At 51.3% G+C, this 70,344-nt stretch overlaps 1 protein-coding gene and 1 non-coding gene across 2 annotated transcripts; both read left to right on the top strand.

Annotated features, from left to right (window-relative positions):
• Window positions 1-33,729: 33,729 nt before the first annotated feature.
• On the top strand, window positions 33,730-64,029 carry LOC132577638 (RING finger protein 145-like). Its single transcript, XM_060247428.1, has 10 exons — window positions 33,730-33,931; window positions 36,993-37,101; window positions 38,986-39,077; window positions 46,640-46,875; window positions 49,335-49,510; window positions 51,047-51,187; window positions 52,223-52,405; window positions 58,700-58,847; window positions 62,068-62,424; window positions 63,185-64,029. The coding sequence occupies exons 1-10, from the start codon at window positions 33,730-33,732 to the stop codon at window positions 63,965-63,967; spliced, it is 2,427 nt and encodes an 808-aa protein (XP_060103411.1). The 3' UTR covers window positions 63,968-64,029.
• On the top strand, window positions 59,314-59,380 carry TRNAA-GGC (transfer RNA alanine (anticodon GGC)). The gene has a single exon. It is a non-coding gene; the product is annotated as a tRNA-Ala (tRNA).
• Window positions 64,030-70,344: the final 6,315 nt, after the last annotated feature.

Here is a 70,344-nt window from a genome sequence, read left to right as displayed (position 1 = left end):
TCCCATCAGCCCCAGCCATTGGCCATGCCGGCTGAGAGCCCCTTTGACAAAGCTGCGGGGGAGAGGCTGAGAGAGGCGAACTTGGCGACTACGCCAGCAGCCACCACACCAGGAAAATCAGGCAAAGAGTGGCTCAGTCGCTGGCTGCGCGTGCAGACTGGGAGGGCTGCAAGCAGGGGGAAAACTGGGGGGGGGGCAGCCCAGGGCCCCTAGAGGTGTGGGGGCCCATAGGCCAGTGCCTACTTGACCTAAGTGTTAATCCAGCTCTGAAGCTGTGGGTTGTATTCCCCACTCCTCCACTTGCAGCTGCTGGAATGGCCTTGGGTCAGCCATAGCTCTCTTACCTGGGAGAACTGGGTTTGATTCCCCATTCCTCCACTTGCACCTGCTGGAATGGCCTTGGGTCAACCAGAGCTCTCTTATCTGGGAGAACATGGTTGTATTCCCCACTCCTCCACTTGCAGTTGCTGGAATGGCCTTGGGTCAGCCATAGCTGTCTTACCTGGGAGAACTGGGTTTGATTCCCCACTCTTCCACTTGTACCTGCTGGAATGGCCTTGGGTCAGCTATAGCTCTCTTACCTGGGAGAAGTGGGTTTGATTCCCCACTCCTTCACTTGCACCTGCTGGAATGGCCTTGGGTCAACCAGAGCTCTCCTATCTGGGAGAACAGGGTTGTATTCCCCACTCCTCCACTTGCAGCTGCTGGGATGGCCTTGCGTCAGCCATAGCTGTCTTACCTGGGAGAACTGAGTTTGATTCCCCACTCCTCCACTTGTATCTGCTGGAATGGCCTTGGGTCAGCCAGAGCTCTACTATCTGGGAGAACCAGGCTGGATTCCCCACTCCTCCCCTTGCAGCTGCTGGAATGGCCTTGGGTCAGCCAGAGCTCTTATCTGGGAGAACCGAGTTTGATTCCCCACTCCTCCACTTGCACCTGCTGGAATGTCCTTGGGTCAGCCAGAGCTCTGGCAGAGGTTGTCCTTGAAAGGGCAGCTGCTGTGAGAGCTCTCTCAGCCCCACCCACCTCGCAGGGTGTCTGTTGTGGGGGAGGAAGGTAAAGGAGATTGTGAGCCGCTCTGAGACTCTTCGGAGTGGAGGGCAGGATATAAATCCAATATCTTCATCTACCTCGCAGGGTGTCTGTTGTGGGGGAGGAAGGTAAAGGAGATTGTGAGCCGCTCTGAGACTCTTCGGAGTGGAGGGCAGGATATAAATCCAATATCTTCATCTTCTTCTTCTTCTAGTCACAGAACTGACCTCGGGCGCTTATCTGTCTGTACAGACCAATTTTACAGCCAACCTTGCCTTCCACTCCACCCCCCCTTCCCCAAAGTGTAATTCCCACTCCCTACGCAGGCTGGATTGGCACCTCTGAAAGCCACAAATGCCTATAATAAAGTGTCGTTCTCCCCCTCCCGCGGGCCAGACATACCTTCCATCATTTTCACTGTGCGACGCACCTCATTGCGGGACGTCTCGCTCTGACAGGCAAATTCCGAGACTCAATCCAGCCCTTTGATCATAGTTATTGGGAAGCCGTCGGATGCCTCAAAAACAGTCATTTGCCAAGCGGGAGGAGGCGGGGGGGGGGGATCCTTTTCAGGCGTCAGAAATCATTTCATTCACTGGCAGGAATTTGACATCTTAATGTGGAGGTTGATTTACCTTGAAAGGGAGATAAACGGCAAGGGAGGGAAAGCAGGTCAGGCTCGGGAATGGAAAGAGATGTGCCTCCAGGGCCGCTCACGAGAACATCTGGGGATGCTTGTCAGGGAGACGGAGAAGAGATGGAGGAGGAGTCCATTCGCCCAGCTGCAGGGTTCTTTTTAAACAACCTGCAAACTTTGGAGCAGCACAAAAACTCTGTTTGCTGGAGGATATTGGTTTGTTTGTTTAAAACCTTTTTATGCGGCTTTTCCACCTGATCAGGGTGCCTTGCCAACTCCAGCCTGGGAAATTCCTGGAGATTTGGGTGGGGGGCGGTAGAGCATGGAGTGGGGTTTGGGGAGCACAGGGACCTCAATAGGGTATCATGACATAACGTTTGCCCTTCAAAAGAGGCCTTCCAAGCCCTGACTTCGGTAGCCTAGGCCAGGGGTGACCAAACTGTGGCTCTTTCGCACATATTGTGTGGCTCTTGAAGCCCCCACTGCCCAGTCAGCTGGCTTGGAAAAGACATATGTTTCCTTAAATCACTTCTTTAAAGCCAAGCCAACCATCAGCTTGGAGAATGCATTTCAAGGTAAAGCTGTTTTCTTTCCACCTCTCCCTTCTTCCTCCATCTGTTTGCTTTCCTTCCTTCCTTGTCTTCTGGCTCTCAAACATTTGACGTTTATTCTATGTGGCTCTTGCGTAAAGCTAATCTGGCCACCCCCAGCCTAGGCAAACCTGAACTCGTCGGATCTCAGAAGCTAAGCAGAGTCAGCTCTGGCAAGTACTTGGATGGGAGAGCTCCTTGGAATACCTGAGCCGGGAGGCAGGGGCAGGCTTTATCCAGCCACTTCCCTGAATATCCTCCAGGCCTCCCAGTGGGGGTCAGTCAGCAGAGATCACCATGACTTCCAGGTGCAGACACACACACGCACATATAAAATACAAAATACCCCCAAAAACCAAACCTTCCAAAGATGACAGGAGCCATTCAGAGAAATAACCTGATAAGATTCAGCTCAAGGGCAGAAACTGGGGATGGGACGGTGGCTCAGTGGTAGAGCATCTGCTTGGGAAGCAGAAGGTCCCAGGTTCAATCCCCGGCATCTCCAACTAAGAAGGGTCCAGGCAAATAGGTGTGAAAAACCTCAGCTTGAGACTCTGAAGAGCCGCTGCCAGTCTGAGTAGACAATACTGACTTTGATGGACCCAGGGGGGTCTCATTCAGTAGAAGGCAGCTTCATATATGTTCATATGTTCCCTGGAGGAGAGAAGCAGCCATTCTTGAAGCAGGGCAGCCAAGCTTTAGAGAACAGACTTGCTTGAGAGACCCAGAGACATACCAGTGGCTTTGTAGGGGCTCTGAAGGAGACACACCGGTATGTGTTCGGCAGAGCGATGACCAGCCAGGTGGAGGAATGGGTAAGCATGACTCCTCTAAGGTTTAAAAACTGTTCAATGACAGGAAGCAAAGAGTAGGAATCAATGGACCCATGTGATAATGAAGAACTTGATGGCATCACAGTTGCTGTTCGAAATCAGTGCCACAGCATCTACATCGGGGTAGCTGATCTTGCTGCACGTAAGAGCCGCTTAGAATAAATGTCAGACGTTTGAGAGCTGCAAGGCATGAACATCAGGTGTTTGAGAGCCGCAAGACAGGAAGGGAAGGGAAGGAAGGAAGTCAAATAGATTGGGGGAGGGAGAGGGAGAAGAAAGCAATTTTAACTTTAAATGTGGCATGAAGAAGTGATTTAAAGAGAGAAATGTCTTCTCCAAGATGGTCTATGGGGTGGGGGCTTCAAGAGCCACATAATATGTGCGAAAGAGCCACATGTAGCTCCTGAGCCACAGTTTGGCCACCCCGGTCTACATCTTGCACAAGTCTAGAGTTATTACACCTCAATATGGCTCCAAGACCACAATTCTTTCACCACAGACTCTGCAGCCTAGAAGGTGCCAGGGTTGAGATCAACGTTCCCTCTAAGCTGCAGAGTCTTGTGAGCAAAAATTCTACTTTGTGGGAGAACAGGGTTGGATTCCACACTCCTCCACTTGCACCTGCTGGAATGGCCTTGGGTCAGCCAGAGCTCTGGCAGAGGTTGTCCTTGAAAGGGTGTCAAGCATGCAGTTCTCAATGACGAATCAAGTGGATACAAAACTACGTTTATTGATAGACTGATACACTTTCTTGAGACAGGTTCTTGAGAGTGACACAGTTAATACATTGATACAGTGCTTTTAAGGCACACTTCAAAGAGTTCCCAAAGGTGGGGGCTAGGAATGCTCTCTAACACATAAACTATCATAAATGTCTACATTCTCACAATGCTATCAGTTTCTTGTCTTTGTCTTTCCCCAGATGTTTCACACTCCCAACCAGGAATGCATGGGAAGGTGCGAATATTCTTTCTACTCCACTTCACAGCTATAAGCAGGAAAGAGGGAGGGGGTAAGAATAACAGAGTCAAACTACTCCAGTCCTCCATGATACTTCACAGACCAATTTTATGGAGGTTCATTAAACCATTAATTATCAGTGGAATTTTACCATGCTTGACAAAGGGCAGCTTCTGGGAGAGCTCTCTCAGCCCCACCTACCTCACAGGGTGTCTGTTGTGGGGGAAGAAGATAAAGGAGATTGTGACCACTCTGAGATTCATAGCATAGGGCAGGATATAAATCCAATATCATCATCATCCTTCCTGAGCTAAGACAAAAATGTGTGAGCCGGAGGCTAAAAATCTGTGAGCTAGCTTATACTAACTCAGCTTAGAGGGAACACTGGTTGAGACTGGTGAGGGGTCTGGAGACCAAGTCCTATGAGGAAAGGTTGAAGGAGCTGGGGATGTTTAGCCTGGCGAGGAGGCGGCTGAGAGGTGATAGGATCCCCATCTTCAAGTACTTGATGGGCTGTCATCTAGATGGTGTGGAATTGTTTTCTGTGGCCCCGGAAGGTAGGACCAGAACCAACGGGTTGAAATTAAATCAAAAGAATTTCCGGCTCAACATTAGGAAGAACTTCCTGACCGTTAGAGCGATTCCTCAGTGGAACAGGCTTCCTCCTTGGGAGGTGGTGAGCTCTCCTTCCTTGGAGGTTTTTAAACAGAGGCTGGATGGTCATCTGACAGCATTGAGGAGCCTGTGAATTTAGGGGGAGGTGTTCGTGAGTTTCCTGCATTGTGCAGGGGGCTGGACTAGATGGCCCTGGAGGTCCCTTCCAACTCTATGATTCTATTAGGAAGAACTTCCTGACCATTAGAGCGGTTCCTCAGTGGAACAGGCTTCCTCCTTGGGAGGTGGTGGGCTCTGCTTCCTTGGAGGTTTTGAAACAGAGGCTGGATGGCCATCTGACAGCATTGAGGAGCCTGTGAATTTAGGGGGAGGGACTTGTGAGTTTCCTGCATTGTGCAGGGGGTTGGACTAGATGGCCCTGGAGGTCCCTTCCGACTCTATGACTCATCTTCCTGGTCTCTGTCTCCAAACTGCCAGTGAGGTTAATGCAGAATTCCACCCCACCCTCTGGGCTTAACTATCCTGCTGCTGGGAAAGGTATGCTTAGTTAGATGCAGGGAAGGGGAGTGAGAATCAGCCCCCCCCCCCCGCAACCTCCTATGCACACATCCTTGTGTTTGAAAAGAGCTGCCAAAATCATCATGGCAACCAAAGCTAGAAGCAACACGTCCCACGAAAACCTGGAGCTGCTTATGGAAAGGTGTTGGGATTGATGCTGGTGTAGAATCACAGAATCGTAGAGTTGGAAGGGACCTCCAGGGTCATGTAGTCCAACCCCCCGCACAATGCAGGAAACTCACAAACACCTCCCCCTAAATTCACAGGATCCTTATTGCTGTCAGATGGCCATCTAGCCTCTGTTTAGAAACCTCCAAGGAAGGAGAGCCCACCACCTCCCGAGGAAGCCTGTTCCACTGAGGAACCGCTCTAACGGTCAGGAAATTCTTCCTTATGTTGAGCCGGAAACTCTTTTGATTTAATTTCAACCCATTGGTTCTGGTCCTACCTTCTGGGCCACGTGTGTATCTATTTAATCAGTGCTCCCTCTAAGCTGTGGAGACTTGTGAGCAAAAATTCTACTTCGTGAGCTCCTGGTATTAAAGTTGTGAGCTACTGCTTAAATTAGCAAGCTCCGGAGCTAGTTTTCTTGAGCTAGGGTTAGGGTTAGGGTCAGAGCTAGGACAAAAACGTGTGAGCCGGAAGCTAAAAAACTATGAGCTAGCTCACACTCAGTTTGGAGGGAACACTACCCCTAATGAACTGCCCCATCCCCTCTCCTCTGCTTCCCTTTTCCAAAGGCCACTTGGCAAATATAGGTCAGCTGTTAATTTCTTCCCCTCTTCAGTTTGCAGACTGGAATTAGCTCCAGTGCGCTGCCTCCAGCTGAGACATGCTCTCTCGGGGGACTCTCTCCTGTGGCTGAGCAGGCCGGATGGATCCCTCCCATCTTTCTCCTCTGCTGCTGCAACATGGCCGCTTCAGCACCTCTTCCCAGGAGGGATGGGGGTGGGCTGAAGATGGCCCAGGGGCTCTTGGACTCCGTGCAGAATAACCATTTGTGCCTTTGTCGAGATTTTATCCTTCCCTGCAGAGCCGGATTAACAATTAGGCAAACTAGGCACTGGCCTATGGGCCCCCGTACCTTTAGGGGCCCTGGGCTGGCTACTTGCAGCCCTCCCAGCTTCCACACGCAGCCAGCAACTGAGCCGCTCTTTGCCCGACTTGCCTGGTACGACTGCTGCTGGTGTCGTTCCCAAGTTTGCCGCTCTCTGCCTCTCCCCCACAGCTTTGTCAAAGGGGCTTTTGAGAAGCTGGCTGCAGTGGGGCTGTGGGCAGTGAGGCGGCTGCTCCAACTCTGAGATAATTTTCGAGGGCCCCCCGAGATTTTGACTGCCTAGGGACCTTCACAGGGTGTAATCCGGCACGGCGTCCCTATTCAGCAAGTTGATAAATAACCATGCCTCCCAAACAAGGCCAATAAGAATATTTAATACTAATGGTTGCACCCAGGGCTTTTAAGAAGAAAAGGCTCAGCAGGAACTCATTTGCATATTAGGCCACACCCCTGACACCAAGCCAGCCGGAACTGCGTTCCTGCTCAAAAAAAAGTTCGTTGCACCTCCACTCACCACTGCGTAAGCATGACTCCTCTAAGGTTTAAAAACTGGTTCAATGACAGGAAGCAAAGAGTAGGAATAAGTGGATTCTTCCCACATTGGAGAGAAGTAAGCAGTGATGATGATATTGGATTTCTATCCCACCCTCCACTCCGAATCGCAGATACTCAGAGCGGCTCACCATCTCTTTTATCTTCCTCCCCCACAACAGACACCCAGTGAGGTGGGTGGGGCCAAGAGAGCTCTCCCAGAAGCTGCCCTTTCAAGGACAACTCCTGCCACAGCTATGGCTGACCCAAGGCCATTCCAGCAGCTGCAAGTCGAGGAGTGGGAAATCAAACCCGGTTCTCCCAGATAAAAGTCCGCGCACTTAACCACTACACCAAACTGGTTCCATAAGAACATAGGAGAAGCCATGTTGGATCCAGCCAATGGCCCATCCAGTTCAACACTCTGTGTCACAAAGTTGCCAAAAAACCCGGTTGTCATCAGGAAGGCCAGAACTCCATAAGCCCTCCCACTGTGGCCCCGCAAGCACCAAGAATACAGAGCATCATTGTCCCAGACATAAGAACATAAGAGAAGCCCTGTTGGATCAGGCCAATGGCCCATTCAGTTCAACACTCTGTGTCACATTAGAACATAAGAGAAGCCATGTTGGATCAGGCCATTGTCCCCTCCAGTCCAACACTTTGTGTCACATAAGAACATAAGAGAAGCCATGTTGGATCAGGCCAGTGGCCCATCCAGTCCAACACTCTGTGTCACGTAAGAACATAAGAGAAGCTCTGTTGGATCAGGCCAATGGCCCTTCCAGTCCAACACTCTGTGTCACACATTGACCAAAAAACCCAGGTGTCATCAAGAAGTCCACCAGTGGGGCCAGAACTCCATCAGGCCTCCCACTGTGCCCCCCCCAGCACCAAGAATACAGAGCATTAAGAGCCCAAGCACAGGCCTCAGATTCAGCGGGAGCTCACAGGATCACAGCTCCTGAACCTTTCTGAGTGTTCCACTTCCTCCTTCCCACCATGTCCACTGAATATTAGGTGCAGCTGCATAGCAATCCCTGGATGAACGCCACCTATTTTTCTACAAAACGACTCCTGCCCCAGACAGAGAATTCCACCTATACCCTATGGCCACAAAGATGGCTATTGGGATCGATACTATATAACTTGTTCCTATATGATCTGGAGCCAGGGGTGAGTAGTGAAGTGGCCAAGTTTGCAGAGAAGATTATTTCGGATGGTGAAAATGAAAACTGACTGTGAAGAGCCTCAGGAGATCTCTCTCGGCTGGGTGCATGGGCAACGACCGGGCAAACGAAGTTTGTTCTTAGTAAGCGCAAGGCGATGCACCTTGGAAGAAAAATCATAGACAGACACACAGACAGACAAAGATGGGTCTCAGTGTTAGTCTGTCCATCTCAGAAGAAAGGAGCAAGAATCCGGTAACACCTTAAAGAATGACCAACTTTCTGGCTGGGGAGAAGTCACCCCTCAGTTCTTCAAAGTAGCACCTTAAAGACTAAAAAAAACTGTATTCCCAGTAGTCATGTATGGCGGTGAGAGCTGGACTATAAGGAAGGCCGAGCGCAGAAGAATAGATGCTTTTGAGCTGTGGTGCTGGAGAAGACTCTTGAGAGTCCCTTGGACTGCAAGAAGATCCGATCAGTCAGTCCTGAGGGAAATCAACCCAGACTGTTCCCTGGAAGGTCAGATGCTGAAGCTGAAGCGCAAATCCTTTGGCCACCCAATGAGAAGGGAGCACTCCCTGGAGAAGACCCTGATGCTGGGAAAGACAGAAGGCCAAAGAAAAAGGGGACGGCAAAAGATGAGGTGGCTGGACAGTGTTACTGATGAACAAACATGAATTTGAGCAGACTTCGGAGGATGGTGGAAGACAGGAGGGCCTGGCGTGACTTGGTCCAGGGGGTCGCAAAGAGTCAGACTTGACTGTGCGACTGAACAACACAAAGGAGCTCCGTGAGTTATTTGAAGAAGATCAGTTCATCTCAGGGAGTGGCCGTGACCAGTCTGGTGTAGTGGTGAAGTGTGCAGACTCTTATCTGGGAGAACTGGGATTGATTCCCCACTCCTCCACTTGCAGCTGCTAGAATGGCCTTGGGTCAGCCGTAGCTCTTGTAGGAGTTGTCCTTCAAAGGGCAGCTTCTGTCAGAGCTCTCTCAGCCCTTCCCACCTCACAGGGTGTCTGTTGTGGCGGGAGAAGATATAGGAGATGGTGAGCCGCTCTGAGTCTCTGATTCAGAGAGAAGGGCGGGGTACTTTCATTTCCAGAACATCTATCTAATTTTGGGCAATTTACCGCATTGAAGCCTCCAATTATACAAATGTTTTCAGATTTATGAATATTAACGACACGGTACAGGTCCTTCTAAAAAAATCTCCTGTTCTTCATTGGGTGCATATATATTTATTAATAAGAAGTTGGTCTTAAAGGTGCAACTGACTCCTATTTTGTTCTGCCACTTCAGAACGACACGGCTGCCTATTTGGACTCATCTGCAAAGCGCTGGAGAAAAGCTTTGCCGCCGACAGCTATTAGGGTAGTGGCAGCCAAGCTCACAATTGAGAAGTCTCTTCCAAGCGTGCTAATGGAAACCTTCCACTGCCAGCAGCCCCATTGTTCTTCCCCGACAGCGGAAAACGTGAAAGGTTGCTTGGGGGATCCAAAGCTGCACATTTGTGCCAGAGGGTGGGGAGGGCCGCTTTTTGGCAGAAGGATAAAGGGAGGGGGGGGGAGAGAGAGAGACAGAGTGACGGAGACAGAGAACGCTGCAGCAAAGAGATGTTTCAAGTCCCTTCCGTGGCAAAGGCTGGTTATTTCAGCTAATACTCCACTCAATCCAAAGGACATAGTATGGTAAGACTAAGCTTGCCAAAATCCAGGGGGTGGCTGGAGATCTCCCAGCATTACGACTGATCCCCCGGCAATAAAGATCAGTTTGTCTCAGGGAGGGGCCGTGACCAGTCTGGTGTAGTGGTGAAGTATGCAGACTCTTATCTGGGAGAACTGGGATTGATTCCCCACTCCTCCACTTGCAGCTGCTAGAATGGCCTTGGGTCAGCCGTAGCTCTTGTAGGAGTTGTCCATCAAAGGGCAGCTTCTGTCAGAGCTCTCTCAGCCCTTCCCACCTCACAGGGTGTCTGTTGTGGCGGGAGAAGATAGAGGAGATGGTGAGCCGCTCTGAGTCTCTGATTCAGAGAGAAGGGCGGGGTATAAATCTGCAGTCTTCTTCTTCTCAGTGGTAGAGTCCCTGCCTGGCAGGCAGAAAGCCCAAGGTTCAATCCCCAGCCTCTCCAGTTAAAAAAACCAGGCAGTAGGTGATGTGAAAGACCTCTGCCTGAGACCCTGGAGACTAATGGGGAAGGGCTCTGGCTCAATGGTAGAGCATCTGCTCAGCATCTAGAAGGTCCCAGGTTCAATCCCTGGCATCTCCACTTAAAAGGACCAGGCAGGAGGTGATGGGAAAGACCTCAGCCTGAGACCCTGGAGACTAATGGAGAAGGGCTGTGTTTCAGTGGCAGAGCATCTGCTCAGTATGCAGAAGATCCCAGGTTCAGTCCCTAGCATCTCCATCTAAAAGGGCCAGGCAGGAGGTGATGGGAAAGACCTCTGCCTGAGACCCTGGAGACTAATGGGGAAGGGCTCTGGCTCAGTGGTAGAGCATCTGCTCGGCATGCAGAAGGTCCCAGGTTCAATCCCTGGCATCTCAACTTAAAAGGACCAGGCAGGAGGTGATGGGAAAGACCTCAGCCTGAGACCCTGGAGACTAATGGAGAAGGGCTGTGTTTCAGTGGCAGAGCATCTGCTCAGTATGCAGAAGATCCCAGGTTCAGTCCCTAGCATCTCCATCTAAAAGGGCCAGGCAGGAGGTGATGGGAAAGACCTCAGCCTGAGACCCTGGAGTCTAATGGAGAAGGGCTGTGGCTCAGTGGCGGAGCATCTGCTCAGCATGCAGAAGGTCCCAGGTTCAGTTCCCTGCAGCATCTCCAGTTAAAAGGGCAAGGCAGGAGGTGATGTGAAAGACCTCAACCTGAGACCGTGGAGAGACATGGAAAGGGGCCATGACTCAGTGGTAGAGCCTCTGCTTGGAATTCAGGAGGTCTCCGGTTCAAGGTGGATTGATTCTCACTTATAATCAATCTGGGACCCAAAGTGGACTACAAGTATGGTAAGAGTCAATCAACAAGTGAATTGCAAGGTATGTGTTTCTCATCACTCCAACTGGTCTTAAAGGGACAGCTCAAGTGATCGGTTTGAAAAGTTGTCAGGTTTCACTCGGTTGTCAGTTCTGGGTTGGGAAATACCTGGAGATTTGGGGGGTGGAGCCTGAGGCGAATGGGGCTTGGAGTGGGGACAGGCATCAGTGGCGTATAAAATCATGGTGTCCGCCTTACGAAGTGGCCACTTTCTCCAGGTGAACATGTACAACCGTCTTATTCGGAATTGGACTATCAGTCCATCAAGGTCAGTCTTGTCTACTCAGACTGGCACCATCTCTCCAGGGTCTCAGGCGAGGGTCTTCCATACCACCTACTGCTTGGTTCTTTTAGCTGGAGATGCTGAGGATTGAACCTGGGACCCTCTGCATGCCAAGCAGATGCTCTCCCACTGAGCCACAGCCCTTCTCCATTAGTCTCCAGGGTCTCAGGCTGAGGTCTTTCCCATCACCTCCTGCCTGGTCCTTTTAACTGGAGATGCCAGGGATTGAACCTGGGACCTTCTGCATGCCAAGCAGATGCTCTTCCACTGAGCCACAGCCCTTCTCCATTAGTCTCCAGGGTCTCAGGCAGAGGTCTTTCCCATCACCTCCTGCCTGGTCCTTTTAACTGGAGATGCTGGGGATTGAACCTGGGACCTTCTGCATGCCAAGCAGAGGCTCTCCCACTGAGCCACAGCCCTTCTCCATTAGTTCCCAGGGTCTCAGGAGGAGGTCTTTGCCATCACCTACTCTTGGTTCTTTCAGCTGGAGATGCCGGGGATTGAACCTTGGACCTTCTGCATGCAAAGCAGATGCTCTCCCACTGAGCCACCGCCTTTCCCCAAAGCAGCAACACACATGAAACTGCCTTACACTGAATCAGACCCTTGGTCCATCAAATTGTCTTCCTAGACATGTAGTAGCTCTCCAGCATTTCAGGCAGAGGTCTTTCTCATCACCTATCGCCTTGTTCTTTTAACTGGAGATGCGAGGATTTGAACCTGGAACCTTCCTGCATGCAAGCAGAGGCTCTATCACTGAGCAACATCCCTTTCCCTGGCCAAAGACCATTATATTGTCAAGGCCTTTGGTCTATCAAGGTTACGATTGTCTCTTTTGACTGGCTGCAATCTCAGATAGAGGTCTTCCGCATCACCTCCTGCCTGGTCCTTTTAGCTAGAGATGCTGGGGATTGAACCTGGACCTTCTGCATGCCAAGCAGAGGCTCTGCCACTGAGCCATGGCCCTTCTCCATTAGTCTCCAGGGTCTCAGGCAGAGGTTTTTCCCATCACCTACTACCTGGCTCATTTTAACTGGAAAGAGAATTTCTTTGTGTGAATATTTCTATGGTTTGCCTGTCCTTATTGTATGTGTTTTAGAAATTTTGGTCACAGTAACCTTTGGGTTCATGTTGTTGGTTTCCTGGGTGACCTCTCTCATTGTATGTTGTAACCTCCAGGTGTGGCCTGGAGATCTCCTGGAATTACAAGACTATTTCCAGACTGCAGATATCAGTTTCCCTGGAGGGAATGGCTGCTTTGGAGGGTGGACTGCATAGCACGGTACCCTGACCAGGCCCTTCCCTTCCCAAACCCTGCCCTCCCCAGCTGCCCCTGAAATCTCCAGGAATTCCCCATCACAGATTTCATAGCACCCTAGAGTTGGAAGGGACCTCCAGGGTCATCTAGTCCAGCCCCCTGCACAATGCAGGAAACTCACAAACCCCTCCCCCTAAATTCACAGGATCTTCATTGCTCTCAGATGCCCATCTAGCCTCTGTTGAAAAACCTCCAAGGAAGGAGAGCCCACCACCTCCTGAATTGGAAGGGACCTCCAGGGTCATCTAGTCCAGCCCCCTGCACAATGCAGGAAACTCACAAACCCCTCCCCCTAAATTCACAGGATCTTCATTGCTCTCAGATGCCCATCTAGCCTCTGTTGAAAAACCTCCAAGGAAGGAGAGCCCACCACCTCCTGAATTGGAAGGGACCTCCAGGGTCATCTAGTCCAGCCCCCTGCACAATGCAGGAAACTCACAAACACCTCCCCCCTAAATTCACAGGATCTTCATTGCTGTCAGAGGGCCATCTAACCTCTGTTTGAAAACCTCCAAGGAAGGAGAGCCCACCACCTCCTGAGTTGGAAGGGACCTCCAGAGTCATCTAGTCCAGCGCCCTGCACAATGCAGGGAACTCACAAACCCCTCCCCCTAAATTCACGGGATCTTCATTGCTGTCAGATGCCCATCTAGCTGTTGAAAAACCTCCAAGGAAGAAGAGCCCACCACCTCCCAAGGAGGAAGCCTGTTCCACTGAGAAACCGCTCTAACGGTCAGGAAGTTTTTCCTAATAGAATCCTAGAGTTGGAAGGGACCTCCAGGGTCATCTAGTCCAGCGCCCTGCACAATGCAGGGAACTCACAAACCCCTCCCCCTAAATTCACGGGATCTTCATTGCTGTCAGATGCCCATCTAGCTGTTGAAAAACCTCCAAGGAAGAAGAGCCCACCACCTCCCAAGGAGGAAGCCTGTTCCACTGAGAAACCGCTCTAACGGTCAGGAAGTTTTTCCTAATAGAATCCTAGAGTTGGAAGGGACCTCCAGGGTCATCTAGTCCAGCCCCCTGCACAATGCAGGAAACTCACAAACCCCTCCCCCTAAATTCACAGGATCTGCATTGCTCTCAGATGCCCATCTAGCTGTTGAAAAACCTCCAAGGAAGGAGAGCCCACCACCTCCCAAGGAGGAAGCCTGTTCCTCTGAGGAACCGCTCTAACGGTCAGGAAGTTCTTCCTAATGTTGAGCCGGAAACTCTTTTGATTTAATTTCAACCCATTGGTTCTGGTCCTACCTTCCGGGGCCACAGAAAACAATTCCACACCCTCCTGTATAGGACAGCCCTTCAAGTACTTGAAGATGGTGATCCTATCACCTCTCAGCTGCCTCCTCTCCGGGCGAAACTTGCCCAGCTCCTTCAACCTTTCCTCATAGGACTTGGTCTCCAGACCCCTCACCATCTTCATTGCCCTCCTTGGGACCCATTCCAGCTTGTCTATATCCTTCATAACATGTGGTGCCCAAAACTGAACACAATACTCCAGGTGAGGTCTTCCCAGAGCAGAGTGAAGCGATACCATCACATCACGTGATCTGGACACTATACTTCTGTTGAAACAGCCCAAAACTGCATTGGCCTTTTTAGCCACCGCATCACACTGTTGACTCATGTTCAGCATATGATCCACTAAGACCCCTAGATCCTTCTCGCACATACTACTGCTGAGGCAAGTCTCCCTCATCCTATAACCATGCATTCGATTTTTCCTACCTAAACGCAGAACTTTACATTTATCCCTGTTAAAATTCATTTTATTGGTTTTAGCCCAGTTTTCCAGCCTGTCAAGGTCATCCTGTATCCTGTTTCTGTCTTCTTCTCTGTTTGCAACCCCTCCCAATTTAGTATCATCTGCAAATTTAATAAGCATTCCCTCTATTCCTTCATCCAAATCATTGATAAAGACGTTGAACAAAACAGGTCCCAGGACAGATCCTTGAGGCACTTCACTTGTCGTTTCTCTCCAAGAGGATGAGGAACCATTCACAAGCACTCACACTTTGGGTGCGATCTGTCAACCAGTTACAGATTTGGCAACCGTATTCTACAGGATTCATACCCAGGAGAAGCTTTCTCTGCGTCACAAAGCCACTGAGAACAGAATGTTGTCCAGCGTCAAATATTTCCCTGAAAGGAAAACAAGAGATCTGGCCAAGTTTGCGGATGACACTAAATTGTTCAGGGTGGTGAGAACCAGAGAGGATTGTGAGGAACTCCAAAGGGATCTGTTGAGGCTGGGTGAGTGGGCATCAACGTGGCAGATGCGGTTCAATGTGGCCAAGTGCAAAGTAATGTACATTGGGGCCAAGAATCCCAGCTACAAATACAAGTTGATGGGGTGTGAACTGGCAGAGAGTGACCAAGAGAGAGATCTTGGGGTCGTGGTAGATAACTCACTGAAAATGTCAAGACAGTGTGCGTCTGCAATAAAAAAGGCCAACGCCATGCTGGGAATTATTAGGAAGGGAATTGAAAACAAATCAGCCAGTATCATAATGCCACTGTATAAATCGATGGTGCGGTCTCATTTGGAGTACTGTGTGCAGTTCTGGTCGCCGCACCTCAAAAAGGATATTATAGCATTGGAGAAAGTCCAGAGAAGGACAACTAGCATGATTAAAGGGCTGGAGCACTTTCCCTATGAAGAAAGGTTGAAACGCTTAGGGCTCTTTAGCTTGGAGAAACGTCGACTGCGGGGTGACATGATAGAGGTTTACAAGATAATGCATGGGATGGAGAAAGTAGAGAAAGAAGTACTTTTCTCCCTTTCTCACAATGCAAGAACTCATGGGCATTCAATGAAATTGCTGAGCAGACAGGTTAAAACGGATAAAAGGAAGTACTTCTTCACCCAAAGGGTGATTAACATGTGGAATTCACTGCCACAGGAGGTGGTGGCGGCCACAAGCATGGCCACCTTCAAGAGGGGTTTAGATAAAAATATGGAGCACAGGTCCATCAGTGGCTATTAGCCACAGTGTATGTGTGTATATAAAATTTTTTGCCACTGTGTGACACAGAGTGTTGGACTTGATGGGCTGTTGGCCTGATCCAACATGGCTTCTCTTATGTTCTTATCTTCCCAAAACCCAACGCTTGGCTTGGTCCCTCATTCCTGATTTGCGTACATTTGGCGCAAAATGACGGCTTGTTTCCCCTTTTCCTGTTTCTAAAGGCAATGAAGGCTGAGCTCTCTCTGTTGCATCAACAGATGTGCTGGGGGAGTCCATTTTAGCAGAAGTGACTTTCTGCCTGACTAGCCGCATCCCTCTGCACCCGGGTCCCCCTTTGCTCTCCAGATGTGGCCGCCGGATCTCTGTAGTGGCGTCAGTGCTCGTCCTTTGCTGCCAGCATCGCTGAGCTGACCTCCCCTTTGGATCTCGGCCCTGATTCTGATACCCCAAAAATGAGGATATCTCAATAGCTGCTTTCAAAGGCAGAGCTACTAAGCTGCTTCCTGCACATGGAGGTTCCTTCTTGCATTGTTCTGTTCTGTCAAATTTCCCCCTCTCTGAAAGCAGAGAGATTAGAGCCAAGAATTCCCTCTGGTCTAAAAAGGCCAACAGGTTTCTAGGTGGGACTTCATGGCTTGAGGAGGGAGGAGAAGGAGAAGAAGTTTTTCTGCCCTGCTTTTCTCTGCTCTAAGGAGTCTCAGAGCAGCTTGCAATTCTGTTCCCTTCCTCTCCCCACAACAGATCCACAACTCCCTTCCTTCGGTGGCTCAACGGTAGAGCATCTGCTTGGGAAGCAGAAGGTCCCAGGTTCAATCACTGGCATCTCCAAAAAAGGGTCCAGGCAAATAGGTGTGAAAAACCTCAGCTTGAGACCCTGGAGAGCCGCTGCCAGTCTGAGTAGACAATGCTGACTTTGATGGACCAAGGGTCTGATTCAGTAGAAGGCAGCTTCATATGTTCATATGACCACCCCTGGCTTAGGAGGTCCCCCAAGTTTACAGAAACATCTGTTTTGGGTAAGTGTGGCCCTGACCTCCTGATTGAGATATCTGCAGGGGTGGGGGAGCCACCCGTGAGAAAAGGATATATAGATTATATTATTAGCCTGTGATTCTCAGAAACCAAAACTCCAATGAACAAAGCAGGAGTCAAGTGGCACCTTTAAGACCAACCAATTTTTATTTAGAACGTAACCTTTCGGGTGCTCTTAAGAACACTTCATCAGACGAGGAATCCGGCACAGTGAGCAAAGCCATGCAGAGCCATACAGAGCTGGTAGGCAGTGGCCCAGAATGCAACATGGTACAGATGTAAGAACCAATGACAGCGAAGTAAAATTATCTGGTAGGCAGGGGTTGGGAATGTAAAATGGTGCAAGGACAGAATAGTCAAATTAACAAATTGAGCAAACCATTGATCTGAGTAGCATGAGCATGCGAAAGCAACAAAACAGCAGTATGCAGTAAAATTAACAAACTGAGCCACTTGTGGGAAGGGCGGGATACAAATCATAAATAAATAAATAAATAAAAACAATTTGTTAATTTTACTGCATACTGCTGTTTTGCTGCTTTCGCATGCTCATGCTACGCAGATCAAAGGTTTGCTCAATTTATTAATTTGACTATTCTGTCCTTGCACCATTTTACATTCCCAACCCCTGCCTACCAGATAATTTTACTTCGCTGTCATTGGTTCTTACATCTGTACCATGTTGCATTCTGGGCCACCGCCTACCAGCTCTGTATGGCTCTGCTCAGCTCTGTCTGGCTTTGCTCCCTGTGCCGGATTCCTCGTCTGAGGAAGTGTGCTTAAGAGCACATGAAAGCTTCCGTTCGAAAGAAAAATGGGTTGGTCTTCAAGGTGACGCTTGACTCCTGCTTTGTTCAAGTGCTCCAGACCAACACGGCTGCCCACTTGGATCTATCAAAACTCTAATGAGTTCTTCCCCTGCTTCTGAAAGAATAAAATTACAACCTGCTGACTTCTGCCTGCTGTGCTTTTGTTGAGACACAGACCCACTTTGCAGGGGAAAGTTTGCCTGTCTCATGCATGCATGCATGCTTTACATTTATTTTCTGCCTTGTGGAACTCAGGACAGCTTACTATGTCAACAAAGCAACAATTAAGAAGAAGAAGAAGATATTGGATTTATATCCCGCCCTCCACTCCGAAGAGTCTCAGAGCGGCTCACAATCTCCTTTAGCTTCCTCCCCCACAACAGACACCCTGTGAGGTGGGTGGGGCTGAGAGGGCTCTCACAGCAGCTGCCCCTTCAAGGACAACCTCTGCCAGAGCTATGGCTGACCCAAGACCACGCTAGCAGGTGCAAGTGGAGGAGTGGGGAATCAAACCCGGTTCTCCCAGATAAGAGTCCGCACACTTAACCACTACACCAAACCAATGTGGTTAAAAAAAAACCACATTGAAAAAGCAGATTTTCAAAACCCCATATCTTTTAAAAGCACAGTTTAAAACCACAATTCAAAATTACTGCTCCCCCCCCCCCCTTTGGCTTTTAGATTGTTGCTCGCCTTTGTTCAGAAGAGGAACATCCATGCCTTGACAAACCGCTCAAAAGAAAACGCAGGATGCTGCCTATTCGAACCTGGTTTGCCTGAAAAAGGCAGTGCCGGGAGGGGGGCGGGAAAGGGAGGGAACCGCAGAAAAATAGATGTGAATTGAGCACCTCTGCAGCAGTGGCTGGGAAGCTCTGTACAGACTTGTTTGTTTGCTCTGCCTCACTTCGCTTCCAATCAGGAAAGTCGGCTGCATTGAGACAAAGGACCGCTTCAAAGGAACACACAACAAAAGACCTGCTGGGTCTCTGAAGGACTGCCAACTCCAGGCAGGGAAAGTCCTGGAGATTTGGGGAGGTGAAGCCTGCAGAAGGCAGGGATTTGGGGAGGGGAAGGGCCTCAGCAGGGTGAAATGCCAGAGAGCCCACCTTCCACTGTCTCCAGGGGGGCTGGTCTCTCTACTTCTGTGTAGACTGGGTCGGCAACCATAGTCAGGATCTGAACTGAATTTCTAACCATAGCAGCCAGGTGCCTGCCAGAAGCAAGCAAAGCGGTCGTTTTCTTCAGGGGAACTAGTGTTGCCAGCCTCCAGGTGGTGCCTGGAGACCTCCTGGAATCATAATTGGTCTTTAGATAATACAGATCAGCTCTCCCGGCAAAAACGGCTGCTTTGGAGGTGGAATGTGGAATGAGATCCTGCTGAACACCACCTACTGGTCAAGTATCTGAGACATTTGATGGAGGAGGAGGGAGAAGGCAGAAGAGGTGGAGAAGAAGAGGAGGAGGAGGAAGGAGGAGGTGGAGAAGAAGAAGGAGGAGGAGGAGAAGAAGAAAAGGAGGGGAGGAGGAGGAGGGGGAGGGGAAGGAGGAGGAGGGAGAAGGAGAAAGAGAAGAAGAGGAGGAGGAGGAGGGAGGAGAATGGAAAAGAAGGAGGGGAGGAGGGAGAAGGAGGAGGAGAAGAGGAGGAGAGGGAGGAGAATGGAGGAGGAGGAAGAGTAGGAGAAGGGAGAAGGAGGAGGTGGAGAAGAAGAGGAGGGGGAAGGAGGAGGAGGGAGAAGGAGGAGAAGAAGAGGAGGAGGAGGCGGGAGGAGGAGGAGAAGAAGAGGTGGAGGAGGGAGGAGAAGGGAGGAGGAGAAAAAAGAGGAGGAGGAGGGAGGAGGAGAAGAGGAGGAGAAGACAAAGAGGAGGAGGAGGGAGAAGGAGGAGGTGGATAAGAAGAGGAGGAGGAGGGGGAAGGAGGTGGAGGGAGAAGGAGGTGGAGAAGAAGAGGAGGAGGGAAAGGAGGGAGAAGGAGGAGGTGGAAAAGAAGAGGAGGAGGGAGGAGGAGGAAGGAGAAGGAGGAGAAGAGGAGGAGGGAGAAGGAGGATAAGAAGAGGAGCAGGAGGGGGAAGGAGGAGGAGAAGAAGAGGCGGAGGAGGGAGGAGAAGGGAGGAGGAGGAGAAGAGGAGGAGGAGGGAGGAGAAGGGAGGAGGAGAAGAAGAGGCGGGGGAGGGAGGAAAAGGGAGGAGGAGGAGGGAGGAGAATGGAGGAGGAGAAGAAGAGGAGGAGGAGGAGAAGAAAAGAAGGTAGGAGAAGGAGGAGAAGGACGAGGAGCAGGGAGAAGGAGGAGGAGGAGAAGACAAAGAGGAGGAGGAGGGAGAAGGAAGAGGAGATTCAGGTGGGTAATTGTGTTGGTCTGAAGCACCAGAACAAAGTTTGAGTCCAGGGGCACCTTTAAGACCAACAAAGTTTTATTCTGGGTTCATGCGCGAGCACACAAAAGCTTATACCCAGAATTAAGCTTTGTTGGTCTTAAAAGTGCCAGTTGACTCGAACTTTAACAAAAACAACGACAACGACTTCATTTATATTTAACCTCCCCCGCCAAAATGGGCCCCCAAAACAGGTGGCATCCTTCTCCATTTTTATCCCCCCCCCCCACAACCCTGTGAGTTAGCTTAGGCTGAGAGAGGGTGACTGCTCAAAGATCACCCATCAAACTTCCATGGCAACAATTTGGGATTCAAACCAGAATTTCCAGCCAGCATGGTTTTCTCAAGAACAAGTCATGTCAGACTAACCTGATCTCTTTTTTTGAGAAAGTGACTACCTTACTGGATCGGGGGAATGCTGTAGATATTGTTTATCTTGATTTCAGTAAGGCTTTTGATAAGGTTCCACATAGTATCCTTGTTGACAAGTTTGTAAAATGTGGTTTGGATCCTGTTACCAATAGGTGGATCTGTAACTGGTTGACAGATTGCACCCAAAGGGTGTTTGTGAATGGTTCCTCATCCTCCTGGAGAGGAGTGACAAGTGGAGTGCCTCAAGGATCTGTCCTGGGACCTGTTTTGTTCAACATCTTTATCAATGATTTGGATGAGGGAATAGAGGGAATGCTTATTAAATTTGCAGATGATACTAAATTGGGAGGGGTTGCAAACACAGAAGAAGACAGAAACAGGATACAGGATGACCTTGACAGGCTGGAAAACTGGGCTAAAACCAATAAAATTAATTTTAACAGGGATAAATGTAAAGTTCTGCATTTAGGTAGGAAAAATCCAATGCATGGTTATAGAATGGGAGAGACTTGTCTTAGCAGTAGTATGTGTGAAAAGGATCTAGGGGTCTTAGTGGATCATACACTGAACATGAGTCAACAGTGTGATGCAGTGGCTAAAAAGGCCAATGCAGTTTTGGGCTGTATCAACAGAAGTCTAGTGTCCAGATCACATGATGTGATGGTATCGCTTTACTCTGCTCTGGGAAGACCTCATCTGGAGTATTGTGTTCAGTTTTGGGCACCACAATTTAAGAAGGATATAGACAAGCTGGAACGGGTCCAGAGGAGGGCGATGAAGATGGTGAGGGGTTTGGAGACCAAGTCCTATGAGGAAAGGTTGAAGGAGCTGGGCATGTTCAGCCTGAAGATGAGGCGGCTGAGAGGTGATAGGATCACCATCTTCAAGTACTTGAAAGGCTGTCATAGAGAGGATGGGGTGGAATTGTTTTCTGTGGCCCCGGATGGTAGGACCAGAACCAATGGGTTGAAATGAAATTAAAAGAGTTTCCAGCTCCACATGAGGAAGAACTTCCTGACCGTTAGAGTGATTCCTCAGTGGAACAGGCTTCCTCCTCGGGAGGTGATGGACTCTCCTTCCTTGGAGGTTTTTCAACAGAGGCTAGAGGGCCATCTGACAGCAATGAAGATCCTGTGAATTTAGGGGGAGGGGTTTGTGAGTTTCCTGCATTGTGCAAGGGGTTGGACTAGATGACCCTAGAGGTCCTTTCCAACTCTATGATTCTATGATTCCCAGAGCCTAATCGGACCCTTTAACCCCTACAAAATAATAATCCACCCTACATCACGATGGAAACAGGCAGCGGCCCCATGCAGAAGTCCCTTAGAGGTGAGCAGTGATGCACGAAGCCGTTCTGATCTCTGGGGTTTCCGGCCCCCCCTGATTTCCCCTCCATGCCACATGGCCTTATCAACTTACGGTTAATTACTCCTGGCACCCAGGCGCTAAGCACAGCAGGTCCGGGATCAGGGTGAAATTGACGCAATGGATGTTCTGCTGCCACCCCGGTGAAGCTGAATCAGGTGCCCGAGGTGATGGAAATCCATCCCCCTGGATTTTGGAAACGGGGCTCCTCTCTCCGTTCGATCTGAGGCCTCGCCCAAGTCGCTGGCCCCTCTCCGTCGAATCCTCCAGAGGGTCAAAAAGGTCCGGAGACCTTGTTCAACTGGTTGCCCCTATCCAGACATCTCCGATTTACTTAGCCCCGTGGCGCAGAGTGGTAAAGCTGCAGTACTGCAGTCGGAGCCCTCTGCTCACGACGACCTGAGTTCGATCCCAGCGGAAGCTGGGTTCAGGTACCCAGCTCCAGGTTGACTCAGCCTTCCATCCTTCCGAGGTTGCTCAAATGAGTCCCCAGCTTGCTGGGGGGAAAGTGTATATGACAGGGGAAGGAAATGGCAAACCACCCTGTAAAAAGTCTGCCGCGAAAACGTTGTGAAGGCAACATCACCCCAGAGTCGGAAATGACTGGTGCTTGCACAGGGGACTACCTTGACCCTTTTTAAGGAAGAATAATGCCCCGAGTTGGATGGTTCAGGCTAGCTCAGGTAATTTGCCACGCTGTGTCAAGCGAGGGGCAAACAGACTTTATCACCAGTTGGGGCCCGGTTTTATTTCCATTTTTATTTTAAATGCCTTATTGACAAAATACTAAAAAAAGGAATTAGCTCTCCTTTGAACGATCAAAGGCAACGTTAGAGCAAAAATAACCCTTTTCTCCGGGGGGGAGGGAGCTAATGACTTGGTTATCTGGAGATCAACTGTAATAGCAGGAGGTTGCCAAGTGCTACCTGGAGGGTGGCAACCCAATGATGGAGCCCTTGGTTTGTATCACAGATGTGTGTGTGTGTTACTTAGAGCACTCCAATGTGTGTATGCAATTCACGTGTCAGTGGTGAAATCCAAGAGGCCAATGGCCCTCACAAAAAGAGTGTGCTCTCTAAAATATGCTCCACTCTAAAGGGAGCCTGCACATTTAAAAGCAGTCAACCTCTGAATCCCAGAGCCAGGAGGCAACATCAGGGGAAGGCCTCAGCCTCTGTTGCCCTGTTGCTGCCCTCCAGAAGAACTGGTTGGCCTCTGTGTGAGACAGGAGGCTGGATTAGAGGGACCCTCCCTGGTCGGATCCAGCAGGGCTCTTCTGAGGTTCTTCTCAGGGGAAGGCCTCGGCTTCTACCCCATTGTTGGCCCTCCAGAGGAACTGGTTGGCCACTGTGTGAGACAGGAGGCTGGACTAGATGGACCCCCCCTGGTCTGATCCAGCAGGGCTCTTCTGATGTTCTTCTCAGGGGAAGGCCTCGGCCTCTCTGCCCTGTTGTTGGCCCTCCAGAGGAACTGGCTGGCCCCTGTGTGAGACAGGAGGCTGGACTAGATGAACCCCCCCCCCTGGTCTGACCCAGCAGGGTTCTTCTGAGGTTCTTCTCAGGGGAAGGCCTCGGCCTCTCTGCCCTGATGTTGGCTCTCCAGAGGAACTGGTTGGCCACTGTGTGAGACAGAAGGCTGGACTAGATGGACCCCCCCTGGTCTGATCCAGCAGGGCTCTTCTGATGTTCTTATTGGGAAAGGCCTCGGCCTTTCTGCCCTGTTGCTGCCCTCCAGAAGAACTGGTTGGCCTCTGTGTGAGACAGGAGGCTGGACTAAATGGACCCTCCCTGGTCTGACCCAGCAGGGCTCTTCTGAGGTTCTTCTCAGGGGAAGGCCTCGGCCTCTCTGCCCTGTTGTTGGCTCTCCAGAGGAACTGGTTGGCCATTGTGTGAGACAGAAGGCTGGACTAGATGGACCCCCCTGGTCTGATCCAGCAGGGCTCTTCTGATGTTCTTATTGGGGAAGGCCTTGGCCTCTCTGCCCTGTTGTTGGCCCTCCAGAGGAACTGGTTGGCCACTGTGTGAGACAGGATGCTGGACTGGATGGACCCTCACTGGTCTGATCCAGCAGGGCTCTTCTGATGTCCTTATTGGGGAAGGCCTCGGCCTTTTTGCCCTGTTGTTGGCTCTCCAGAAGAACTGGCCGGCCACTGTGTGAGACAGGAGGCTGGACTAGATGGACCCTCCCTGGTCTGATCCAGCAGGCTCTTCTGAGGCTCTTCTCAGGGGAAGGCCTCGGCCTCTCTGCCCTGTTGTTGGCCCTCCAGTGGAACTGGCTGGCCACTATGTGAGAAGACAGGAGACTGGAGTCGATGGACCACTGGTCTGATCCGACAGGGCTCTTCTTATGATCTTAACTTCAGGGGGAGGCTGTGGCCTGTTATTGGGCCTCCCAAGTAATCGGCTAAGATGGGAGGTTGGGCTAGAGCGGGGCCGCTGGTCTCATCCAGCAGGGCTGTTATGTTCGGAATCATCCGTGCCCTACAGGAGGTCCGTGGCGGACAAGGCAGCTTGGAAATCGTGGTTTGCAGAGTGTTGCGCTGTCTCGGTGGTCTGTTTTGCTGGCGGGTGTCGGTGTTAAGAAACATTTCCCCCCTCGCTTCCACCCCCCTCCTCTCCCCCGGGGAGGTCTTTGACCTCCCCTGCTGGCATGTTAATTGCTTTGGGGTTCTCTTTTCACAAGATGCCAGAGCTGATGGATTGCGGCTGTGAAGCTCACTCAAGAGAGACCCTGTTTCAATTCTCAGATCGCAGGGGGGGGCTGCTGCTTCCTGCCTCCCTCCCTGCCTGCTTGAGCTGGCCTGCCTTCTGCTTTCCAGGGGCTGCTAATTGGGTGTATGTGGGGGGTGTTGCACAGGAATGGGGAACTTCAGCAAAGCCACACACCGTTCTTCTCTGAGAGCCAGTTTGGTGGGGTGGTGAAGAGTGCAGACTGTTATAGTGCAGACAAGTATAGCCACCTTCAAGAGGGGGTTAGATAAAAATATGGAGCACATGTCCATCAGTGGCTATTAGCCACAGTGTATGTGTGTATATAAAAAAATTTTTGCCACTGTGTGACACAGAGTGTTGGACTGAATGGGCCGTTGGCCTGATCCAACATGGCTTCTCTTATGTTCTTATCTGGGAGAACCGGGTTTGATTCCCCACTCCTCCACTTGCACCTGCTGGAATGGTCTTGGGTCAGCCATAGCTCTCTTATCTGGGAGAACCGGGTTGGATTCCCCACGCCTCCACTTGCACCTGCTGGAATGGCCTTGGGTCAGCCAGAGCTCCCTTATCTGGGAGAACCCGGTTGGATTCCCCACTCCTCCACTTGCACCTGCTGGAATGGTCTTGGGTCAGCCAGAGCTCTCTTATCTGGGAGAACCGGGTTGGATTACCCCATTCCTCCACTTGCAGCTGCTGGAATGGCCTTGGGTCAGCGAGAGCTCTCCTATCTGGGAGAACCGGGTTTGATTCCCCACTCCTCCACTTGCAGCTGCTGGAATGGCCTTGGGTCAGCCAGAGCTCTCTTATCTGGGAGAACCGGGTTGGATTCCCCACTCCTCCACTTGCAGCTGCTGGAATGGCCTTGGGTCAGCCAGAGCTCCCTTATCTGGGAGAACCGGGTTGGATTCCCCACTCCTCCACTTGCACCTGCTGGAATGGCCTTGGGTCAGCCAGAGCTCCCTTATCTGGGAGAACCCAGTTGGATTCCCCACTCCTCCACTTGCAGCTGCTGGAATGGCATTGGGTCAGCCAGAGCTCCCTTATCTGGGAGAACCCGGTTGGATTCCCCACTCCTCCACTTGCAGCTGCTGGAATGGCCTTAGGTCAGCCATAGCTCTCTTATCTGGGAGAACCAGGTTGGATTCCCCACTCCTCCACTTGCAGCTGCTGGAATGGCCTTGGGTCAGCCAGAGCTCTCTTATCTGGGAGAACCGGGTTGGATTCCCCACTCCTCCACTTGCACCTGCTAGAATGGCCTTGGGTCAGCCAGAGCTCTCTTATCTTATCTCTCACAGGAGTTGTCCTTGAAAGGGCAGCTTCTTTGAGAGCTCTCTCAGCCCCACCTCCCTCATAGGGTGTCTGTTTTGGGGGAGGAAGATAAAGGAGATTTTGAGCTGCTCTGAGATTTAGAGTGGATGGCAGGATATAAATCCAGTATCATCACCATCTTCTTCTTCTCCTTCTTCTCCTTCTCCTCCTTCTCCTTCTCCTTCTTCTCCTCTCCCTTTAGAGCTCAGCACAAAGACTTGCCAGAATCACCCAAACATCATTTTGGAGGGGGAAAGACTCACAGGGCAGGCCGTGTCACTAGGCAAACTAGGCAATTACCTAGGGCGCAGGCCTTCTGGGGGTGCTGAATCGGGCACCCCCCCCCATGTGCCTGACAGTCTAGGGCTGGCCCTGGGAAGCAGACAAGTCTGATGTTAATTTGTCAACTTTATGGTGGGTCTCTGTGCGGGTATCAGCTCTGCTGAAAGCAGTTTGGCATACTCAGGGCTATTTTTGTAGGAAAGGCCCAGCAGGAACTTATTTGCATATTAGACCACACACCCCTGATGTCACCTCTGTTCCACACAGGGCTTCTTTTTGGTAGAAAAAGCCTAGCGAGAGCTCATTTGCATATTAGGCCACACCCCCTGATGCCAAGCCAACCGGAACTGCGTTCCTGTGTGTTCCCGCTAAAAAAAAAAGCCCTGGGAATACTAGAACTATGTACACATGATCCAATATAAGTCTGGAACACTGGCCACACGTAGCCACACTTGCTTAACAGAACAGCCACACAGAACAAACCTCAGATGTCCGAGAGCCGCAAGACAGGAAGGGAGGGAGAGGTGGAAAGAAAGCAACTTTAAATTTAAATGCATTCTTCAAGCCATCAACTGGCTTGCCTTGGGGAGTGATTTAAAGAGAGAAATGTCTTCTCCAAGCTGGCCGATGGGGCGGTGGGGGCTTTGAGAGCCGCACAAGATGTGTGAAAAAGCCACATGTGGCTCCTGAGCCACAGTTTAAGAATGTCTTGTCTAGGTGGTACCTGACACCTGCCCAGTTATCGCACGCCACTCCTAATGTTTACAGTTCTCTGTGTTGGAGGGGATGTGGTGAAAAAGGGGTTTGCTTTCATATGTGGTGGACATGTCTACTGATTTCTTCATTTTGGTCACAAGTCATTATGGAAATTTTTTATATTAAAGGAGGAAGAATTCCATTATCCCCTAAAATTTGTCTCTTAAACATTTGGGATGATTTTAGACTTTCTAAATTAAAGAAGGCGTTAATTTCTTTGCTGCTCCATGTGGCTAAGTATGCTATTGCATTACACTGGAGACAGAATTCAATCTGTTCATTGGTGGCCTGGTTAAGCAAATGCTGAAAGTATTTTGTTTTGGACAAAATTACACATAATTTAGAAGGGAGACATACTTCACATCGAAGGTCAACTATTTTAGCAACGTGGTCCCCTTTTCTGGATTACTGTGGGAATTTTGGTTGAACTGCACATAATATAGTACTGGCATTAATTTGTTTTTAATTTGCTTCTGCACTGTTCGTACTTGTGGTTCGTTTGGATGTTTATTGGTGACTAGCTGACTTTGTTGGGTCATAATTTTGATTATTATTTTGACTATGATCCTGAATGTTAATCTGCTTATTGAAATAACCTTGTTGTTATTTTTATTTTAAAAAAACACACATAATGGAAGCCATGTTGGATCAGGCCAGTGGCCCCTCCAGTCCAACACTCTGTGCCACATAAGAGAAGCCATGTTGGATCAGGCCAGTGGCCCCTCCAGTCCAACACTCTGTGCCACATAAGAACCTAAGGGAAGTCCTGTTGGATCAGGCCAATGGCCCCTCCAGTCCAACACTCTGTGTCACATAAGAACATAAGAGAAGCTCTGTTGGATCAGGCCAATGACCCATCCAGTCCAACACTCTGTGTCACATAAGAACAGAAGAGAAGCCCTGTTGGATCAGGCCAATGGCCCATCCAGTCAAGCACTCTGTGTCACATAAGAACAGAAGAGAAGCCATGTTGGATCAGGTCAGTGGCCCCTCCAGTCCAACACTCTGTGTCACATAAGAGCATAAGAGAAGCTCTGTTGGATCAGGCCAATGACCCATCCAGTCCAACACTCTGTGTCACATAAGAACATAAGAGAAGCTCTGTTGGATCAGGCCAGTGGCCCACCCAGTCCAACACTCTGTGTCACATAAGAACATAAGAGAAGCTCTGTTGGATCAGGCCAATGACCCATCCAGTCCAACACTCTGTGTCACATAAGAACATAAGAGAAGCCCTGTTGGATCAGGCCAGTGGCCCATCCAGTCCAACACTCTGTGTCACATAAGAACAGAAGAGAAGCCATGTTGGATCAGGTCAGTGGCCCCTCCAGTCCAACACTCTGTGTCACATAAGAACATAAGAGAAGCTATGTTGGATCAGGCCAATGGCCCCTCCAGTCCAACACTCTGTGTCACATAAGAGCATAAGAGAAGCTCTGTTGGATCAGGCCAATGGCCCCTCCAGTCCAACACTCTGTGTCACATAAGAGAAGCCCTGTTGGATCAGGCCAGTGGCCCCTCCAGTCCGACACTCTGTGTCACACAGTGGCCAAAAAAACCAGGCGCCATCAGGCGGTCCATCAGTTTGGCTACCCCTGGTCTGGAACAACTTAGAATTTCATTTGAGAGGGTACCCAGTGTTTTGGGGGGTATTATAGGTTGTTTAATGCCCGTTCCAGCTTGTTCCAGGCTGTGCTGGCTTTGCCCTTTCCCAAATGTCTTATCAGGTTACAATTTATGTAAACCTGCATGCACGATTTTCAGTCGAGTGTATTAGTTGTTTAGTGCTTGTGAGCACTGTATCGTTGTTTGGTCCTTGCTTGCATTTCTGATTCATGAAATTCCAATTTTGTTAACAGAGAGAGAGAGAGAGATTAACGATAAGAAATGGTACATAATTCCAGCAAGATAGTATTAAAAAGTGCGTTTTATGATAGAGCATTGAAGACGTCGTGTAAGAAATCGTTCACGTATTATTGCGTTTCCCTCAGTGTTTCTCTCTGCTTGCCAGTTTCATAGGCCAAGAGTCCTGATTCTTTTTCTTTGGGCTCCAGGTGGAGATTATAGATCTCCTGGGATTACAATTTATCTCCATACAGCAAAGATCACTTTCCCTGGAGAAAACGGTGGCTTTGGAAGGTGGACTCTATGTAGGGTTGCCAATCCCCAGGTGGGGCCAGGGGATCTCCCAGTTTGGAGGCCCTCCCCGCCCCCCCTGCTTCAGGGTGATCAGAAAGTGGGGGGAGGAAAGGGAAATTTCTGCTGGGAACTCCATTATTCCGTATAGAGACTTATTCCCATAGGAAATTATGAAGAATTGATCCGTGGGTATCTGGGGCTCTGGGGGGGCTGTATTTTGAGGTAGAGGCACCAAATTTTCAGTATAGCATCCAGTGCCCCTCTCCAAAGTACCCCCCCCCCCCCAGTTTTCAAAACAATTGGACCAGGGGGTCCAATTCTATGAGCCCCCAAAGAAGATGCCCCTATCCTTCATTATTTCCTATGGAAGGAAGGCATTTCAAAAGCTGTGCGGTTCCTTTCAATGTGATGGCCAGAACCGTTGGCATATTCGCTGGCATGCTCTGGATTTGTGAGGCTTCAGAATAGACGGCACGCTGACTTGTGCTAACTGTTTACATGCATTTACAGATTTACAAGTTTATAGTTGTTCTGGTATACCCTGGACAAAGTGCTTCGCCAGACAACACGTCTGAGAGCAGAGATACACCGGATAGACTCTTCCCAGTTCATAGACACTTCCCAGTTCATAGACTCTTCTCAGTTCAATGTGATAGCCAGAACTCCCTTTGGAGTTCCATTATTCTTGTTACACCCTTGCTCCTGGCTCCGCCCCCAGGCTCCACCCCCAAAATCTCCTGGCTCCACCCCCAAAGTCCCCAGATATTTCTTGAATTGGACTTGGCAACCCTAACTCTATGGCATTATACCTCTTGAGATCCCTTCCCTCCCCATATTCCCCCTCCCCAAGATCTCCAAGTATTTTCCACCCCAGAGTTGGCAACCTTCAGTGTGATTATAGTCCCAGGACCAGGCTCCACAGCCAGCTTTAATATTGCAAACGGGATTTTTTTTAAATGGTTAAAACTGACAGGGGGAAATTATTTTATAGACAAGGAAGAGATACAGCCCCCATGAACCAGGGCCATGATACCACCCGCCCCCTCCCCCCCAAAAAAGATGCCTATGGGGCCCAAGCAGAGAGACGCAGGAGAAATGTGCTGGGTGTTTGATGCCACCTACTGGCAGAAAGCAGCCATAGCAATTTCGAAATTTACTAAAACAGATTTTGCGTTGAGGAAAACCTTTTAAGACCAACAAAGGTTTATTGAAGTCAGGCCTCGGGTTCAGCAGGAGCTCACAGGAGCACAGCTCCTGAACCTTTCTGAGGGTTCCCCCTTCTCCTCCTCACCTTGAATAGTAGGTGCAGCTGCATAACAATCCCTGGATGAGCTCCACCACCTATTTTTCTACAAATCAACCCCTGATTGAAGTTTAGAGCTTTTGTATGCATGCATACATCTTCAAATTCACTGCAATGGAAGCTAATGTTGTTGTTGATCATTTATAACCCACCCTTCCCACAATGGGCTCAGGGCAGGAAAGAAGAAGAAGATATTGCATTTATATCCCACCCTATACTCTGAATCTCAGAGTGGCTCACAATTTCCTTTTTACCTTCTTTTCCCCAACAGACACCCTGTGAGGTGGGTGGGGCTGAGAGAGCTCTCCTAGAATCTGCCCTTTCAAGGACAATTCTGTGAGAGCTATGGCTAACCCAAGGCCATTCCAGCAGCTGCAAGTGGAGGAGTGGGGGAATCCAACCTGGTTCTCCCAGATAAGAGAGCTCGGGCTGACCCAAGGCCATTCCAGCAGGTGCAAGTGGAGGAGTGGGGAATCCAACCTGGTTCTCCTATATAAGAGAGCTCTGGCTGACCCAAGGCCATTCCAGCAGGTGCAAGTGGAGGAGTGGGGAATCCAATCCGGTTCTCCCAGATAAGAGAGCTATGGCTGACCCAAGGCCATTCCAGCAGGTGCAAGTGGAGGAGTGGGGAATCAAACCCAGTTCTCCCAGGTAAGAGTCTGCACACTTAACCACTACACCAAACTGGCTCTCAATAGTCCGTAAATATAATACACAGTTTAAAATAGTTTATATAAATAAAACCATAATTATACATTAAAATGTTAGCTTCCATTTCAGTGTATCTAAAAAAGTGTTCATAGTTTGAAAGTTCACGCCTTGAATAAACTTTTGTTGGCCTTAAAGATGCCACTGGACCCAAAATCTGTTCTACTGCTTCAGACCAAGGAAGCTGCCCACCCGGAGCTATCTTCATTTACTAATTAATTAATTCTTGGAGAGTGGAGTGATTTCATTTGCCAATTGGCAATAGCAGGTGGATGCAGCAGCAGTGTGGTTGGATTAGGTGTGATATGCAGAGAGGTAGTAGGCATGGAAAAATCAGCATTGGGGATGAGACAGGAAACTGAGGTCTCAATTCAGTCCTGGAGGACATATTGTCTTAAGCTTCATTATCAGTTGTCTCTCTAATCTCCCTTTGAAATTCCTTTGTAAGAGAACTGCTACCCTTAGGTCAGCAGTTGAATTTTCTGGAAAATTAAAATGTCCCCTGCTGGTTTTTGAATGTTGTGGTTTCTAGTGTCAGACAGACTAACGGGGCCACCCATTTGGATCTAGTTACAGAACAGAAATACATTAAGAATGAAATATTGGCTGAGAACATGGGATGGTGGTGGAAAGGGCTTGAAAACCCTATGGGCTCATTGGCTGCAATTAGATGGGACTTTCCGTAGTAAGATGCTATACAGAGCTGAACTTGATGCGGTTTCAGTAAGGAAAGACTTCTTAATAAGCTCCAGGGTTTTGTGTTTCTTTTAAGCAGGAACACAGTTCCAGCTGGCTTGGAATCAGGAGGTGTGGCCTAATATGCAAATGAGTTCTGGCTGGGTTTTCCCCTGTAAAAACCCTGTGTGAAACAATGGTGACATTAGGGGGTGTGGCCCAGGGGTGGGATTCTAGCAGAAGCTCTTTTGCATATTAGGCCAGACACTTCTGATGTAGCCAATCCGCCCCCCCCCCCCCAAAGAGCTTACAAAAAAGAGCCTTGTAAGCTCTTGAGAGGACGGGCTACATCAGGGGGTGTGGCCTCATATGCAAATAAGTTCCTGCTGGGCTTTTTCTACAAAAAAGCCCTGTGTAAAACAATGATGCTGTCAGGGGGTGTGGCCTAATATGCAAATGAGCTCCTGCCAGGCCTTTTCCACAAAAAAGCCCTGTGTGAAACAATGATGCTGAGGGGTGTGTGGCCTAATATGCTAATGAGTTCCTGCTGGGCTATAAAAAAGCCCAGCATGCAATACAATACAGTACATTGGAGAGTTTTCCTGATTCCTTCTCACAAGCGATAGGAACTTCATGCACTCTATTGGACTGGACTATTGGACATTTCCTCCTTCGCTTTATGCCCGTTCTGCATCCCGTCCACTGAGTTATCAGCTCCAGGTCGAACAAAGCAGGAGTCAAGCTGAACCTTTAAGACCAACCCATTTTTATTTAGAACGTAAACGTTCTAAATAAAAATGGGTTTGTCTTAAAGGTTCAGCTTGACTCCTGCTTTGTCCAGCTGCTTCAGACCAACGCGGCTGCCCGCTTGGATCTAGTTCCAGGTCGAGAAATTCCTGGAGTTTTGGAGCGTAGAGAGAGGGACCTCGTTATGGTATAATGCCACAGACCACCCTCCCCCGAGCAGCCGTTCTGAAACTGCTCCCTCCAGGAGGACTGATCTCTGCAGCCTGGAGGTCTCTAGACCCCACCTGGAAATTTGGCAACCCTGTGCTGGGAGCCCGGCGCGACCACCCTCTTCGCCCCGCACATGGCGGCGGAGAGGTGATTTCGACCGGCGCCGGAAGTGAGGACTCTCGCCTTTTGCCCGCTTCTCTCCGCGCTGTCCGCTTCCCTAGGCGCCGGCGTGCCCTTCCCAAAGATGGCGGCCCCGCCGTCGCCCTCGCGCCACGTGTCGCCTGGGCGGAGAAGGGCGGGCGCCGCCATGAACCAAGATGGCCGCCGCGTCTTCACGGGGCTCTTCTCCCGGGGGCTTCCCCGAGCGGCTTCCTCGAGGGGCGGGGCCGGAGAGAAAGTGAAAGTGCGGCGCTGGACGGAGGGCGGCCCCAGCCCCCCTCCCTCCTGAAGGTGACCCCCCCCCAGAGAGCTCACCCCCCCTCCCTTTTTGGAAAAGGAATTGTGCTTAAGAGGGAGGGGCTGCCCTTCCCCATTTCAGCCCCCTCCCCAAGCACAAGCCGCCCCCAGGTCGAAAGAGCCTAGTTTGGAATCGCCCCCTTTGCCCCCCCCAAACTCTGCCCCATTCGAGCCCCCCTAAGACCACCTTTGCCCTTTTCAGGCACAACCCCGCCCTTCGCTTGCCCCCTCCCCCCAGATCCCCCCCTTTGGGCATGGGGGGGCTGCCCGTGATTCCCCCCTCCCCCCAGATCCCCCCTTTTGACATTTTTTTGGGGGGCTGCCCCTGATTCCCCCTCCCCCACTGCCTCCCCCTAGATCCCCCCTTTGGGCATTTGGGGGGGGGGCTGCCCGTGATTCCCCCCTCCCCCCAGATCCCCCCTTTTGACATTTTTTGGGGGGGCTGCCCCTGATTCCCCCTCCCCCACTGCCTCCTCCTAGATCCCCCCTTTGGGCATTTGGGGGGGGGGCTGCCCGTGATTTCCCCCTCCCGGACTGCCTCCCCCCAGATCCCTTCCTTTGGGCATTTCTTTGGGGGGAGGGGCTGCCCCTGATTTCCCCCTCCTCCCAGATCCCCCCTTTTGACATTTTTTTTTTGGGGGGGGGGCTGCCCGTGATTTCCTCCTCCCGGACTGCCTCCCCCCAGATCCCCCCCTTTGGGCATTTCTTTGGGGGGGGGCTGCCCGTGATTTCTCCCTCCCCCACTGCCTCCTCCCAAATCCCCCCCATTTGGCATTTTGGGGGGCTGCCCTCTGATTTCCCCCTCCCCCACTGGCTGCCCCCTGATTTCTCCCTCCCCCCTCTGGAGGGGGCATCTTTCTGGGGGAGGGAGGCCCCCCCTTGCGAAGCCCCCCTCCCGGTGGCAGCCATGCCCAACGAGGAGAGCAGCGGGAGCAGCAGCCGGCGGCTGGAGCGGGTGGCCACAGTGGCGCTGCGGGTGCCGGGCCTCGTCCTCCTCGACCTGCTCTACCGCTGGGACGTGCAGACCTTCGCCCAGCTGCTGCAGCCCCGCCGCGCCCCGGAGGCCGCCCTGCCGCGCCCCCAACACCTCTGGCACCTCTACTACGCAGGTAGGGAAGGGCAGAGGGGTGGCCAACTCCCGGGCAGGAGACTCCCCACGTGGGTAATGCCCGCAGGGGGCTGACGCCCCAGGGGTCACCCTCCCCAAGGGAACGAGGGATGCCAACCTCCAGGCGAGGCCTGGGGCTCTCGCAGAGTTACTTCTCATGTACAGAGGACAGAGCAAATGGAGGGGCGGACTCCCGAGCACTGTCCCCCACAGAGGTTTCGCTTTTCCCTAGCCTCCACCCCGAAATCTCCAGGAATTTCTCATCCTGGATCTGGCAACTGGGCAGCCCCCAATGGCTGACTTTCGGAAACCACCCGCCCCTGCACATCGCCAGCTTTTTAATTATTACTCAGTACCGGCTGCTTTGAATTTGTTAATGCTATCGTTAATAAGAGCCAGTTTGGTGTAGTGGTGAAGTGTGCGGACTCTCATCTAGGAGAAGCAAGTTTGATTCCCCACTCCTCCGCTTGCACCTGCTGGGATGGCCTTGGGTCAGCCATAGGGCTGGTAGAGGTTGTCCTTAAAAGGGCAGCTGCTGTAAGAGCTCTCTCAGCCCCACCCATTTCACAGGGTGTCTGTTGTGGGGGAGGAAGGTAAAGGAGAGTGTGAGCCGCTCTGAGACTGAGATTCAGAGTGAAGGGTGGGATATAAATCCAGTATCATCATCTTAATTGGTTGTTATCCCACCTTTCACCCCAGTGGGGAACAAAAATGGCTTCCCTCATTTCCCTCGCATCTGTTTTATTCTCACAACAACCCTGTGAGGCAGGTTTGGCTGAGAGTGTGTGGCTAGCCCCCCCCCCCCCGGCTTCCTTAGTGGAGTGGGGATTTGAACCTGGGCCCCAGATCCCAGTACAGCCCTCTGACCGTTACACAACACTGAGGACTAGATGCTTGTAGGCTTTCATCCGAAACCCCTGGGATGCTAAATTCTATGCCCGCTATCCTATTCTGCTCTATGTGTAATAAAGGCAGAACAACAGACACAGGCGTGACTGTTCTGAAATACTGGCAAGTGCCAAAGTAGAGGGTAGAGAGTTGCATCTTTTTAAAATCATCATCATCGTCATTACCATCGCCATCATTGTGTGTACTATAGCCTGGAGAGCCTAAGATTGTCTGGCAGCTAGACGTTCTAGCTCTTTTTTAGGTGGCGCGCTAGACTTGCTTTCTTAAGACAAGAGATGTTACGGAGTTGATTTCACAGAATGGAATCCTAGAGTTGGAAGGGACCTCCAGGGTCATCTCATCTAACTCCCAGTGACCTTGCTCCATGCCCAGAATATAGCAAAAGCTCTCCAGGATCCCTGGCTGAACTGGCCTGGAGAAAAATTGCTGCCTGAGCAATTTCCCTGAATGTGTATGAAAGGGCCATGAGAACTGAGCACTGATGCAATCCTACCTGTCCTCTTTGTCATGATCTACCTAAGTTCACAGAATCAGCAGTGCTGTAACATGGCCATCTAGCCTCTGCTTAAAAACCTCCAAGGAAGGAGAGCCCACCACCTCCCAAGGAGGAAGCCTCTTCCACTGAGGAACCGCTCTGTCAGGAAGTTCTTCCTAATAGAATCCTAGAGTTGGAAGGGACCTCCAGGGTCACCTAGTCCAGCCCCCTGCACAATGCAGGAAACTCACAAACCCTCCCCCTAAAATTCACAGGATCTGCATTGCTGTCAGAAAGCCATCTAGCCTCTGTTTAAAAACCTCCAAGGAAGGAGAGCCCACCACCTCCCGAGGAGGAAGCCTGTTCCGCTGAGGAATCGCTCTAATGGTCAGGAAGTTCTTCCTAATAGAATCCTAGAGTTCGAAGGGACCTCCAGGGTCATCTAATCCAACCCCCTGCACAATGCAGGAAACTCACAAACCCGCCCCCTAAATTCACAGGATCTGCATTGCTGTCAGAGGGCCCTCTAGCCTCTGCTTCAAAACCTCCAAGGAAGGAGAGCCCACCACCTCCCAAGGAGGAAGCCTGTTCCACTGAGGAGCTGCTCTAACGGTCAGGAAGTTTTTCCTAATAGAATCCTAGAGTTGGAAGGGACCTCCAGGGCCATCTAGTCCAACCCCCTGCACAATGCAGGAAACTCACAAACCCCTCCCCCTAAATTCACAGGATCCTCCTTGCTGTCAGATGGCCATCTAGCCTCTGTTTAAAAACCTCCAAGGATGGAGAGCCCACCACCTACCAAGGAAGAAGCCTGTTCCATTGAGGAACCGCTCAAATGGTCAGGAAGTTCTTCCTAATAGAATGCTAGAGTTCGAAGGGACCTCCAGGGTCATCTAGTCCAACCCCCTGCACAATGCAGGAAACTTACAAACCCGCCCCCTAAATTCACAGGATCTGCATTGCTGTCAGAGGGCCCTCTAGCCTCTGCTTCAAAACCTCCAAGGAAGGAGAGCCCACCACCTCCCAAGGAGGAAGCCTGTTCCACTGAGGAGCTGCTCTAACGGTCAGGAAGTTTTTCCTAATAGAATCCTAGAGTTGGAAGGGACCTCCAGGGCCATCTAGTCCAACCCCCTGCACAAGGCAGGAAACTCACAAACTCGCCCCCTAAATTCACAGGATCCTCATTGCTGTCAGAGGGCCCTCTAGCCTCTGTTTCAAAACCTCCGAGGAAGGAGAGCCCACCACCTCCCGAGGAGGAAGCCTGTCAGGAAGTACTTCCTGTTGTTTGCCTTTGGCCTTCCTTGGTGGTCTCCCATCCAGGTACCAACCAGGACCGACCCTGTATAGCTTCCAAGATCTGATGAGATTAGGCTAGCCTGGCCTATCCGGGTCAGGAATAGATTAGGGCAGGGGTGGCCAATGGTAGCTCTCCAGATATTTTTTGCCTATAGCTCCCATCAGTCCCAGCCATGGGAGTTGTAGGCAAAAACATCTGGAGAGCTACTGTCGGCCACCCCTGGATTAGGGGGAGGTGTTTGTGAGTTTCCTGCATTGTGCAGGGGGTTGGACTAGATGACCCTGGAGATCCCTTGCAACTCTAGGATTCTATCTGAAAGCAAAATATTAAAGCAGCTCTTCAAAGTGCTGCACTGGGGTTCCTTGCCTTCCTCTCTCTTAGGTCACCTGGTGTGCGTGGTGGTTCTCCTTCTCCCAGTCCGGACCCTCGTGAAGTTGTACCTCTACGTCCTGACGATGCTGCTGCTGTACGTGGGCCATCAGACAGCCAGGTGAGGACAGTGATGGCACCTGGGCTTTTTTGGCCACTGTGTGACACAAGAGTGTTGGACTGAATGGGCCATTGGCCTGATCCAACATGGCTTCTATTATGTTCTTCTGTCTGGGGCAGTGATGCTCTGTATTCTTGGTGCTTGGGAAGGGCACAGTGAGAGGGCTTCTAGTGTCCTGGCCCCACTGATGGACCACCTGATGGCACCTGGGCTTTTTTGGCCATGGTGTGACCCAGAGTGTTGAACTGGATGGACCATTGGCCTGATCCAGCATGGCTTCTCTTATGTTCTTATGTGACACAGAGTGTTGGACTGGTTGGGCCATTGGCCTGATCCAACATGGCGTCTCTTATGTTCTTATATGAAATAGAGTGATGGACTGGATGGGCCATTAGCCTCATCCAACATGGCTTCTCTTATGTTCTTATGTGACACAGAGTGTTGGACTGGTTGGGCCATTGGCCTGATCCAACATGGCGTCTCTTATGTTCTTATGTGAAATAGAGTGTTGGACTGGAGGGGCCATTGGCCTGATCCAACATGGCGTCTCTTATGTTCTTATGTGAAATAGAGTGTTGGACTGGAGGGGCCATTGGCCTGATTCAACATGGCGTCTCTTATGTTCTTATGTGACACAGAGTGTTGGACAGGATGGGCCATTGGCCTGATCCAACAGGGCTTCTCTTATGTTCTTATGTGACACAGAGTGTTGGACTGGTTGGGCCATTGGCCTGATCCAACATGGCGTCTCTTATGTTCTTATATGAAATAGAGTGATGGACTGGATGGGCCATTAGCCTCATCCAACATGGCTTCTCTTATGTTCTTATGTGACACAGAGTGTTGGACTGGTTGGGCCATTGGCCTGATCCAACATGGCGTCTCTTATGTTCTTATGTGAAATAGAGTGTTGGACTGGAGGGGCCATTGGCCTGATCCAACATGGCTTCTCTTATGTTCTTATGTGACACAGAGTGTTGGACTGGTTGGGCCATTGGCCTGATCCAACATGGCGTCTCTTATGTTCTTATGTGAAATAGAGTGATGGACTGGATGGGCCATTAGCCTCATCCAACATGGCTTCTCTTATGTTCTTATGTGACACAGTGTGTTGGACTGGATGGGCCACTGGCCTGATCCAACAGGGCTTCTCTTATGTTCTTATATGAAATAGAGTGATGGACTGGATGGGCCATTAGCCTCATCCAACATGGCTTCTCTTATGTTCTTATGTGACACAGAGTGTTGGACTGGTTGGGCCATTGGCCTGATCCAACATGGCGTCTCTTATGTTCTTATATGAAATAGAGTGATGGACTGGATGGGCCATTAGCCTCATCCAACATGGCTTCTCTTATGTTCTTATGTGACACAGAGTGTTGGACTGGTTGGGCCATTGGCCTGATCCAACATGGCGTCTCTTATGTTCTTATGTGAAATAGAGTGTTGGACTGGAGGGGCCATTGGCCTGATCCAACATGGCTTCTCTTATGTTCTTATGTGACACAGAGTGTTGGACTGGTTGGGCCATTGGCCTGATCCAACATGGCGTCTCTTATGTTCTTATGTGAAATAGAGTGATGGACTGGATGGGCCATTAGCCTCATCCAACATGGCTTCTCTTATGTTCTTATGTGACACAGTGTGTTGGATTGGATGGGCCATTGGCCTGATCCAACAAGGCTTCTCTTGTGTTCTTATGAAGCACAGGTGGAGGAAACAGGTCTTGGTTGCTTGGAAGACAGAGTGGGCGGTTCTCCTCGGGAGAAGGTTTTGTGGCTGGACCTCTGGCTTTTGACAGTGAAGACCGGCTCCTTTCTCACAGGCTGGTTTTCCAAAGCCTCTCTTGCAGTGGCTGGCAGTCTTAATGGGTTCTCGTTGCAGGGACTACATCCGGAGAGAGATGGACCATGAATTCCTGAGGGCAGTGTACAACGATCCCGGGGCGCTCAGCCGCTTTGCCACGGTGCTCACAGGTGAGGGGTGCCCGCTTGGTTCGCCAGGACCCTGTTCTTCTGGGCCGTTGGCAACCCTAACCTCAACCCACCGTTTCTGAGTCTTGTTTGTAGCTTACAACTCACCCGGCTGTACTGATAGTTGATTCCTTAGAAAACTGCAGGGCTGATTTTTTTTCCTTGCTTGTATCAGCCGACCCACAGTGAGACAAGAGGGCACGACCCTGTGGTAGGGCAGGAGCTTTGGAGCACAGAAGATCTTGAGTAGAATCCTTGGCACTTCCAGCTGTAGGGATCTCGGGGGATAAAAAGGTAAAAGTCGTCCCCTGTGCAAGCACCAGTCGTTTCCGACTCTAGGGTTGTTGTTGTTTTTTTTAATATATTTTATTATTTTTGATCCTTTACATCAAACTTATCCTTCTTCTCATACAGAATATACGTCTAGTCCTCCATCCCCTTTTACTAAATATTCTTGTTCAGTCCTTTCAGTCTAAATGTTCTTGTTTCGGTCCATATTGAGGCCTTCTCGCCTTCAAGTAAATGCAGCCAATCTTTATTCTACTTCCTCTTCTAGGCCTTATTAGATCCCTTTCCTCTCTAGGGTCCGTTTCCGACTCTAGGGTGACGTCGCATCACAGTGTTTTCACAGCAGACTTTTTATGGGGTGGTTTGCCCTTGCCCTCCCCAGTCCTCTACGCTTCCCCCCCCCCCCAGCAAGCTGGGGACTCCTTTGACCGACCTTGAAAGGATGGAAGACTGAGTCAGCCTGGAGCCGGCTACCTGAACCCAGCTTCCGCCGGGATCGAACTCAGGTCACGAGCAGAGCTTAGGACTGCGGTTCTGCCGCTTTACCACTCTGCGCCACGGGGCTGCGTATCTTGGGGGATAGATCCCAGGAAATAACTTTGTCTGCTTGAGTCCTTGGAGGTCCGCTGCCGGTTGGAGGAGAGATTAGGTAGCTGCATGGAATGGTGGTATGTCTCTGCAGTCCATGTGTGTGTGCTCACTTACCCCGTAGGCAGTAGAGGCCTCCCCAAAACAATTCTGTCTCATCTCTTTGTGGTTGTAATGACTTTGCACGCCTAGCTGACCGGAAATCAATTGCTGATGCTTTTGGCAGCTTTGCTCTCCAGGAGAAAAGGGGATTAGATACATTTCGTGGAGGGAGAAGACCGTCAGTGGCTGCTGGTCATGGAGAGACTGAAGTGAACCTCCACATTCAGAGGCACTAAACCTCTGAATTCCAAAGCCAGGCGGCAACATCAGGGGAAGGCCTCAGCCTCTATGCAGAACTGGTTGGCCACCATGGGAGACAGGAGGCTGGACTAGATGGACCCTCCCTGGTCTGATCCAGCAGGGCTCTTCTGATGTTCTTCTCAGGGGAAGGCCTCAGCCTCTCTGCCCTGTTGTTGGCCCTCCAGAGGAACTGGCTGACCTCTGTGTGAGACAGGAGGCTGGACTAGATGGACCCTCCCTGGTCTGATCCAGCAGGGCTCTTCTGATGTTCTTCTCAGGGGAAGGCCTCAGCCTCTCTGCCCTGTTGTTGGCCCTCCAGAGGAACTGGCCGGCCACTGTGTGAGACAGGAGGCTGGGCTAGATGGACCCTCACTGGTGTGACCCAGCAGGGTTCTTCTGATGTTCTTCTCAGGGGAAGGCCTTGGCCTCTCTGCCATGTTGTTGGCCCTCCAGAGGAACTGGCTGGCCACCATGTGAGACAGGAGGCTGGACTAGATGAACTCTCACTGGTGTGACCCAGCAGGGCTCTTCTGAGGTTCCTGTGAAGGCCTTGGCCTCTATGCCCTGTTGTTGACACTCCAGAGGGACTGGCTGGTCACTGGACAAGGTGGACACAAAGTGTGATTAAAATGTGGAATTTGCTGCCAGAGGATGTAGTGATGGTTACAGGAATAAACAGCTTTCAAAGGGGATTAGAGAGATTCATGGAGAATAGCTACTGGGTATGGTTGCTGAGGGGAACCTCCACATTCAGAGGCACCAAACCTCTGAGTCCCAGGGCCAGGAAGCAACATCAGGGGAAGGCCTCAGCCTTTCTGCCCTGTTGTTGGCCCTCCAAAAGAACTGGTTGGCCCCTGTGTGAGACAGCAGGCTGGACTAGATGGACCCTCCCTGGTCTGACCCAGCAGGGCTCTTCTGATGCTCTTCTCGGGAAGGCCTCAGCCTCTCTGCCCTTTTGTTGACCCTCCTGAGGAACTGGTTGGCCACTTTGTGGGACAGGAGGCTGGACTAGATAGACCTTCACTGGTCTGATCTAGCAAGGCTCTTCTGATGCTCTTCTCAGGGGAAAGCCTCAGCCTCTCTGCCCTGTTGTTGACCCTCCTGAGGAACTGGTTGGCCACTTTGTGGGACAGGAGGCTGGACTAGATAGACCTTCACTGGTCTGACCAAGCAGGGCTCTTCTGATGCTCTTCTCAGGGGAAAGCCTCAGCCTCTCTGCCCTGTTGTTGGCCTTCCAGTGGAACTTGTTGGAACAAGACCTTCACATGACCATTTCTACCCAATCCTTTTAGTTGGAGGTGCCAGGGACAAGACCTTCACATGACCATTTCTACCTGATCCTTTTAGCTGGAGGTGCCTGGGACAAGACCTTCACATGACCATTTCTACCTGATCCTTTTAGCTGGAGGTGCCTGGGACAAGACCTTCACATGACCATTTCTACCTGATCCTTTTAGCTGGAGGTGCCAGGGACAAGACCTTCACATGACCATTTTTACATGATCCTTTTAGCTGGAGTTGCCAGGGACAAGACCTTCACATGACCATTTCTACCTGATCCTTTTAGCTGGAGGTGCCTGGGACAAGACCTTCACATGACCATTTCTACCTGATCCTTTTAGCTGGAGGTGCCTGGGACAAGACCTTCACATGACCGTTTCTACCAGATCCTTTTAGCTGGAGGTGCCAGGGACAAGACCTTCACATGACCATTTCTACCTGATCCTTTTAGCTGGAGGTGCCAGGGACAAGACCTTCACATGACCATTTCTACCTGATCCTTTTAGTTGGAGGTGCCAGGGACAAGACTTTCACATGACCATTTCTACCTGATCCTTTTAGTTGGAGGTGCCAGGGACAAGACCTTCACATGACCATTTCTACTAGATCCTTTTAGCTGGAGATGCCAGGGCCAAGACCTTCACATGACCATTTCTACTAGATCCTTTTAGCTGGAGATGCCAGGGACAAGACCTTCACATGACCATTTCTACTCGATCCTTTTAGCTGGAGATGCCAGGGCCAAGACCTTCACATGACCATTTCTACTAGATCCTTTTAGCTGGAGATGCCAGGGACAAGACCTTCACATGACCATTTCTACTCGATCCTTTTAGCTGGAGATGCCAGGGACAAGACCTTCACATGACCATTTCTACTAGATCCTTTTAGCTGGAGATGCCAGGGCCAAGACCTTCACATGACCATTTCTACTTGATCCTTTTAGCTGGAGGTGCCAGGGACAAGACCTTCACATGACCATTTCTACTAGATCCTTTTAGCTGCAGATGCCAGGGACAAGACCTTCACATGACCATTTCTACTCGATCCTTTTAGCTGGAGGTGCCAGGGACAAAACCTTCACATGACCATTTCTACTCGATCCTTTTAGCTGGAGGTGCCAGGGCCAAGACCTTCACATGACCATTTCTACTCAATCCTTTTAGCTGGAGGTGCCAGGGACAAGACCTTCACATGACCATTTCTACTCGATCCTTTTAGTTGGAGGTGCCAGGACAAGACCTTCACATGACCATTTCTACTCGATCCTTTTAGCTGGAGGTGCCAGGGCCAAGACCTTCACATGACCATTTCTACTCGATCCTTTTAGCTGGAGATGCCAGGGACAAGACCTTCACATGACCATTTCTACTAGATCCTTTTAGCTGGAGATGCCAGGGCCAAGACCTTCACATGACCATTTCTACTTGATCCTTTTAGCTGGAGGTGCCAGGGACAAGACCTTCACATGACCATTTCTACTAGATCCTTTTAGCTGCAGATGCCAGGGACAAGACCTTCACATGACCATTTCTACTCGATCCTTTTAGCTGGAGGTGCCAGGGACAAAACCTTCACATGACCATTTCTACTCGATCCTTTTAGCTGGAGGTGCCAGGGACAAGACCTTCACATGACCATTTCTACTCAATCCTTTTAGCTGGAGGTGCCAGGGACAAGACCTTCACATGACCATTTCTACTCGATCCTTTTAGTTGGAGGTGCCAGGACAAGACCTTCACATGACCATTTCTACTCGATCCTTTTAGCTGGAGGTGCCTGGGACAAGACCTTCACATGACCATTTCTACCTGATCCTTTTAGCTGGAGGTGCCTGGGACAAGACCTTCACATGACCATTTCTACCTGATCCTTTTAGCTGGAGGTGCCAGGGACAAGACCTTCACATGACCATTTTTACATGATCCTTTTAGCTGGAGTTGCCAGGGACAAGACCTTCACATGACCATTTCTACCTGATCCTTTTAGCTGGAGGTGCCTGGGACAAGACCTTCACATGACCATTTCTACCTGATCCTTTTAGCTGGAGGTGCCTGGGACAAGACCTTCACATGACCGTTTCTACCAGATCCTTTTAGCTGGAGGTGCCAGGGACAAGACCTTCACATGACCATTTCTACCTGATCCTTTTAGCTGGAGGTGCCTGGGACAAGACCTTCACATGACCATTTCTACCTGATCCTTTTAGCTGGAGGTGCCTGGGACAAGACCTTCACATGACCATTTCTACCTGATCCTTTTAGCTGGAGGTGCCTGGGACAAAACCTTCACATGACCATTTCTACTTGATCCTTTTAGCTGGAGGTGCCAGGGACAAGACCTTCACATGACCATTTCTACCTGATCCTTTTAGCTGGAGGTGCCAGGGACAAGACCTTCACATGACCATTTCTACCTGATCCTTTTAGTTGGAGGTGCCAGGGACAAGACTTTCACATGACCATTTCTACCTGATCCTTTTAGTTGGAGGTGCCAGGGACAAGACCTTCACATGACCATTTCTACTAGATCCTTTTAGCTGGAGATGCCAGGGCCAAGACCTTCACATGACCATTTCTACTAGATCCTTTTAGCTGGAGATGCCAGGGACAAGACCTTCACATGACCATTTCTACTCGATCCTTTTAGCTGGAGATGCCAGGGCCAAGACCTTCACATGACCATTTCTACTAGATCCTTTTAGCTGGAGATGCCAGGGACAAGACCTTCACATGACCATTTCTACTCGATCCTTTTAGCTGGAGATGCCAGGGACAAGACCTTCACATGACCATTTCTACTAGATCCTTTTAGCTGGAGATGCCAGGGCCAAGACCTTCACATGACCATTTCTACTTGATCCTTTTAGCTGGAGGTGCCAGGGACAAGACCTTCACATGACCATTTCTACTAGATCCTTTTAGCTGCAGATGCCAGGGACAAGACCTTCACATGACCATTTCTACTCGATCCTTTTAGCTGGAGGTGCCAGGGACAAAACCTTCACATGACCATTTCTACTCGATCCTTTTAGCTGGAGGTGCCAGGGCCAAGACCTTCACATGACCATTTCTACTCAATCCTTTTAGCTGGAGGTGCCAGGGACAAGACCTTCACATGACCATTTCTACTCGATCCTTTTAGTTGGAGGTGCCAGGACAAGACCTTCACATGACCATTTCTACTCGATCCTTTTAGCTGGAGGTGCCAGGGCCAAGACCTTCACATGACCATTTCTACTCGATCCTTTTAGCTGGAGATGCCAGGGACAAGACCTTCACATGACCATTTCTACTAGATCCTTTTAGCTGGAGATGCCAGGGCCAAGACCTTCACATGACCATTTCTACTTGATCCTTTTAGCTGGAGGTGCCAGGGACAAGACCTTCACATGACCATTTCTACTAGATCCTTTTAGCTGCAGATGCCAGGGACAAGACCTTCACATGACCATTTCTACTCGATCCTTTTAGCTGGAGGTGCCAGGGACAAAACCTTCACATGACCATTTCTACTCGATCCTTTTAGCTGGAGGTGCCAGGGACAAGACCTTCACATGACCATTTCTACTCAATCCTTTTAGCTGGAGGTGCCAGGGACAAGACCTTCACATGACCATTTCTACTCGATCCTTTTAGTTGGAGGTGCCAGGACAAGACCTTCACATGACCATTTCTACTCGATCCTTTTAGCTGGAGGTGCCTGGGACAAGACCTTCACATGACCATTTCTACCTGATCCTTTTAGCTGGAGGTGCCTGGGACAAGACCTTCACATGACCATTTCTACCTGATCCTTTTAGCTGGAGGTGCCAGGGACAAGACCTTCACATGACCATTTCTACCTGATCCTTTTAGCTGGAGGTGCCTGGGACAAGACCTTCACATGACCATTTCTACCTGATCCTTTTAGCTGGAGGTGCCAGGGACAAAACCTTCACATGACCATTTCTACTCGATCCTTTTAGCTGGAGGTGCCAGGGACAAGACCTTCACATGACCATTTCTACTCAATCCTTTTAGCTGGAGGTGCCTGGGACAAGACCTTCTTCACATGACCATTTCTACCTGATCCTTTTAGCTGGAGGTGCCAGGGACAAGACCTTCACATGACCATTTCTACTCGATCCTTTTAGCTGGAGGTGCCAGGGACAAAACCTTCACATGACCATTTCTACTCGATCCTTTTAGCTGGAGGTGCCAGGGACAAGACCTTCACATGACCATTTCTACTCGATCCTTTTAGCTGGAGGTGCCAGGGACAAAACCTTCACATGATCATTTCTACTCGATCCTTTTAGCTGGAGGTGCCAGGGACAAGACCTTCGCATGACCATTTCTACCTGATGCTTTTAGCTGGAGGTGCCAGGGCCAAGACCTTCGCATGACCATTTCTACTAGATCCTTTTAGCTGGAGGTGTCAGCGACAAGACCTTGTGCATGTGAGAAAGATGCGCTACCACTGAGGTGTGGCTCCCACCCTGTGGCTCTGTTAAAGTAGAGTAGGAAGGAGGAGCAGCAGCATACAACTTCAACAGGAGCCAGTTTTTAGAAACTGTCATTGACTCTTCTTCATTTTTTACAATTGGTTAATTTATCCCTGCTGGGCTCTGGGGAGCACACTGCACAGACGCCATCAGCTTTTGCGTTTCGTTGGGCAGCATTAGCACTTCATGGAATCTGCTTTCCATTGGGGAAGGTGGGCTCCAAGGAGCACACACACTGCGCCCGAGGAGAGGGGGCACTGGACGGCTGCCTTCTTGGCCTACTCCCACTCATCGGCTCTGGAAAGGGGATAACGACATCCCACAACTTAAGCCGTTTTTCTCTCAGCCTACCTCGCAGGGGTCTTGTGGGGCTAAAACAGAGGAGAGGAGAACGGAGTAAGGCATTTTTTTAGGGCCCCATTGACAAACCAGGCGGGAGCATAAATTATTATTATTATTAAAGCCCAAGGCGCCATACACACCAGTAGCAGCATTCGGGGCAAGGGAAAGGGGTTATTGGCCATTTGGCCCGCCTCCCAGGAGTTTCCATGCCAACCGGCTGCCTCTGCTTCTTCCCCAGGGCAGGTCATCGTAGCCACCCTCTGCGCCCTCCTGCAGAAGACCAGGCGGGTGTGGCTCTTCTCCGGGCCACTCCTCCCCCTGGCGGCCCGGCTGTGCGGCTTCCCGCTGTGGGTGCTGCCCACGGTCAACACCTTCGGGGCCGTCCTCGCCGCCTTGGGGGCGCTCTACGTCGCGGCCTCATCCCTCTCCGTGCTCTTCCACCTGGCTGCCGCAGCCTGCAGGGAGGTCGTTCAGGTGAGAACCGGGGAGGGGCAGGGGGGAGGCGTATAGGCTGCCTGAGCGGTGTGCCCTCCAAGCTGAGTGAGCGTGAGCTAGCGCACGGATTTTTAGCCTCCAGCTCACACATTTTTGTCTTCGCTCAGGGAAAAAATGGCCCCGGGACACAATCATTCATGCAGGAGCTCAGCACTTGAATGCCGGGAGCTCTCAAAGTAGAATATTTGCTCATTTCTTCAGCTTAGAGGGAACATTGTACTTGAGCCCAGACCTTTCTCCTCGCCTTTCCGTGCTCTGTGCTGAGGGCAACGGTCTGGCCAATGACGCTCAGGGTCCGTAAGTGTCGGGTGATGCACACTGGGACAAAAAAAGCCCAACTTCTAGAATAGGCTAACATCCCTGAATAGATCTACGGCGCGGCCTCATTTGGAATGCTGTATATAGGACGTTGCAGAGCTGGAAGAAATGCAGAGGAGGGCAGCCAAGATACTGTGGGGGGGTTGGAGCTCCTTCCTTAGGAGGAAAAGTGGAAGATTCTGGGACTTTTCAGTTTAGAAACGAGATGACTAAGAGGGGGCACGATAGAGGTTTATAAAACGACGCGTGGGATGGGGAGAGTTCAATGAAAGAAATGTTTCTCCCTCTCCCGAAAGACAAGAACTCAGGGGCATCCCGTGAAGTGGATGGGCGGTACGTTCAGGATGGACAAACGGAAGTACTACTTTACTTAGAGCACAGGTGGCCAAACTCGCTGAATGTAAGAGCCACATAGAATAAACATCAGATCTTTGAGAGCTGGAAGGAAGGAAGGAAATAGAGGGGGAAGGGGAAAGAAAGCAACTTTTAACTTTCAATGCATTCTCAAAGGCACTGCCTGGCTTGGCTGGGAGCAATGATTTAAAGAGACAGATGCCTTCGAGAAGCTGGCTGACGGGGCTGTAGGGGCTCCAAAAGCCACACAATATGTGTGAAAGAGCCACGCGGCTCCCAAGCCACAGTTCAGCCACTCCTGCTTTAGAGCGATTCAGCGGTGGGGTTTGCTGCCCCAGGATGTAGTCATGGCCGCAGGAAGAAACAGCTTGAAAAGGGGATTAAATAGATTCATAGAGGAGAAGTCTATCAATAGCTACTAGCCATGGGGACTGAGGGGAACCTCCACATTCAAAGGCACTAAACCTCTGAATCCCAGAGCCAGGAGGTCACATCAGGGGAAGGCCTCGGCCTCTCTGCCCTGTTCTTGGCCCACCAGAGGAACTGGCCGGCCACTGTGTGAGACAGGAGGCTGGACTAGATGGACCCTCACTGGTCTGACCCAGCAGGGCTCTTCTGAGGTTCTTCTCAGGGAAAGGCCTCAGCCTCTCTGCCCTGTTGTTGGCTCTCCAGAGGAACTGGTTGGCCACTTCGTGAGATAGGAGGCTGGACTGCATGGACCCTCACTGATCTGATCCAGCAGGGCTCTTCTGAGATTCTTCTCAGGGGAAGGTCTCGGCCTCTCTGCCCTGTTGTTGGCCCTTCAGAGGAACTGGCTGACCACTGTGTGAGACAAGATGCTGGTATAGATGGACCCTCACTGGTCTGACCCAGCAGGGCTCTTCTGAGGTTCTTTTCAGGGGAAGGTCTCAGCCTCTATGCTCTGTTGTTGTCCCTCCAGAGGATCTGTTTGGCCCCTGTGTGGTACAGGAGGCTGGACTAGATGGACCCTCACTGGTCTGACCCAGCAGGGCTCTTCTGAGGTTCTTCTCAGGGAAAGGCCTCAGCCTCTCTGCCCTGTTGTTGGCTCTCCAGAGGAACTGGTTGGCCACTTCGTGAGATAGGAGGCTGGACTGCATGGACCCTCACTGATCTGATCCAGCAGGGCTCTTCTGAGATTCTTCTCAGGGGAAGGTCTCGGCCTCTCTGCCCTGTTGTTGGCCCTTCAGAGGAACTGGAGAAGATGGACCCTCCCTGTTCTGATCCAGTAGGGCTTTTCTGAGGTTCTTCTCAGGGGAAGGCTTCAGCCTCTCTTCCCTGTTGTTGGCCATCCAGAGGAAGTGGTTGGCCACTGTGTGAGATAGGAAGCTGGACTGGATGGACCATCAATCTGATCCAGCAGGGTTTGTCTGATGTTCTTAGGGTTTGTTATGTGTATATTCTACACATACCTGCTGAATTTACAAAATCTTGTATCGAGAGCCAGGCGTGGCAAGAGTAGGATACAGTCGGGGTCAGGTGGTATAAGCTGCATCCTGGGATTAGTAGCCATCATGCTGTGGCAAGCTCTTGAGCTCGTGAGTGTCTGAACAAGTCAACTGCTGTAAACATATTAGCCACAGGTCTGGTGTTTCTCCATGGTGTGTAGGCAAAGCGAGGTCCCCTTTGGGCTTTCTGCATAGTTGGGAACCTCTTGGTAGTTATGGGGAGACATATGGTGGTCCCTCAGCGTGCACAGAAAGGCTGGCTGGCGGCTCTCTTTGCCTTTGGGTCTCTCTCATCTCCAGGCGCTGGAGGTCTACCAGCTGGTCGCACTGGGCATGGCCCTCTGGAGACGGCTGGCCGTCCCGGTGCTCTTCCTGGTCTTCTGGCTCGCATTGTTCACCCTGAAGATCTACGCTTTCTGGGTCTCTTCCGTCTCCCTCCTGTCCCAGCAGGGCCTCCTGTTTGTCCTCCTCAGCAGGTAAGAAGGCAGCCGGCGGGGTGGAGATACGTGGGACAGGAAACTGAGGGGCGGTTTCTTGTTGCATCATGCTCTGTAGTCAGACTGGCAGTGGCTCTCCAGGGTCTCAGACGGAGGTCTTTCCGATCACCTGCTGCCTGGTCCTTTTAACTGGAGATGCTGGGGATTGAACGTCGTGGGACCTTCTGCAAGCCAAGCAGATGCTCTACCACTGAGCCACAGCCCTTCTCCATCAGTCACCAGGGTCTCAGGCTGAGGTCTTTCCCATCACCTTCTGCCTGGTCTTTTTAACTGGGGATGCCGGGGATTGAACCTGGGACCTTCTGCATGCCAAGCAGATGCTCTGCCACTGAGCCACAGCCCTTCTCCATTAGTCTCCAGGGTCTCAGGCAGAGGTCTTTCTCATCACCTCCTGCCTGGTCCTTTTAGGTGGAGATGCTGGGGATTGAACCTGGGACCTTCTGCATGCCAAGCAGAGGCTCTTCCACTGAACCACAGTCCTTCTCCATTAGTCTCCAGGCGGAGGTCTTTCCCATCACCTCCTGCCTGGTCCTTTTAACTGGAGATGCTGGGGATTGAACCTGGGACCTTCTGCTTGCCAAGCAGAGGCTCTTCCACTGAGCCACAGTCCTTCTCCATTAGTCTCCAGGGTCTCAGGCTGAGGTCCTTCCCATCACCTCCTGCCTGGTCCTTTCAAATGGAGATGCTGGGGATTGAACCAGGGACCTTCTGCATGCCAAACAGATGCTCTGCCACAGCCCTTCTCCATTAGTCTCCAGGGTCTCAGGCTGAGGTCTTTCCCATCATCTCCTGCCTCGTCCTCTTACCAGGAGATGCCGGGGATTGAACCTGGGACCTTCTGCATGCCAAGCAGATGCTCTGCCACTGAGCCACAGCCCTTCTCCGTTAGTCTCCAGGGTCTCAGGAGGAGGTCTTTCCCATCACCTCCTGCCTGGTCCTTTTAACTGGAGATGCCGGGGATTGAACCTGGGGCCTTCTGCATGCCAAGCAGAGGCTCTACCACTGTGCCAGAGCCCTTCTCCATTAGTCTCCAGGGTCTCAGGCTGAGGTCTTCCCCATCACCTCCTGCCTGGTCCTTTTAACTGGAGATGCCGGGGATTGAACCTGGGGCCTTCTGCATGCCAAGCAGAGGCTCTACCACTGTGCCAGAGCCCTTCTCCATTAGTCTCCAGGGTCTCAGGCTGAGGTCTTTCCCATCACCTCCTGCCTGGCCCTTTTACCAGGAGATGCCGGGGATTGAACCTGGGACCTTCTGCATGCCAAGCAGATGCTCTGCCACTGAGCCACAGCCCTTCTCCATTAGTCTACAGGGTCTCAGGCAGAGGTCTTTGCCATCACCTCTTTCCCTGTTATAAGGCAGAGACATAACAGGCCATAGCACATGCAGTGATGATAAGCCAAGCTGGACTCAGTTAGGTTACATCAAGTCACACAACAATTCTGAGACTGAAATCACAACAAGAGGCACTCTTGACACCTTCAAGAGGAGTTTTCACCGTTTCTCTCCCTCCGCAGCGTTGCCGAGTGCTGCAGCACCCCTTACTCCCTCATCGGGCTCACCTTCACCGTCTCCTACCTGGCCCTGGGCCTGCTGAAGCTTTGCAAGTTCTACCTGGCGGGCTACGGCGCTTTCCAGAATGGCAACGTGATGCACAGGTGAGGGAGCCCAGGTGTGGGTGTTTGGCTTCGCGGGGCTCAGAGTCCATCTCCATCTGGTGCATCGGAAGGCTAGAAGGGGAGGGGGGGTTCTTTTACAGCCATCCCATCTCCTGAACCCAGGAGAGCCAGGTTGGCATCGTGGTTAAGTGTGCAGACTCTTATCTGGGAGAACCAGGTTTGATTCCGTACTTCTCCATTTGCACCTGTTGAAATGGCCTTGGGTTAGCCACAGCTCTTGCAGGAGTTGTCCTTGAAAGGGCAGCTGCTGGCAGCCATAAGAAAAGAGCCAGAGTCCAGCAGATCCTGAAAGCCAGTTTGGTGTAGTGGTTAAGTGTGCAGCCTCTTATCTGGGAGAACTGGGTTTGATTCTCCACTCCTCCACTTGCAGCTGCTGGAATGGCCTTGGGTCAGCCACAGCTCTCTTATCTGGGAGAACTGGCCTGGATTCCCCTCTCCTCACTTGCACCTGCTGGAATGGCCTTGGGTCAGCCAGAGCTCTCTTATCTGGGAGAACCGGGTTTGATTCCCCACTCCTCCACTTGCACCTGCTGGCGTGGCCTTGGGTCAGCCATAGCTCTGGCAGAGGTTGTCCTTGAAAGGGCATGCTATGAGAGCCACCTCACAGGGTGTCTGTTGTGGGGGAAGAAGATAAAGGAGATTGTAGGCCGCTTTGAGACTGTCCTACAAAGGGCAGTTTCTGTGAGAGCCCTCTCAGCCCCACCCACCTCACAGGGTGTCTGTTGTGGGGGGAGAAGATAAAGGAGATTGTGAGCCACTCTGAGACTCTGATTTAGAGAGAAGGGCGTGGTATAAATCTGCAATACTTCTTCTTCTTCTTCACGAAGCAGAATTTTTGCTCACAAGACTCCACAGCTTAGAGGGAGCTTTGGTGGGGAGGTATTTGAGAGTTTCCTGCATTGTGTACGGGGTTGGACTAGATGACCCTGGAGGTACCATCCAACTTTAGAAATCTGTGACCAGGCTGGTGCTCTTTGCCCAACGCATTTCTCCCCTCCTTCCTTGGCTCTTCAGGGGCGTGACGGAGGGCGTGACCTTGCTGCTGCTGGCCCTCCAGACGGACCTGCTGGACCTGCAGCTCCTCCAGCGGACCTTCCTCCTCAGCATCATCCTCTTCATCGTGGTGACCTCCACCCTGCAGTCCATGATTGAGATAGCCGACCCCATCGTGCTGGGGCTGGGGGCGTCGCAGAACAGGTGACCCAGTCGCCTCCTGTGTGCTAGAGCTAGCTCTGGGTGTTACGGGAGGCAGACCTGCTGCAGCACGTTGGCGGCCGGGGAGGGGTTGAAAAGGAGGTGAGGATAGGGGGTGGGGCAGCAGGGAAGCAAGGGGTGAGGGGATGGAGTTAGGCAATGGAAAAGCAAGGGGGATAAAAGTGAGAAAGCAGGGAAGCAAGGGATGGGGAAGACGGGAAGCAAGGCATGGGAGATAGGGGTGAGGCAGCAGGAAGCAAGGGGTGAGGGGGATGGAGTTAGGCAATGGAAAAGCAAGGGGGATAGGAGTGAGAAAGCGGGGAAGCAAGGGGTAGGGGATAGGAGTGAGGCAGTAGGGAAGCAAGGGGTGGAACAGCAGAGAAGCAAGGGGTGAAGGGATGGAGTAAGGCAATGGAAAAGCAAGGGGGATAGGAGTGAGAAAGCGGGGAAGCAAGGGGTGAAGGGATGGAGTAAGGCAATAGAAAAGCAAGGGGGATAGGAGTGAGAAAGCGGGGAAGCAAGGGGTGAAGGGATGGAGTAAGGCAATAGAAAAGCAAGGGGGATAGGAGTGAGAAAGCGGAAAAGCAAGGGGTGAAGGGATGGAGTAAGGCAATGGAAAAGCAAGGGGGATAGGAGTGAGAAAGCGGGGAAGCAAGGGGTGAAGGGATGGAGTAAGGCAATGGAAAAGCAAGGGGGATAGGAGTGAGAAAGCGGGGAAGCAAGGGGTGAAGGGATGGAGTAAGGCAATGGAAAAGCAAGGGGGATAGGAGTGAGAAAGCGGGGAAGCAAGGGGTGAAGGGATGGAGTAAGGCAATGGAAAAGCAAGGGGGATAGGAGTGAGAAAGCGGGGAAGCAAGGGGTAGGGGATAGGAGTGAGGCAGTAGGGAAGCAAGGGGTGGAACAGCAGAGAAGCAAGGGGTGAAGGGATGGAGTAAGGCAATAGAAAAGCAAGGGGGATAGGAGTGAGAAAGCGGGGAAGCAAGGGGTGAAGGGATGGAGTAAGGCAATAGAAAAGCAAGGGGGATAGGAGTGAGAAAGCGGGGAAGCAAGGGGTGAAGGGATGGAGTAAGGCAATAGAAAAGCAAGGGGGATAGGAGTGAGAAAGCGGGGAAGCAAGGGGTGAAGGGATGGAGTAAGGCAATGGAAAAGCAAGGGGGATAGGAGTGAGAAAGCGGGGAAGCAAGGGGTGAAGGGATGGAGTAAGGCAATGGAAAAGCAAGGGGGATAGGAGTGAGAAAGCGGGGAAGCAAGGGGTGAAGGGATGGAGTAAGGCAATGGAAAAGCAAGGGGGATAGGAGTGAGAAAGCGGGGAAGCAAGGGGTGAAGGGATGGAGTAAGGCAATAGAAAAGCAAGGGGGATAGGAGTGAGAAAGCGGGGAAACAAGGGGTGAAGGGATGGAGTAAGGCAATAGAAAAGCAAGGGGGATAGGAGTGAGAAAGCGGGGAAGCAAGGGGTGAAGGGATGGAGTAAGGCAATAGAAAAGCAAGGGGGATAGGAGTGAGAAAGCGGGGAAGCAAGGGGTGAAGGGATGGAGTAAGGCAATAGAAAAGCAAGGGGGATAGGAGTGAGAAAGCGGGGAAGCAAGGGGTGAAGGGATGGAGTAAGGCAATAGAAAAGCAAGGGGGATAGGAGTGAGAAAGCAGGGAAGCAAGGGGTAGGGGATAGGAGTGAGGCAGTAGGGAAACAAGGGGTGGAACAGCAGAGAAGCAAGGGGTGAAGGGATGGAGTAAGGCAATGGAAAAGCAAGGGGGATAGGAGTGAGAAAGTGGGGAAGCAAGGGGTGAAGGGATGGAGTAAGGCAATAGAAAAGCAAGGGGGATAGGAGTGAGAAAGCAGGGAAGCAAGGGGTGGAACAGCAGAGAAGCAAGGGGTGAAAGGATGGAGTAAGGCAATGGAAAAGCAAGGGGGATAGGAGTGAGAAAGCAGGGAAGCAAGGGGTGAAGGGATGGAGTAAGGCAATAGAAAAGCAAGGGGGATAGGAGTGAGAAAGCGGGGAAGCAAGGGTTGGGGATGGAATTGGGCAGTGGGTGTTTGAGGAGCTAGTCGGAGTAGACATAGATTAATAGTAGAGAACTGCATGCAGGAAGGTGCAAATTCAGTCTCCAGTGGGGGTTGCCAGGAGGCTGGCAGGAGGGAGGATGTCCTGTCCATTTAATAGAGGCGGGACGTGTGGCAGCCCTGACCAGGATGCACTCGGCTAGGCTGACCTCATCACTTCTCGGAAGTTAAACAGGGTCAACCCTCGGCCAGTACTTGAATCGGAGTGCTTCTCTGAAGGCCCCTCTCGACTGGCGATTGCGGAGTGGTGTCGTTGAGCAGAGACAGTCGTCCCGGACTGCCTCCCCATGAGAATCCTTTTTAGGGGAGGGATGGTGGCTCAGTGGTAGAGCATCTGCTTGGGAAGCAGAAGGTCCCAGGTTCAATCCCCGGCATCTCCTGAGTCCGCTTGCGGAGAGGGCGGGATATAAATGTAAAGTAATAAATAAATAAATAAATAAAAGGGTCCAGGCAAGGAGGTGTGAAAAACCTCAGCTGGAGACCCTGGAGAGCCACTGCCAGTCTGAGTAGACAAGACTGACTTTTGTTGGACCCAAGAGGGTCTGATTCAGTAGAAGGCTGGCAGCTTCATATGTTCATGTGGCACCACATTTGGGCACCACATTTTAAGAAGGATATAGAGAAGTTGGAATGGGTCCAGAGGAAAGTGACAAAGATGGTGAGGGATGTGGAGACCAAGACCTGTGAAGAAAGGTTGAAGGAGCTGGGCATGTTTAGCCTGGAGAGGAGGCGGCTGAGAGGTGGTAGGATCACCATCTTCAAGGACTTGAAAGGCTATCGTATAGAGGATGGGGTGGAATTGTTTTCTCTGGCCCCAGAAGGTAGGACCAGAACCAGTGGGTTGAAAATAAATCAAAAGAGTTTCTGGCTCAACATTACGAAGAACTTCCGGACCGATAGAACAATTCCTCAGTGGAACAGGCTTCCTCGGGAGGTGGTGGGCTCTCCTTCCTTGGAGGTTTTCAAACAGAGGCTAAGTGGCCATCTGACAGCAATGAAGATCCTGTGAATTTAGAGGGAGGTATTTGTGAGTTTCCTGCATTGTGCAGGGGTTTGGACTAGAGGACCCTGGCGGTCCCTTCCAACTCTATGATTCTATGAGCCAGTTTGGTGTAGTGGTTAAGTGTGCAGACTTTTATCTGGGAGAACCGGGTTTGGTTCCCCTCTCCTCCACTTGCACCTTCTAGCATGGCCTTGGGTCACCCATAGCTCTGGCAGAGGTTGTCCTTGAAAGGGCAGCTACTGGGAGAGGCCTCTCCAGCCCCACCCACCTGACAGGGTGTCTGTTGTGGGGGGGAAGGTAAAGGAGAATGTGAGCTGCTCTGAGACTCTTCGGAATGGATGGCGGGATATAAATCCAATATCTTCATCTACCTCACAGGGTGTCTGTTGTGGGGGAGGAAGGTAAAGGAGATTGTGAGCCGCTCTGAGACTCTTCGGAGTGGAGGGCGGGATATAAATCCAATATCTTCATCTACCTCACAGGGTGTCTGTTGTGGAGGGAGGAAAATAAAGGAGATTGTGAGCCGCTCTGAGACTCTTCGGAGTGGAGGGTGGGATATAAATCCAATATCTTCATCTACCTCACAGGGTGTCTGTTGTGGGGGAGGAAAGTGAAGGAGATTGTGAGCCACTCTGAGACTCTTCGGAGTGGAGGGCAGGATATAAATCCAATATCTTCATCTACCTCACAGGGTGTCTGTTGTGGGGGTGGAAGGTAAAGGAGATTGTGAGCCGCTCTGAGACTCTTCGGAGTGGAGGGCAGGATATAAATCCAATATCTTCATCTACCTCACAGGGTGTCTGTTGTGGGGGAGGAAGATAAAGGAGATTGTGAGCCACTCTGAGACTCTTCGAAGTGGAGGGCGGGATATAAATCCAATATCTTCATCTACCTCACAGGGTGTCTGTTGTGGGGGAGGAAGGTGAAGGAGATTGTGAGCCACTCTGAGACTCTTTGGAGTGAAAGGCGGGATATAAATCCAATATCTTCATCTACCTCACAGGGTGTCTGTTGTGGGGGAGGAAGGTAAAGGAGATTGTGAGCCGCTCTGAGACTCTTCGGAGTGGAGGGCGGGATATAAATCCAATATCTTCATCTACCTCACAGGGTGTCTGTTGTGGAGGGAGGAAAATAAAGGAGATTGTGAGCCGCTCTGAGACTCTTCGGAGTGGAGGGTGGGATATAAATCCAATATCTTCATCTACCTCACAGGGTGTCTGTTGTGGGGGAGGAAAGTGAAGGAGATTGTGAGCCACTCTGAGACTCTTCGGAGTGGAGGGCAGGATATAAATCCAATATCTTCATCTACCTCACAGGGTGTCTGTTGTGGGGGTGGAAGGTAAAGGAGATTGTGAGCCGCTCTGAGACTCTTCGGAGTGGAGGGTGGGATATAAATCCAATATCTTCATCTACCTCAAAGGGTGTCTGTTGTGGGGTGGGCGGAGGGAAAGGAGATTGTGAGCCACTCTGAGACTCTTCAGAGTGGAGGACGGGATATAAATCCAATATCTTCATCTACCTCACAGGGTGTCTGTTGTGGGGGAGGAAGATAAAGGAGATTGTGAGCCACTCTGAGACTCTTCGAAGTGGAGGGCGGGATATAAATCCAATATCTTCATCTACCTCACAGGGTGTCTGTTGTGGGGGAGGAAGGTGAAGGAGATTGTGAGCCACTCTGAGACTCTTTGGAGTGAAAGGCGGGATATAAATCCAATATCTTCATCTACCTCACAGGGTGTCTGTTGTGGGGGAGGAAGATAAAGGAGATTGTGAGCCGCTCTGAGACTCTTCGGAGTGGAGGGCGGGATATAAATCCAATATCTTCATCTACCTCACAGGGTGTCTGTTGTGGGGGAGGAAGATAAAGGAGATTATGAGCCACTCTGAGACTCTTCAGAGTGGAGGACGGGATATAAATCCAATATCTTCATCTACCTCACAGGGTGTCTGTTGTGGGGGAGGAAGATAAAGGAGATTGTGAGCCACTCTGAGACTCTTCGAAGTGGAGGGCGGGATATAAATCCAATATCTTCATCTACCTCACAGGGTGTCTGTTGTGGGAGAGGAACGTGAAGGAGATTGTGAGCCACTCTGAGACTCTTTGGAGTGAAAGGCGGGATATAAATCCAATATCTTCATCTACCTCACAGGGTGTCTGTTGTGGGGGAGGAAGATAAAGGAGATTGTGAGCTGCTCTGAGACTCTTCGGAGTGGAGGGCGGGATATAAATCCAGTATCTTCATCTACCTCACAAGGTGTCTGTTGTGGGGGAGGAAGATAAAGGAGATTGTGAGCCGCTCTGAGACTCTTCGGAGTGGAGGGCTGGATATAAATCCAGTATCTTCATCTACCTCACAGGGTGTCTGTTGTGGGGGGGAGGAAGGGAAAGGAGATTGTGAGCCGGTCTGAGACTCTTCAGAGTGGAGGACGGGATATAAATCCAATATCTTCATCTACCTCACAGGGTGTCTGTTGTGGGGGAGGAAGATAAAGGAGATTGTGAGCTGCTCTGAGACTCTTCGGAGTGGAGGGCGGGATATAAATCCAGTATCTTCATCTACCTCACAGGGTGTCTGTTGTGGGGGAGGAAGATAAAGGAGATTGTGAGCCGCTCTGAGACTCTTCGGAGTGGAGGGCGGGATATAAATCCAGTATCTTCATCTACCTCACAGGGTGTCTGTTGTGGGGGGGAGGAAGGGAAAGGAGATTGTGAGCCGGTCTGAGACTCTTCAGAGTGGAGGACGGGATATAAATCCAATATCTTCATCTACCTCACAGGGTGTCTGTTGTGGGGGAGGAAGATAAAGGAGATTGTGAGCTGCTCTGAGACTCTTCGGAGTGGAGGGCGGGATATAAATCCAGTATCTTCATCTACCTCACAGGGTGTCTGTTGTGGGGGAGGAAGATAAAGGAGATTGTGAGCCGCTCTGAGACTCTTCGGAGTGGAGGGCGGGATATAAATCCAGTATCTTCATCTACCTCACAGGGTGTCTGTTGTGGGGGGGAGGAAGGGAAAGGAGATTGTGAGCCGGTCTGAGACTCTTCAGAGTGGAGGACGGGATATAAATCCAATATCTTCATCTACCTCACAGGGTGTCTGTTGTGGGGGAGGAAGGGAAAGGAGATTGTGAGCTGCTCTGAGACTCTTCGGAGTGGAGGGCGGGATATAAATCCAATATCATCTTCTTCTTCTGTGATATGTCCGCCACTTACGCTGACCATTCTCTCCTGACAGGAGCATCTGGAAGCACTTCCGGGGGGTCAGCATGTGCCTCTTCCTCCTGATCTTCCCGGGCTTCATGGCCTACAAGATCGCCCACTTCTTCCACATGGACTTCTGGCTCCTGATCCTCGTCTCCAGCTGCATGCTGACCTCGCTGCAGGTACTTCTCCGGCTGGTCGGGTTTGCAGGTTCCCGGGGCTTCTTCCCCTCCCTGGGTTTTGCCTTGAGATGTATTTTTGTCGGTCTCCTTCTGGTCTAGCGAGTGCCTAAGGCCACTAACAAGATGAGGCCTAAATGCAAAACGACCCAAAGCAGAAAGCGCTTGCCTTTTTCACTGGGACCTCTTCTGCACTCTGTGGCCACTACATAAAGCAGGGGTCCTTGACTTAGTGCCTGTGGAAGGGACGGTGGCTCAGTGGTAGAGCATCTGCTGGGTAAGCAGAAGGTCCCAGGTTCAATCCCCGGCATCTCCAACTAAAGAGGGTCCAGGCAAGGAGGCGTGAAAAACCTCAGCTGGAGACACTGGAGAGCTGCTGCCAGTCTGAGTAGACAATACTGACTTTGATGGACTGAGGGCATCATTCAGTATAAGGCAGCTTCTTGTATGTTGATTTTAGGGGAGGGACGGTGGCTCAGTGGTAGAGCATCTGCTTGGCAAGCAGAAGGTCCCAGGTTCAATCCCTGGCATCTCCAACTAAAAAGGGTCCAGGCAAATAGGCGTGAAAAACCTCCGCTTTAGACCCTGGAGAGCCGTTGCCAGTCTGAGTAGACAAGACTGACTTGAATGGACTGTGGGTCTGATTCAGTAGAAGGCAGCTTCCTTCCTTCCTTCCTTCCTTCCTTCCTTCCTTCCTTCCTTCCTTCCTTCCTTCCTTCCTTCCTTCCTTCCTTCCTTCCTTCCTTCCTTCCTTCCTTCCTTCCTCCCCTCCCCTCCCCTCCCCTCCCCTCCCCTCCCCTCCCCCCTTCTGGTAGAGCATCTGCTTGGTAAGCAGAAGGTCCCAGGTTCAATCCCCGGCATCTCTAACTAAAAAGGGTCCAGGCAAATAGGCATGAAAAACCTCAGCTTGAGACCCTGGAGAGCTGCTGCCAGTCTGAGTAGACAAGACTTTAGTGGAAGGCAGCTTCATAGGCTCCTGTGACACCTTTCCTTGGGCCAGCCGAAAGAGGGCGGGGCCAGAGGGGGCTTTTGCCCAGCAAAGCTTCTTTAGGGTTGCCGAGTCCTTCATGGTACTGCAGAGCTCCGCTCCCCACCACAAAAACAATTGCTAGAGCATCCCTGCGCGAAACCATAGAGTTTCCTGCAAATTCCTAGAGCATCCCCACGTGATGTGCCTAGCACGATACGTTGCTTCCGGGTGATGTCATTGTGCCGCACAGGGATAGGACTCTTTGGGGGGCAGGGATCCCACTGGCAACCTCCTTCCTGCCAGCAGGTTGGGGCCTGCCAAACTGGGGGATGCCCCGCCCCCGGTGGGAACTTGGCAGCCCTAATTGGGCCAAGAGAGCCAGTTTGGAGTAGTTGTGAAGTGCGTGGACTCTTCTCTGGGAGAACCGGGTTGGATTCCCCCCTCCTCCACTTGCACCTGCTGGAATGCCCTTGGGTCAGCCAGAGCTCTCTTATCTGGGAGAACCGGGTTTGATTCCCCACTCCTCCACTTGCACCTGCTGGAATGGCCTTGGGTCAGCTGCAAGTGGAGGAGTGGGGAATCAAACCCGGTTCTCCCAGATAAGAGAGCTCTGGCTGACCCAAGGCCATTCCAGCAGGTGCAAGTGGAGAAGTGGGGAATCAAACCCGGTTCTCCCAGATAAGAGAGCTGTGGCTGACCCAAGACCATTCTAGCAGCTGCAAGTTGAGGAGTGGGGAATCCAACCCAGTCTACTCAGACTGGCAGTGCTCTCCAGGTTCTCAAGCGGTGGTTTTTCACGCCTACTTGCCTGGATCCTTTTTAGTTGGAGATGCCGGAGATTGAACCTGGGACCTTCTGCTTACCCAGCAGATGCTCTACCACTGAGCCACCGTCCCTCCCATAAAAGCAGGAAGGGATGAGCCAGTGCTCTGCTCTCATGCCCAGGGTAATGCCGATCGACTCTTTGGGTTCAGGAAGGAATTTTGCTCCAGGCCGAATTGGCCCAAGGATCCTTTTTTTTTTTTTTTGGCCTTCTTCTGGGTATTTGAAGAGCCCCGTGGTGCAGAGTGTTAAAGCTGCAGTACTGCAGTCCTAAGCTCTGCTCATGACCTGAGTTCGATCCCTGGCGGAAGCTGGGTTTTCAGGTAGCTGGCTCAAGGTTGACTCAGCCTTTCATCCTTCTCACTGAAAGTGTCAAGACAGTGTGCGTTTGCAATAAAAAAGGCCAATGCCATGCTGGGAATTATTAGGAAGGGAATTGAAAACAAATCAGCCAGTATCATAATGCCCCTGTATAAATCGATGGTGCGGTCTCATTTGGAGTACTGTGTGCAGTTCTGGTCGCCGCACCTCAAAAAGGATATTATAGCTTTAGAGAAGGTGCAGAGAAGGGCAACTAGAATGATTAAAGGGCTGGAGCACTTTCCCTATGAAGAAAGGTTGAAACGCTTGGGACTCTTTAGCTTGGAGAAACGTCGACTGCGGGGTGACATGATAGAGGTTTACAAGATAATGCATGGAATGGAGAAAGTAGAGAAAGAAGTACTTTTCTCCCTTTCTCACAATACAAGAACTCGTGGGCATTCGATGAAATTGCTGAGCAGACAGGTTAAGACGGATAAAAGGAAGTACTTCTTCACCCAAAGGGTGATTAACATGTGGAATTCACTGCCACAGGAGGTGGTGGCGGCCACAAGTATAGCCACCTTCAAGAGGGGTTTAGATAAAAATATGGAGCACAGGTCCATCAGTGGCTATTAGCCACAGTGTATGGAGCACAGGTCCATCAGTGGCTATTAGCCACAGTGTATGGAGCACAGGTCCATCAGTGGCTATTAGCCACAGTGTATGTGTGTATATAACATTTTTTGCCACTGTGTGACACAGAGTGTTGGACTTGATGGGCCGTTGGCCTGATCCAACATGGCTTCTCTTATGTTCTTATGTTCTGAGGTCGGTCAAATGAGTCCCCAGCTTGCTGGGGGGGAAGTGTGGATGACTGGGGAAGGCAATGGCAAACCACCCCGTAAAAGGTCTGCCGTGGAAACGTTGTGAAAGCAACATCACCTCAGAGTCGAAAACGACTGGTGCTTGCACAGGGGACCTTTCCTTTCCTTTCTGGGTATTCGAGCAGGGGTCACGGGGCGAGGTAGTTTCAATTTTCTGCATTGCACATGACAGCCTTGGGGTCCCTTCCAGTTTTCTGCTTCTACGTCCTTCTTTGCTTCTTCTCCCCCCTCCTCCTCCCCACAGGTGATGGGGACCCTCTTCATCTACACCCTCTTCATGATCGAGATCTTTCAGGAGGCTCCCCTGGAGAAGATGGACGAGATCATCTACTGCGTCAATGCTGTCAGCCGGGTGCTGGAGTTCCTGGTGGCCGTCTGCGTGGTGGCCTACGGGACCTGGGAGTCTGTCTTCGGGGAGTGGAGCTGGATGGGAGCCTCCGTCATCATCATCCACTCATATTTCAACGTCTGGCTGAGGGCCCAGTCTGGCTGGAGGAGCTTCCTGCTCCGGAGGGAGGCCGCCAAGAAGATTAACTCGTTGCCGAGGGCCACCCGGGAGCAGCTGCAGGACCACAATGACGTGTGTGCCATTTGCTTCCAGGTGAGCACCATCTTTTTCGTGGGAGAAATAGCTGGAGCTAGCATGGTGCAGTGGTTGGAGTGTTGGAAGAAGAAGACGACTGCAGATTTATACCCCGCCCTTCTCTCTGAATCAGAGACTCAGAGCGACTCACAGTCTCCTATATCTTCTCCCCCCACAACAGACACCCTGTGAGGTGGGTGGGGCTGAGAGGGCTCTGACAGAAGCTACCCTTTCAAAGACAACTCCTTTGAGAGCTGTGGTTGAACCAAGCCCATTCCAGCTGGTGCAAGTGGAGGAGTGGGGAATCCAACCTGGTTCTCCCAGATAAGAGAGCTATGGCTGACCCAAGGCCATTCCAGCAGGTGCAAGTGGAGGAGTGGGGAATCCAACCCGGTTCTCCCAGATAAGAGTCCGCACACTTAACTACAACACCAAACTGGCTCTCTTACAACTAACTTCCCTTCCTCCCCCACAACAGACACCCTGTGAGGTGGGTGGGGCTGAGACAGCTCTCCCAGAAGCTGCCCTTTCAAGGACAGCTCTGGCTGACCCAAGGCCATTCCAGCAGGTGCAAGTGAAGGAGTGGGGAATCCAACCCGGTTCTCCCAGATAAGAGTCCGCACACTTAACTACAACACCAAACGGGACTAGAGCAGCGGTAGCCAAACTGCGGCTCTTTCATGCATATTGTGTGGCTCTTGAAGCTAGCGGAGTAGCTGTAAGAGAACGTAAGAACCACTCCCTTTTCCCTTTAACCGGCTGCTTTCTTCCGGTGCAGGAGATGACGCTGGCCGTGATCACCCACTGCGGCCACTTCTTCCACGGCGGCTGCCTCCGGAAATGGTTCTACGTCCAGGACACCTGCCCCCTGTGCCACCAGGCGATCAAGCCCCAGGCAGGCGAGGGGAGTCCGGCGAACGGCGGTGGCACAGAAGAGGTGGAGCCTCTGGCAGAGGGGGAGGAGTCCCCCGGCTCCGGGGACGGAGAATCTGCTGCCTCCAGCTCCGCAGAGAGCGCGAGTTTGGGCGGCACCACGGAGACCGGCGAGTCCGGTCGGACAGAATGGCAAGAGTTAGCAACCTGCGATGGAGAGCTGCGTTTGGATGGCCCTGGAGAGTCAGCCGAGGAGGTGCCTCACTGCGGAACTCTCCAGAAAGAACCGGAAGCGTCTGGCGGAGTGGCGAATGATGGCCATTGTATGCCTCTCAAGGGAGAGAACTCGCCTGCTCAGGGAAGCTTCGGGAGACATTCGGGTGCCTCAGGGGCCAGATCAGGAGAAGAGCTGGCGGTTCTGAGGCGAAGCATCCCCGAGAGCCAAGCTCACCAGGGCGAGCTGGGAGTACTCAAAATGCTGGGCTGCACTGGGTCTTCTCTGCCTGTTTCTCCCACTTGCCCAGCTGAAGAAGGTCCAGTGGAGCCTCTGCTGAAGCAAGGAACTGCTGAGTCTCCTGCAGTGGCCAAGGGTGAAACGGAAGTCTTCGGAAGGACCCAGCAAGAAGCCGCTGACGGCCTTCGGCATCAGGGCCACGCGGAGGACAACGCAAGGCCTTGCCCCTCTTGATTCTCTTCTCAGCGTTATCCTTTGCCCCTCTCCCCGAAATCTAAGTGGCTTTTGGTCCTTCAGATCAGGTGTCTCTTCTTATTGCTTTTACGAGGGCCGCCCCAGTAGCTGAAAACTGTTTTCCACAGAATAGGAGCGCCTCGCTCTTAGCAGGGGAAGGGGAGGGTTGGAACCAGCCTCTTTTGGAGCCCCTTGCAACCCCTTCCCCAGAGTCCTTGCCTTCACGGCTGCCAGGGGACCCATATTGTCTTTCTCAGAAGCTCATGGTCTTGAGGACCGCAACCGCAGGGCTGCATTTTTTGCGCTGGCCGCAACACACGCATGTTCTCAAAACCCGACACAACGGCATCGTGTTTCGAAGGCCCGTGCTGATCTCCCAAGATGGCGGCAGCCTCGTTCCAAAGGGGGGGGGGCAAGGCGGGGCGGCTTCCTTAGATTTTCAGCCCGTGGGGGGTCCCAGCCTCACGGTATCAAAAAAAGCAGTGCAGCTTCCGCCCGCAGCCGGTTCTTCCTGTCCGAGCGAGGGATCGGCAGGGCAGAAGAACCCACGAGGAACCCAAACGTCTTTTGAGTCGGGGAATAGGCTGCTGCGAAACTAGGCTGGGACGGCCATCTTAGTCAGCGATCATTTTGTGAGGAGGGGATTTGAGCATCAGAAGGGGGGGGCCAGCACCCACAGAGACCCAGCTTTCTGAGCTCAATAAATAAACCAATGAGGGCTACCGTCAGCTTGCTGTGTCCAGTTTTTACAAACCCTGCCCCTCAAGAGCACCAGAGAGACTGAACTGCAGTCCCGGCGTAAAACAAGAGCTCTACTGATAAATGGGCTGCCCAGCCTGTGTCTCTCTTGGCAGTGCCTGGGCCACTTAGGGAGGGTTCCCCCCTGATCCTGTGAACTTAGGCAGATCGTGAGAAGGAGGGCGGGAAGGGTTGCATCGGTGCTTCATTCTCGTGCTTCGTTCTTCGTTCTCGTGCTTCGTTCTTCGTTCTCGTGCTTCGTTCTTCGTTCTCGTGCTTCATTCTTCGTTCTCGTGCTTCATTCTTCGTTCTCATGCTTCATTCTTCGTTCTCGTGCTTCGTTCTTCGTTCTCGTGCTTCATTCTTCGTTCTCGTGCTTCGTTCTTCATTCTCGTGCTTCATTCTTCGTTCTCGTGCTTCATTCTTCGTTCTCGTGCTTTGTTCTTCGTTCTCGTGCTTCATTCTTCGTTCTCGTGCTTCGTTCTTCGTTCGCGTGCTTTGTTCTTCGTTCTCGTGCTTCATTCTTTGTTCTCGTGACCCTTTCTTACACGCCCAGGGAAATGCTAATTGCCACTTTGGGCCTGTAGGGATGCCACTTTCCAGGTGGGACCTGGGGATCCCAGAGAATTCCAGCTCCCCTCCAGACTGCAGAGGTCAGTTCCCCTGGAGAAAATGGCTGCTTTGGCGGGGGACCTCTGTGCCATTGTACCCAGCTGAGGCCCCAAATTTCCAGGAGGTTCCCATCCCAGATCTGGAAACCCTTCTTCGGGGTCAGGCAGTAGTTTTCCACCAGGCTGGTGCGGCCAGGAATCCTGGAGGATTTTTGCACCCTTCTGTGTGTGTAGGGGTCACTGTGTGTGGTGGAGGGGGGAGGGGTAGCAGGAAGGTATTTGTGAGTCTCCTTCATTGTGCTAAGGGTTGGGCTAGACCAGGGGTGGCCAAACTTGCTTAATATAAGAGCCCCTAGAAAAAACATCAGAGCTGCAAGACGAGGGAGGGAGAGGTGGAAAGAAAGCAACTTTTAACTTTAAACGCCGCCTCCTACTGGCTTGGCTTGGAGAATGATTTAAAAAGACAAATGCCTTCTCCAAGCCAACCATGGAGGTGGTGGGGGCTTTGAGAGAGACACAATATGTGTGAAAGAACCACATGTGGCTCCCGAGCCGCAATTTGGCCATCCCTGGACTAGATAACATAAGAGAAGCCATGTTGGATCAGGCCAGTGGCCCCTCCAGTCCAACACCCTGTGTCTCATAAGAACATAAGAGAAACCCTGTTGGATCAGGTTAGTGGCCCATCCAGTCCAACACTCTGTGTCACATAAGAACAGAAGAGAAGCCATGTTGGATCAGGCCAGTGGCCCATCCAGTCCAACACTCTGTGTCACATAAGAACTATTAGAAGAAGAAGAAAACTGCAGATTTATACCCCGCCCTTCTCTCTGAATCAGAGTCTCAGAGCGGCTTACAATCTCCTATATCTTCTCCCCCCATAACAGACACCCTGTGAGGTGGGTGAGGCTGAGAGGGGTCTCCCAGAAGCTGCCCTTTAAAGGCAGCTCTGCCAGAGCTATGGCTCACCCAAGGCCATTCCAGCAGGTGTGAGTGGAAGAGTGGGGGATCAAACCCGGTTCTCCCAGATAAGAGTCCGCACACTTAACTACGACACCAAACTGGCTCTCTTACAATTAACACTCTGTGTCATACACACACACACACACACACACACTGTGGCTAATAGCCACTGATAGACCTCTGCTCCATATTTTTATCCGATCCCCTCTTGACGCTGGCTATGCTTGTAACCGCCGCCACCTCCATCCTATGCATAATCTTGTCAACCTCTCTCATGTCACCCCGTAGTCGACATTTCTCCAAGCTAAAGAGCCCCAAGCATTTTAACCTTTCTTCATAGGGAAAGTGTTCCAAACCTTTAATCATTCTAGTTGCCCCTTTCTGGACTTTTCCCAGTGCTATAATGTCCTTTTTGAGGTGCTGTGACCAGAATTGTACACAGTACTCCAAATGAGACCGCACCATCGGGGGCATTATGATACTGGCTTTGATGACCCTGGAGGTCCCTTCCAACTCTATGATTCAGGGAGCCGGGTTGCCCTAAAGTAGCTTCCCCAGCGTGGTGCCCAAGGACACCAGGCGCTTCACTTCACTTGGCCTTCACCAAGCTTTCCAGAAATTGAGCAGGGCCATTGTAAGGCAGGGCTTGTTACCAACTCCCCGCATTCATATGAAAGGGCATTTCTTCTGGAGGATCAAGAGGACTGGTGAGCTCTGAGGCATTCCTTAGTTGGTGTGTGGCTCCATTATTCCCTCTTCAGACATTCCTTTTCCTCAGGATTTATGAGGGGGGAGGTATTCTGTTTGGCTCCACCTCCTGCAGAAGCCATTTGGGGTTTGGCTTCACTTCCTGTGGAAGCCATTTTGGGGGCTGCACTGACTTCCCCCCCCCCTTTCAGAATTCCACACATGCTCACTGGCTCCGAAAGGTGGGGAACACTGCCCTAAAGGAAAGAGCTTGTTTAAGTTTCCTCAGAAAGAGTTTCAGAAAGGGGTTTTCGGTGGCTGAAGGTAATCTTAAGTTCCATTTCATCCCCCAGAGTCACAGGCTGGCAGAAAGCCTCCTGCTCTTACCTGAGACATCACATGTTTTAACACTGCTTGAGACAGGGTTCCCCAACGTGGTACTCGTGAGCAACATTGCTCATGAGCAACAAAAAGGCAAATGCAATTCTGGGCTGTATCCACAGAAGCATAGTGTCCAGAACACGTGATGTGATGGTGTCGCTTTCCTCTGCTCTGGTAAGACCTCACCTGGAGTCTTGTGTTCAGTTTTGGGCACCACATTTTAAAAAGGTTATAGACAAGCTGGAAGGGGTCCAGAGGAGGGCGACAAATATGGTGAGGGGTCTGGAGACCAAGTCCTATGAGGAAAGGTTGAAGGAGCTGGGGATGTTTAGCCTGGAGAGGAGGCGGCTGAGAGGTGATAGGATCACCATATTCAAGGACTTGAAGGGCGGTCCTATAGAGGATGGTGTGGAACTGTTTTCTGTGGCCCCAGAAGGTAGGAGCAGAACCAACAGGTTGAAATTATATCAAAAGAGTTTCCGGCTCAACATTAGGAAGAACCTTCTGACGGTTAGAGCGGTTCCTCAGTGGAACAGGCTTCCTCCTTGGGAGGTGGTGGGCTCTCCTTCCTTGGAAGTTTTTAGACAGAGGCTAGATGGCCATCTGACAGCAATGAAGATCCTGTGAATTTAGGGGGAGGTGTTTGTGAGTTTCCTGCATTGTGCAGGGGGTTGGGCTAGATGACTCTGGAGGTCCCTTCCAACTCAGGAGGTGGTGGGCTCTCCTTCCTTGGAGGTTTTGAAACAGAGGCTAGATGGCCATCTGACAGCAATGAGGATCCTGTGAATTTAGGGGGAGGTGTTTGTGAGTTTCTCCATTGTGCAGGGGGTTGGGCTAGATGACTCTGGAGGTCCCTTCCAACTCAGGAGGTGGTGGGCTCTCCTTCCTTGGAGGTTTTGAAACAGAGGCTAGATGGCCATCTGACAGCAATGAGGATCCTGTGAATTTAGGGGGAGGTGTTTGTGAGTTTCTCCATTGTGCAGGGGGTTGGGCTAGATGACTCTGGAGGTCCCTTCCAACTCAGGAGGTGGTGGGCTCCCCTTCCTTGGAGGTTTTGAAACAGAGGCTAGATGGCCATCTGACAGCAATGAGGATCCTGTGAATTTAGGGGGAGGTGTTTGTGAGTTTCCTGCATTGTGCAGGAGGGTTGGACTAGATGACCCTGGAGATCCCTTCCAACTCTAGGATTCTATGCTTCCACAGACTTTCTCGGGAGGTGGTGGGCTCTCCCTCCTTGGAGGTTTTGAAACAGAGGCTAGATGGCCCTGGCAGCGATGAAGATCCTGTGAATTTAGGGGGAGGCGTTTGTGAGTTTCCTGCATTGTGCAAGGGGTTGGACTAGATGATCTTAGAGGTCCCTTCTAACTCTTCTGTGATTCTCTGGCAACCACAGGGCTTCCTTTGGCACCTGCCAAGCTTTTCAGAAAATAGGTGAGTCCATTGTTAAAGCAGGGCTTGTTATTGTCTCCCCTCACTCACATGAGGGTGAGGAGAACTGATGAGGATAAGGGGTAAGAAACTGGCCTCTTCTCTGTAGCCAGAGTGTGATTTTATCCCCACTTCAGGATTTCCTGATTCTCAGGAGCTGAGAGGACAGAGGGAGGCACTCTATTTGGCCCTGCCTCCTGAGGCAACCATTTTGAGTTTGGCTCCACTTTGTGAGGAAGCCATTTTGGGCGGTGCTCGCCACCCCCTCTCAGATTCTGAAAGGTGTGCACAGCCTCGAAAAATTGGGGATTCCTGGCCTAAGAGCAGACCCTCCTGAGTGCCTGTGGAATTCCCTCCTCCCTCCCCCGTAGGATCCGTCTTACAATTCTTAGCTCCTTATAGTTTGTCTCCTAGGCCTTTTTTTTTTCCCCCAAGAAGTCTTTCCATTTAAACCTCTCAATAAAGAAAGAGGTTCAAAATCCATTAAAATGTCCAAAAAGATTTTTAAAAGAAGCCATAAGAAGCTTTAGAGCAGTCCAAAAGGATAAAATCGCTTGCAACTTCGACAAGGCCCAGGTGGAACCACCAGACATAATTCTTGAGGAAGGGAGTTCCAAAGTCTCAATGTTGCCTTTAAGCACAATTGACTGGCTTCTTCTAGAGAAGGCACAGGTGCCAGCAATCAAGTTCCACATATCTTCTAGGATTCTTTTAGGACTCAATTTCTGAAAACTGTTTCTGGTGTGATTTTATTGTAGGCTTTATTGACAGGGACCGACAACTCTGATATTTGATGCTGCAGGAGTGGAGGTAGGAGAGAATGAGGTGGGTGGGGAGGATAAAGGGTTTGGTGTAGTGGTTAAGTGGGCAGACTTTTATCTGGGAGAACCGGGTTTGATTCCCCACTCCGCCACTTGCAGCTGCTGGAATGGTCTCAGGTCGGCCATAGCTTTCGTAGGAGTTGTCCTTGAAAGGATAGCTTCTGGGAAAGCTCTCTCAGCTCCACCCACCTCACAGGGTGTCTGTTGTGGGGGAGGAAGGGAAAGGAGATTGTAGGCTGCTCTGAGACTCAGTCCTTGAAAGGGTAGCTTCTGGGAGAGCTCTCTCAGCCCCACCCACCTCACAGGGTGTCTGTTGTGGGGGAGGAAGGGAAAGGAGATTGTAGGCTGCTCTGAGACTCAGTCCTTAAAAGGGTAGCTTCTGGGAGAGCTCTCTCAGCCCCACCCACCTCAGGGTGTCTGTTGTGGGGGAGGAAGGGAAAGAAGATTGTAGGCTGCTCTGAGACTCAGTCCTTAAAAGGGCAGCTTCTGGGAGAGCCCTCTCAGCCCCACCCACCTCAGGGTGTCTGTTGTGGGGGAGGAAGGGAATGGAGATTGTAGGCTGCTCTGAGACTCAGTCCTTGAAAGGGCAGCTTCTGGGAGAGCTCTCTCAGCCCCACCCACCTCAGGGTGTCTGTTGTGGGGGAGGAAGGGAAAGGAGATTGTCGGCTACTCTGAGACTCAGTCCTTGAAAGGGCAGCTTCTGGGAGAGCTCTCTCAGCCCCACCCACCTCAGGGTGTCTGTTGTGGG

The sequence above is a fragment of the Heteronotia binoei genome, chromosome 9 (genome assembly GCF_032191835.1).
Source record: "Heteronotia binoei isolate CCM8104 ecotype False Entrance Well chromosome 9, APGP_CSIRO_Hbin_v1, whole genome shotgun sequence".
NCBI classification, from domain to species: Eukaryota; Metazoa; Chordata; class Lepidosauria; order Squamata; family Gekkonidae; genus Heteronotia; species Heteronotia binoei.
Note: the sequence above shows the minus strand (reverse complement) of the source record. Positions and strands in the feature narration are given on the sequence as shown.

Coding starts and splice junctions, on each gene's coding strand:
- LOC132577638 (XM_060247428.1), top strand. CDS start 33,730: ATGCCCAACGAGGAGAGCAGCGGGAGCAGCAGCCGGCGGCTGGAGCGG. Junction 49,511..51,046: donor CTGTTTGTCCTCCTCAGCAG/GTAAGAAGGCAG, acceptor CTCCCTCCGCAG/CGTTGCCGAGTGCTGCAGCA. Junction 62,425..63,184: donor TGTGTGCCATTTGCTTCCAG/GTGAGCACCATC, acceptor CTTCCGGTGCAG/GAGATGACGCTGGCCGTGAT.